General features: G+C 35.8%; 2 protein-coding genes across 2 annotated transcripts; both read left to right on the top strand.

The window, feature by feature from the left end:
• Positions 1-5,570: 5,570 nt before the first annotated feature.
• Positions 5,571-48,029, top strand: LOC131063001 (uncharacterized). Its single transcript, XM_057996750.2, has 8 exons — positions 5,571-6,193; positions 36,904-37,043; positions 37,292-37,391; positions 37,538-37,636; positions 39,088-39,435; positions 46,551-46,643; positions 46,732-46,938; positions 47,162-48,029. The coding sequence occupies exons 1-8, from the start codon at positions 5,870-5,872 to the stop codon at positions 47,435-47,437; spliced, it is 1,587 nt and encodes a 528-aa protein (XP_057852733.1). The 5' UTR covers positions 5,571-5,869; the 3' UTR covers positions 47,438-48,029.
• On the top strand, positions 10,897-12,099 carry LOC131063002 (uncharacterized). Its single transcript, XM_057996751.2, has 2 exons — positions 10,897-11,591; positions 11,683-12,099. The coding sequence occupies exons 1-2, from the start codon at positions 10,941-10,943 to the stop codon at positions 12,061-12,063; spliced, it is 1,032 nt and encodes a 343-aa protein (XP_057852734.2). The 5' UTR covers positions 10,897-10,940; the 3' UTR covers positions 12,064-12,099.
• Positions 48,030-72,089: the final 24,060 nt, after the last annotated feature.

Consider the following 72,089-nt stretch of genomic DNA (forward strand, 5'->3'; position numbering starts at 1 on the left):
CTAAATTTTTCTTCGAAGAACAATTCCACAACTTGTGCTTTCTATTATGAAGGCATAGTGAAAATGTGTGCATACTTGGTTAGCTGATCGACAACCACAAAGATGCAATCTTTACCATGGACCTTAGGGAGTGCAAGTCCATCAAGATGCCCTTCCAAGAGAACCTTTCTCTAACTAGCTTATAGGTTTTAAAGTATCCTCGATGTCTCGCCAATGGTGTCTCATGAACAAATCTCAAGATCTTTGCCTTTAATTTTGATTCAGACACTAAGTAGATTCTATCTTTGTAGTAAATGATGTCATCCACTACCTTGTATTGGTCATCTTGGATTTTTCTATCCATTAGTTCACATGCAAAGGTGTTCTTTGAATATTCTACTAGAAGGTACACCTTCTAATTGGTTGAAATTTTTGATAATGAGCACATCGTTGGTTTTCGGGATAGGGCATCGACAACCACATTCTTATTTCCTTTTACATATTCAATATAAAAATTGTATGCTTGGATCTTACTAACCCATTTTTGTTGTCATTCATTAAGATATTTTTTCTCCAAGAAATATTTCAAACTATTATGATTTGTCCTTATAACAAACTTCCCACCAGCTAAATATTATCAAAACTTGGTAATGCATGCATTATGGAAAGCATTTCTTTGTCGTATATAGAGTACAATATGTCATTGTCTTTCAATTTCCTTCTCTCATAAGCAATGGAGTGTCTATTTTGCATCAATACTACCCCAATTCCTTCCCCTAATGAATTACATTCTAGTACAAAGGGCTAATTGAAAGCTGGTAGCGCAAGCATTGGACAAGTGCTCATGATTTCCTTCAACTTATCAAACACCCGTTGTGCCTCATTCATCCATTTAAATGCTCCTTTTTTTATTAGAATTATTAGGGGAGCCCCAAGTTGGGAAAACCCTTTGACAAACCTTCGATAATAACTACACAACCCATGGAAACCACATAATTTTGTAAGTGTCTTTGGTAGGGGGAAATCTATAATTGTTTGAATCTTCTCTTAGTACACTTAAACCCCTTTTACAATAATGATGTGACCCAAGTATAGGATTTTGATCATTACCAAAATCAAATTTATATGCTTTTGCATATAAGGACCGTGCTTCCATGATACCCAACACTTCATCCAAGTGCTTTAAATGATCTCCCATGTCTCACTATATATACGAATATTGTCAAAGAATACAAGCAAGAATTTCCTTAGCTGCTTTATTAAATATGTGATTCATACAAGATTGAAATGTGGCTGGTACATTGGTCAAGTTGAAAGGCATAACCAAAAACTGATAATGGCCAAAATGACATCGGAAAGCAATCTTACAGATGTCTTGCTCCTAAACTCTTATTTGGTGGTAGCGCAACCTTAGATCTATCTTTGAGAAATAAACCATACCATGCAATTCATCCAACAATTCATCAATCCTAGGAATTCGACATTGATTTTTAATTGTCTTTAATCTCATTAGTCAATGCACATTCTAAGAATTCCATCCTTTTTCTTTACCAACACCATGGAAGATGCAAATGGACTCAAGCTAGGCCTTATATGTCCCATTTCTAGTAAATCCTTAATAGATTTCTCAATTTCATCCTTAAAATTCTTGGGGTGCTTGTATGGTGTTGTAATATCAAGTTTTGTACCCTCTTCTAACTCGATGGTGTGTTCAAATCTTCTATTTGGTGACCTCCTTGGTGGTATGTCCCCAAAAACTAAGCTACGCTTATCCAAGATTGGTTGTAAGCCATCATGATAATACTTAGTTTTGTTGCTTGAAGATTGGGAGAAAATAAGACATTGTGCAACCTAAAGATCATCTTGATGCCTAAACATGCTCTCCATTCTCTTGGCTTATACAACTCAAGGAGGTCCATCAGATAGTCTCCTAAATACCACTTGCTTGCCATCTACCTTGAGTTTAAATTCTATTGTTTGAAAAAATTGTGAGTACTTACCAATGAATATTATCGTTGGATACCCAGTATAACATCTGTATCACCCAACTCCACAACATAAAAATCATTGATGATTGTATAGTCACCAATTGTAATGTTCAATTTTGGTACCTTTGTTGAGCAAGACATTTGGTAATTGTCTGCCACCATCACACTAAATCCTTCATGCTCTACTATTTGAAGTGTTTTTTTGGCGACCAAGGCTGAATCAATAAAGGTATGAGTAGCTCTGCTATCAATTAACATTGCTATCTTTTGTCCTTTCAATACACCACCAACCTTAAAAGGAGTTAAATCTTGGAGTTCTATTCATAGGGGCAATTACACCATCCTTATTTTCTTTAGGTGGAGGCTCCTTTACCTTTAAAGGTTCTTCGTCTATTTCATCTTATTCACTACTTTGATCAGAGTTGTCTTCCTCATCACTATCGGGCACAACCTCGATATAACGAATCTTCCCCTTGCCGAGACATCTATTTATTGGTTCCCAGGGTTCTTTACAAGTAAAAAAAAGTTTCTTCCTCCTTAGCTCTTGTCTAGTTTCTTCATCCATTTTGTTCCTCTTTGGCCATTCCTTTTGGAAAGGTTGTTTTACTTTGTCCTTTTGAAATGATGACCCTTTTGATGGAATTTTGTTCTTTGTTGTAGTTGACTCCATATCCCTAGACTTCTTAATTAATTCTTGAAGTGTACTAGGATTGAGAGCTTTGACCTAAACCCTTAAAGGGTCCATTAGGCCATCCATAAATAGAACAACCAACCTCCTTTTAGAAATGCATATGAAAAGTCTTTGGAAGTTCATGATATATTCATCAATGGTTTCCCATTGCTTTAATTGTGCCAATACATTAAAGTGGAGATTGGGGTCCTTGTTGTCAAACCTTCTTATTAGCTTCTCTATGAACTCTGCATATGAGGCAATTTGTTCATGGCCCATGGTGATCATGCCATGGTGTCACCATTCATGAGCCACCTCATCAAGATGTAGGGCAACACATTTGATTGCTTCATCCTTTGACATTACATTAAGTTGGAAGTATGTGTCAATTTTTTGAACACAAGCATGTGTTGTGGTCTTTCCTGAACCACCAAAGTATGGCAAATTAAGCTTACCAATTTTCCTCCTTAGATCATAGTGATGGTCTCTATTACCCCTATTGGGAAAGTGCCCCATTCTTAGGTCCATGTAGTCTTTAAGGGGCATATCTATTTTCAACCCTCCATCTATCCAATCCTAGCAGAACTAATCTTATAAGTCTACCAATGTAAGTTTATTGCCTTGTTGATGTTCCACTCTACATGGAAAAGTAGGTATCATGGTCTAGAACTGGTTGTAGGAACACGTTGATTTGAGGTTCTATTACTGATTGAATTGTCTTCATTTCCATCGTTGCCTCCATTATTGTCACCTTGGTCATTATTATTATTGCGATTGTTATTAGTATTTATCATGGTTTGAGTCAACATGTCCAATGATTGTGCCATTCGCTGTTGAGTGGTTCATTGTTCTACAATGAATTGATCCATACAATTTGTAATATCTCCTCTATCCCCCTTGTTTATACCTCTTTGTTCACTACTCAAAGATTCAAGATTGTTAGGGTTGTTATTCAATGATGATCCTTGGTGGATACCCAAGATATTGAAGATTATCTAGCCTTTCGGGGCTTGGGTAGGCTTCCATTGTCTTCTTATCTCCCTATTATACCATCTTCTCTCCCTCTCACTCATAAACTTTCATAGGCTGACAAGTTCACCAGATCTGATATTAATATCATAGCCCTTGTGGATCTCTTAGAATTTTTACAATTATTGTGCCAATTATGTTTTTTTTAAGCTCTTACTTGGAATTGGATAGTCGAGGTATTGATGTGTAAGACTTCTACAATTCTTAGATACTTCAAGAACAACTTCAATTATGATTTCTTGTTTCTTGTGCTCTCATTCATCCTAATGATGGATCACAAAGTGCGATCCAAAACGTTGATAAAAAAACTCGCACACAATCACTTCCAGAAGCTTGATACATATAATCTATGGATTGTGGAAATCTCATTTCGTCAACTTTAATTAGATTAAAACAATACTTAATTAGTGAATCTTAGATGAATATGAAGAGTATCATCAAATCGGTAGACATCAATATAACTTTCCTTATGTAATGAAGTCTAATATAAATTCTAATACTCTATCCCAAGAGAGGTCTGATTTGATCTTTGATATAGATTCTAAGTGCTAGTCAAGTAGAGGGTCAATTAAGACTCCTCACAGATAAACAAGACGTTTGCCTAAGGGTGAGTATTATGATGGGCTGGGTTTATGAATTGTATGAGAAAGAATGAAATTTCTGGTCCTTATATAGATTTGATCGTTGTTCTTGAATGATGTCTTATAACCACGTATTTTGAGAAGTTATGATATAATTATACAACAAAATAGTAGATATATTTGAATCACTCTTCCTAAATTATTTCTTTGAAGTCATGCAATCTCCTTGACACTATCTCTAATCATTATACTCTTTGTTCATGCATCCTTAGCCTATTTTACGACTCTCTTGAGTACTCCAAATTTGAAGGGAATATGGTGAGTCCACGATCCTCCCCTTATATACATCAAATGGGCATGAGTGAGAAGTTGTATCTCTCACAACCACGTCCCTTGCAAACAATTTGAATTGTTCATGTCCCTTCACCTAATTGGGTCTCCTCCTTGTTAACTAACAATGTCATTAATTAATTTTGATAGAACTATCTTAGGGCAACGATACTCTTATTCTTGATTGTTTAATATTATAACACGGGTCGATTAGTTTGTTGATTGAATGGAGTTATTTCAATGATGCAACCCACATCAAGATACATTGATCCTTCGTCATTACATCCATTTCAAAAGATTCACGTATATGTTTGACTAACTACATATTTCACTAGCCATTGACCTTTTGTGCCACCTTGAGGCAGGGTGAGATCACCCTCAAGATTAAAAGTCGATATATAAACATCCTTTAAAATCATTAGAAGTCATCAAAGAAAGTAGAAGATAGTTTGGGATGACAATGTATTGTAATATCTTTTGAATTTTATTACGTGTTCATTTGTAATCACATTGTTGAGCCCTAACATGTTGGAAGCCCATCGTGACAAATTGTAGTCTTGTTATGACTATGAATAGATGAATATCATATTGTTATTTTGCTGTTCCATTGACTTTGTTGCGTGTTTGTGCAATTGATTGGATCACCTTTGTTGAACCCTCTAGCCATGACTACTTAATTTCAAGTGTTCTATTGTACAAATTGACAAATAATAATAATAAAAATTTAGAAGATTAAATATTAAACATGAAAATGTGAGATTTAAAAAAAAGAAGACGAAAATGTCACACAACTTGAAACACTCAATCACGTGTGATTTAATTGAAAAATGATAGTTTAATAAAAAAAATTGAATTATTTTTATCATGATAAAAATCATATTAAATGACATGTACACAATTGAAACAAATTCATACAACAAAACCAACTAAAACTAGAGTGTACATATAACTTACCCAAATCAGGCATACAAATTAATAAGCCTAATGCTTTTGTCCGTTTAGGACTGAAAAGTTTTTCTTCCTTGCAATGAAGGGAATCTTCAAGGATTGTGGCTTAAGTTTTCTTCCTTGCAAAGGAAACATTCATGGACTCAAATTCTGTTGGTCGTTTTGGCATGCGATTGATTAAGTAAACGGAGATACCGTTGCTAAAATTAACAAAATCAATTTTGTCCTTTCCCATTACTTTACGGTTTGAGGTTTTTTGCTTACACAGCAGTGCATTGAAACTGCAGCACCTGCGTCTGAATTCTGATTCCTGTCATGAGGTTTCTTCCCCTTATCATTTAACAATGACGCTTCCCTCTGAAGTATTAGGTGCCCAATTGAATTCGGCAGAGAATGAAAAAGAGGCGGCAGTGAGGCGGTTGAGGGAGGCGGAGGCGAGCTTAAGAGAGGCGATACAGGAGCTGCAGAAGCAGCAGGGTCAGGGGCAGGGGGAAGGGCAGGGTCAAGATCCTCTCTGTGCGCATGCCGACTCTTGCGTGGCCAATGCAATCGGGAATTTGTGCCAGAGCTTTCTCTTGGCGTATGGCGTCAGGGTGGGGATCGGGATTCTTCTCAGGGCCTTTAAGCTGGCCAAGAGGCAGTCATACCGATCAATTCTTGACTTGAAGGTCAGCTCCTATTTCTGTTACTCATCAAACTTGTCATATTTAGGATTTATATAATTCTCTTCGGATTACTATACATATGCTTTTAAGGAAAAAGGGTTTATTCCGAGAAGAAAAGGGTAAATTCTGAGATTTGTAATAGCTTCACTCTTTTTTAGTTCTTGATTTATATAATTGTAAATTTCCTTTGTTAGAAAAACTTCTAGAGATATCCATTCTGTAAAAGTCACCTATTTGCAACTGCCCCCATCCTGCAGTTGGGTCATTCCATGGACTTGCACCTAGCCTTTTTTGTTGGGGTATGCTGAGTGGACGCTATATTGTACCCAATTTCAAAGCACAGTCTTATTACCTGAGATTTGAACCTTGCGTTCCGCCTTAAAAAACCTGGTGATTTACCACTTCAGCATATCCTGTTCAAGCTTGTGGTGACTGCATTGATTGCATGAACTTGATTGAAAAAGATTTTTTTCTCCTAAATTGGCATGAAAATAGCCGTGGCATATTTTATCTGGGCGTTGCACAATGGATTTAAATTCTTATTTTGAATAATTTGGCATTTTTTAATAGATTGGGTGCTTATTTTTTTTAGTTACCAAAAACATGGGATCCCTTTTCTTTTGGACAGTATATTGGTGCTTTCTCCATCTGCCGAGTTCAAGTGCTCTAACAACTGTGGACTTTAGTTCTTAACATGTCCAATTTTTTTCAAAACTCTCCTTTACATAAAGCAAAATATTCTAGCTCTTGGCAATTCCCCTATAAGCTATCTGCAGATATGATTCTAGAAAGAGTCCTAGCGCTCATTTGCAACTATTGGAATTGCAGACAGCCTTTACTAAATAATTCAAATAACCACATACATTTTACCGTGCACATGATCTGTTTCCTTGAAGCTCATTTGCAATTAATATCTATTCTGATAACTTTTCATTTATCAGTTGACATATGAATATGTGAACTGAAATCAACGATGTTGTCTTGTCTGGAGACAAAAATAATGAATATTGGGATTGCCCTTACTTAACCATTTTCAAACATTAACGTTCAAGACTGTATATATGTTTAACTCCATACCTCAACAATTTTGTAAAATGAGAGTGCTTGCACTGAAATATACCAGCGTAGGAAATAGTGCAGAAGCTCACAATAGCTAATATGGCAATCTCTAATCTAACTTCCAGATTAAAATATCAATTCAGATAAACTAGAAATTCAGAATATTTGACCACAGACAAACAATCGGTCCTTCATTCATGAATTCATTTTGTTACAGTCTTGCAAGTGAAAATATTTGATTGTATTACCTGTAGTCCCAGACTCAGAAATTCATATATAAGAGGGGTAACATAGATTCATACTGTTTATTCTCCCTATGCTATTCACTGCTGGTTACTGGGTTGATTGTAGATTGCAAGCTTGCATTGTAAGGCGCAAGGACTGTGGACTTGGTTCGCTATGATCCTGGGAGAGTCATTGTGAGCTCGGCCCGATCCACGTTCCATGCCCAGACAGAAGCTGTGTGAGTTATCTCTGCACTTCTGCCTTTATTGGTGCTTCCTTGTGATGCTACACTCGAGAAACAAGTGCCTCCTTGTATAGACTTCGATGAAGTTGAGGTCGCACTGTTAGAAGCCTGCATGTACCTGAGTGAGATTTGATGCTTATAGACTTGCTGCCGTCAGGGGCACGCAGCAAGGATATGCCTGTCCGCCCCTTCTACAGGTGTTGCCTCAATATGCAACTGCTTCGGTGATTAATATTGCATGATGAGAACGGATTAAATCGACAAAGATTAGTCAAGCACGGTTTTGTGTCCTACCTGACCAGAACTCTTGCGTTGGCGTCCAAAAGCTTTATGCATTCATTTAATGCAAACTGAGATGAATTCTTCGATGCCTTTTCCCACCATCAGCACACAAATAAATACTAATTCCAACTAAGTCGGCCACAAAAGAGATAACCGCCATAAGCAACAGGTCGGCCTCAAGAGCCGATTTTATTAAAATTATTAATAATTATCATTTATTTATAATTTCAATTTATTATTTATTTAATTAAAATTCTTAGCAAATTAACTGGGTGTTATCTAACACCACCGGTGTGTTATGAAGGCCGACCAACCACTAAATCAGGTCATCATAGTCCTCCCATTCTAAAATTGCTTGCCCTCAAGCAATTTCAGGCTGGGATGCTCAAAAATCTCAACCCCCTCCTACGTTGTATCTTCAAGGGGAAGACCTTTCCATTTCACCAAATACTCAGGAATCACTTTATTTCTCAATCTCTTTTCCCTCACATCCAACACTGTTTCAGGTTCTAGGATCAGTTTGTCAGATCTAAGTTACTGGTACGTCACCTTTTTCCCCCAAATCCTGGTACGGTACGTATCCGATTCAGATTCGACTTGGAATCCCTGTGGATTCGGACAGGGTTCTGTTTTTTCCCTCCTGAAATGAATCTGCTTTTTGAGTCACGAATCCCGACGCATCCGCTGTCGACGTGGCGATTCCATTGGGTTTTTTACACGAATCCGCGTCGTGCACGAATTTCAAGGGGTTTTTACTGCCTTTTCACGAGATGTAATCGCGTCGAATAAGTTTTAAAATTTAAACCCTAAATGCAGTGAAAACGGCAAGCGTGAGGGTACGAAGAAGGTGCAGTGAAAACCGAAAGGTGAAAACGCGAGGGCATAGAGAAGGCACGCAACGTCGACATAGAGAAGGTCCGAAGGCGTGACGGGAGAAGGTTAGAAGGCGTTATGAGAGGCACGACGGGAGGCAATACGGGAGATGCAACGACCAGCACGACGGGAGGCGCGGCGGGAAGCTATACTACCAGCACGACGGGAGGCGTGGCGGGAGGCAATACGACCAGCACAACCAGTGACGACACAGGGGCTAAGGAGGTAAGAAATAAAATAATTTAACTCTTTTCTATAGTTTGTTAATTGTTTTCAAATGTTTGTTTATTTTAATTTGTTTGTTAAAAACTTAAATGTTAAAATCATATTTGTCTATTTTAATTTTTAATTTGTATGTTTTTATTTAAAAATTTAAAATCATATTATAAAATTAGTAGTCTATTTTCATATTTAAATATATATAAATAATAAAATTATTTTGGCATTTTGCTAGTTAAAATATGAATATTCATATTTAAAATTAAAATAATAGTAAATAGTAAATAGTAAAATACAAATCAAAATTAAATATAATTTTTTGTATTATTATTTAATTTATTTTAAATAGGTATATTTTAATTAGTTGTGTAATTTAGTCTTTAGAAGTTTGTACTTTGTAAATATTTAAATGTTGTAAAAGGTTACTTTCATAATTATAATAATTTCACTTTCATTTTAAATTAAATTTAAATATTTAACATTTATAATCTATTGTTTAATATTAAATTTTAATAATTATTTTTCAATTTGTTGTAGAAATCATAATGACAACGATTGCTAGCTCTATTCCGCAATGAACTTTCAAAATCGACCCAAATTCACCTTTATGGAAATATGTCAAAATAACAGGCCAAGTAAAAGGTGGTGGAACATTTAATTGGATATGCAACTTCTGCAATGTGAAAAAAACTAGCTCCTACAGTCCTGTCAAAGCCCATTTTTGTGCCATTCCCCAACAAGGAATCAAAGCATGTCTAGGAAAGGATGGAAATGGAATGTCACCTCAAGAAATAGCAGGATATATTAGAGAGCAAGAGGAAGCAAATGCAAGAGTTGGTCGTGCCTCAAACCATCCTTTGTTGACAGGAAGAAGTAGATCAAAGAGGCCCCCTACTTGTCCATCTTATAGTAATTTTCCCGATATTGTGGTAGAGAGCCACCCATTCTTGGACCCAATTAGTGAAGAACCTGTTATTGTGAAGAGAAGCATGGGACCATTAGAGAGAGCATTTCAGAATGATGCTAGAGAGATTGCAGATCAATCCGTTGGAAGATGTCTATATGCAAACGATTTGTCATTTAATGTGGTACGATCACCATATTGGCAGGATATGTTGAGAAAGGTAAATGAGGCTCCACAAGGGTACACAGGGCCTGGTTATGAGAAGGTGCGTAGCACCTTATTGGCAAAGGAGGTAAAAAACATAGACAATGCATTGGCTCCCATTAGAAATTCATGGAAACAAACAGGTGTGTCCATCATTTCAGATGGATGGAAGGATACCAAAAATCGGCCATTAATTAATGTAATTGCAATGTGCCCTAAAGGGGCAATGTTTATGAAAGCTGTGGATTGTGAGGGACAGGTGAAGGATGCACAATTTATTGCTAACATCCTTATACAATGCATTCAGGATGTGGGACCTCAAAATGTTGTCCAAGTAATAACTGACAATGCAAAGAATTGTAGAGTTGCAGGTATGTTGATTGAGACACGGTTTGAACACATATTTTGGACACCTTGTGCTGTCCACTCTGTCAACCTCATGCTACAAAAGATGGGCAGGAAAATACATTGGATCAAACAAATTTATGCTGAGGCTAAAGAGATCCAAATGTTCATCACAAACCATAACATGTCACATGCCATTTTCAGATCATTTTCATAGTTGGAGTTGCTAAAGGTAATTGAAACACTTCAATTTTTAAAATCTACATTTCACTTTGTTAATCATTATTTTTATTTTTTTTAATCATGTCTTCTTTGTATTCTAAATTTTATTTTTAATTTTTGAATAGGTTGCTGAGACTCGATTTGCATCCAACACAATCGTCTTGAGGCGACTTATGAAGGTGCGGGAGCCACTTGCTAGCATGGTAATTAGTCAAAGTTGGTCCCTATGGAGGCAATCCAATACTGAAAGGGCAACAAATGTAAAGCACATGATCCTAGATGACACTTGGTGGGATCGAGTGGAATATCTTTTGAGTTTCACTGAGCCCATCATGAGTATGATCCGTTATATTGACATCGATCACCCATGTTTGGGAGAGGTATATGATGGCATTGACTTGATGATTGAGAAAATGAAAGCCATCATCAATGCAAAAGAGCAAGATCCCGAAGAAACTTTCTTCAAAGAGGTTCAGACAATTTGTGTTGAGTGGTGGAACAAAATGACCACACCACTACATCTTCTTGCATTTGCATTGACTCCCAAATTTTATAGTGATGAAATGCTTGCTAAGCCATCAAGGGCACCACCATATAGAGATTCAGAAGTCAGTGAAGGGTGTAGGACAGCACTTACTAAACTCTTCCCCGATTCTGAAATGGAGGATTTAATGACAAGTGAGTTTGCTGATTTTGTAGCCTCCAATGGTCAAAGTGTTTCTGCTCTCCGTGACAAGTATAAAAAGGATTCTCATGCTTGGTGGTACCTCAATGGCCATACATCACCAAACCTTCAAACTCTTGCAATCAAAGTTTTATTGCAAGTAAGTTTCTTAATTTTTATTGGTCTCTAAATTTATATTTTTTACTATTTTATAATTGTCGCCCTCTCACTTTGTGTCAATTATTCAATAGGTTGCTAGTCCCTCTTCATCTGAGCGAAATTGGAGCACATACTCCTTTATCCACTCAGTGAAACGCAACCGACTGGCAGCAAGTAAGGCGGAAGAGCTCGTTTATGTGCATTCAAACTTGCGCCTTCTTACTCATAAACAAAATGAGTACAAGGATGGGAGCACAAAGTTTTGGGATGTAGATCCAGAGCAAACTGATTTGGATTTTTCAGCTGCCACACAATCTTTACTTTCTGGGGAGTCTGATAGCCAATTTGCTGCTAGTGCAAGTGGCAGTGAGGCTGCATGTGGTTCCTGTACTCTACCTACATCATCTAATGTCAATGATGATGTTGATGTTGATCTTCCTAGTGACCCATATGATGCTATTGCTGATTATTAGTTGTGTTATTTTATTGTTGAACCAATGAACAATGAATTCGATATCTATCATAACATTCAAAGTTTGACAAATGGATATTTCATATTTCATATTAGATTAGACTTATAGTAAATTTGTAATTTTGTTATAGTTATATGAATCATATATGATAGTTCCAAGTTTTGTTTAGCATATGGATGATATGTGGGATTCTAAATTTAATTTTTGTTTCTACTTATTTATTAGATTGCATATATGTATATATTTATGATTTTTACATTTTTTTTGTACGGACGTACCCATACGTACCCAACCTCCCCCCAAAATTTGCCGTACCAGCGTACCGTACCCACGTACCCGTACCCGTACCGGCAACTTTCATTTTGTCTTCATCATCAAGTGGTGGTAACTCTTGGGAAGGAGTAATCTGCTGTCCAAGGATCTTTTTGAAATGTGAAACGTGGAATATATTATGAATTCTGCTGTTAGCTGGAAGTTCTAGCTCATAGGCTACCTCACCAATCTTCCTCAATACCGTGTAGGGTCCATAAAAATGTGGCTTCAGCTTCTTAGCTCCACTCCTTTGATGGACGATTGCGTATAAGGCTGCAACCTCAAAAACACCATCTCACCACCATTAAAATCCCTCTTAGTTCTGTGTCTATCCGCATACATCTTTTGCTGATTTTGGGCCTGCTGCAAGTTTTAATGGAGAGATTTTAAGATATCAATAGTTTTGCTGTACCACATCTTTTTCTCTTTTTACTTTACTATCCATAAGGATTAAATCCACAAATGAAGTAGCATCATAATCATAAAGTGCCTTAAAGGGAACCATACCAATTGACATGTGATGAGTTGTGTTGTCGCAATGTTCCCCTAAATGCAACTGTCTAATCGAAGCTGTTTGCTGTCCTCTAACATAGTTCCTTGAGTAGCCATCGATTCATTTGTACACAATCTCCGTTTGCCTATCAATTTGTGGATGATATCTAGTGCTTGGTGCCAATTTGCTACCCGCCAATCGAAAGGGTTCTTGCCAAAACAAACTGAGAAATCTGCTGTCCCTGTCACTTATAACGTTCTTTGGCAAACCATGAACAACCAAATAGATGCAATCTTTACTTTGTACCTTAGGCAACCCGATGATGAAATCCATGATATGCTCTTCATTTCTAATTAGGAATAGGTAGGGGCTGCAATAGGGCAGCTGGAAAAACATGCTTCGTTTTGTTTTGTTGACATTCCATACATTCTCTAACATGCCACTACACATCGTCCTTAAGCCTTTTCCATGAAAAATGTTCTCTCACTTGCTTGTATGTCTTGTAGAAGCCTGAATGACCAGCAAGTGGTGTGTCATACATCCTTTCAAAATCCTCTCCATCTTAGATTCAGATATGAGATACACTCGATCTTTTTAAAGAATGAGCTCATCTACTATCTTAAACTTATTATCTTGCAATTTCCCTTCCAAATATCATTAGCAAATGAATTCTTAACATACTCAACTATTATTAAAGCCTTCCAATCAACAGATATATCAGTTATAGAATAAAGATAAGGCTTCCTACAGAGGCATCAACCGCCATATTATTAATGGTTTCCAGTACAAGATGGTTTCCAACCATTACATTTTTGGTTATGACGAAAAGAATGCAATGTTACAGCCAAGGTATGGAAAATATCTCTTGGTTTAATATTGTGTGTAAGAGGTATCACATGTGGAGATCACTAAGTGCAAACATTCCAGCATATTTAGTGTGGTTGGGGGAAAGATTTGGGGCAATGTATAATTGCCACAGCCACCTTCTAGACTACATCTAATTTGATCCAAATCATCTTGCAAGTCATAAAGCCTAGGACATCATGGTAAGAATCTTTGGATTCCAAGGTAAACATTATAACATCAATCTAGAAGAGGTAAGAATAATTGTTGGCATGCATGGGTTACATTTCTTTGATAGGTACATTATAGAGATGAAGTTTAATGAGATGGAAAGTAAGCACAATGATTCTAAAGGTTCGTTGAATGATTTAATGGTTGGATTTTTTTTTGTGATCTTGAAACACAATTAAAAGAAACAAAGAAAGCAAAAAGAACATTTAGAACTAGAACCCCAACAAATTATCAAAAGGGTTGTAAAACTAAAGCAATTAGTGCCTTGGACCCAATTTCATTCTAAGGAATCTCCTCCTAATCAACAGAAGAAGATTTTTCCTATTGCAAGAAAGACTAATGATAGTTGAGACTTGAAACAAACTTAGAAGAGAAAATCTTTGCTTCCTATGCAAGGAATCTTGGGATCCAAGCCGCAAGTGTCGGAGCAAAGGAGCAATGACATTAGAAAAGAAGCTGTGAAAATCTGATGTATAATCAGAAAATAAGGTGAAATATGAGGAAGTAAACACATAAAGGCCAGAAGTTGAAGTAAAGGTTTCAACAATTACTACTGATGGTAAGCAAGTTAGAAAAATTGACATTGACAAGGAATTCAAAATGATGAATGTAGAAGATGAAAGATGATTGTTCATCATTAGGCTGATATGTATGGGTTGAATAGAAAATTGATTTCCCATCTAATTATAAGAATAATTTTCAAAATTTCCACTAGGTTGTAGATAACTCACTGTTTGAAATGGATGCACAAAGCTTTGTCCTCTGGGATAACAAACAGAACAGCATATTTTCAAGAACACTGTCTGATTTGTTCTATAATCAGTTAAAGGAAAACAATGCAGCTCAACAAAGAATACATTACTCAATCTCAGAATAGAGGATTCGATCTCAACATCAACTATCAACATAACCACAATGATAAACACATCCGTCTGATTCATGGCTGGGATGGAGTTTGCAGAGTTCCCTCCAACCATACTATGACTTAGTATGCTGAAGGAAGTCTGCAACTGATCCTCCTTTCAATGGTTATACAATTCATGTTCACAACAAAATGCTGATTTGCAGAATAATCATCAACTATGCGTATCCAAGCATGTATCTTTCAGAATTTAGCAACATCAAATGATAAAGGCATGTTACAGAACGACATTTTAAACAGAGCAGAGTAACATCTCTTGCTTGGAAAATGACAAAAGAGAAATACGCCTCAAGACTCCCACGGCTTGAGACAACTGGCTCAGCTTCTGTCCCAAACAACAACTACCCACGCAGAATTAAATCCACAACACACCAAGACCCACCCCAACACAATGATAACTGAACAGCTTCGAAAACTAGTGCTTCACAATGCAGAGATTTACAGTATCACCAATAGCAATACGACCACAACAAATGTTTCCTGAAAGAGCAGTATCACCAAGCTGAAAGCTCAAAGTTTACACAGAATAACATTACAATACTCCCAGATTAGAACATCAACCCCCACAGCATCATCGAATGCCATATAAATAACAATGAACTTGCTATCAAGCGCTTGCCAAGCACCGGCATCTTTAACCAAAATGTTCAACAGTTACAAGAATGCTTGGTCACCACCACGTCCACCATCGGTGGTCTTTAACATGAAGCACAATACATTATGCAACGCTATATATATATGTATGTATGTATATGTGTGTATGAAATATATATGCATACACGTATATATATATATATGTCCTCAATAAGCCATAATCAAAAGAGAGAGAGACATTAATAAAATAAAATATCCATCACAACAAAAGAATAGACTCAGACTTGGGATAACCAACTACTTGACGGAACAAGGGTGACAAACTGACTCAGGGTTGACATCAATAGGGTGATATGAACCTTACTCTACCAAGGCCGAGATGCTCAAGATGTACGTCCGATTAACTGGACCCAAGACTTATTGGCAATGCTCATTTCTAATATCTGCAACCCTCTCTTTGATGATACACTCCCTCCCTTTCGAGGGTAGTACACATCCTGCATCCACTTGTTTGCATGAAAAGAAATTGGTTAGTCAGATCTTAACCAATAATAACTTTAAAAAAATGAAACCTCAATTAACAAAATTATTTCTTCAATCATTTCCTACTCATTAAGAGTTTTTCATCCCTATGAGACAATAAATACTATCCTATTTATCCAATCATAATGACATAATAGCAATCATAATTCCAAAGTTAGGAAAGAGGGATGTAACAAATGTATAATTGCTACAGCCACCTTCTAGACCACATACAATTTGATCCAAATCATCTTGCAAGTCATAAAGCCTAGGACATCATGGTAAGAATCTTTGGATTCCAAGGTAAACATTGTAACATCAATCTAGAAGAGGTAAGAATAATTGTTGGCATGCATGGGTTACATTTCTTTGATAGGTACACTATAGAGATGAAGTTCAATGAGATGGAAAGTAAGCACAATGGTTCTAAAGGTTCATTGAATGATTTAATGGGTGGAATTTTTTTATGTGATCTTGAAACACAAGGAAAAGAAACAAAGAAAGGAAAAAGAACATTTAGAACTAGAACCCCAACAAATTATCAAAAGGGTTGTAAAACTAAAGCAGTTAGTGCCTTGGACCCAATTTCATTCTAAGGAATCTCCTCCTAATCAACAGAAGAAGATTTCTCCTATTGCAAGAAAGACTAATGATAGTCGAGACTCGAAACAAACTTAGAAGATAAAATCTTTGCTTCCTATAAAAGGAATCTTGGGATCCAAGCCGCAAGTGTTGGAGCAAAGGAGCAATGACATTAGAAAAGAAGTTGGGAAAATCTGATGTATAATCAGAAATTAAGGTGAAATATGAGGAAGTAAACACATCAAGGCCACAAGTTGAAGTAAAGGTTTCAACAGTTACTACTGATGGTAAGCAAGTTAGAAAAATTGTCATTGACAAGGAATTCAAAATGATTAATGTAGAAGATGAAAGATGATTGTTCAGCATTAGGCCAATATGGATGGGTTGAATAGAAAATTGATTTCCCATCTAATTATAAGAATAATTTTCAAAATTTCCACTAGGTTGTAGATAAGTCACTGTTTGAAATGGATGCAAAAAGCTTTGTCCACTGGGATAAAACACTTTTTTTGAATTAAAGGCAAAAACATATCCTAGTTCAAGTTCGGTAACTTGTGATACTATTAGTATAGTGCAGTGGAAGTTGAATTGTGAAACGGTTCTTTGTAAAGAACAACCCTTAGGAACGTTAGAAGTTGCAAGGAGAGAACAATTAGTAGAGCTGGATATGACTCGGGGAGTTTTGCAAGGCAATATGATAGTCAAACAAGGTTGTTTGAGGACAAGAAAGACATAGTTGTTAAGGAACCACATCAACTAGAATTAGCAACTGATAGACAGTTAGCGAAATACACTACATCATTCGAAACATTCATAGTACTTCCAAGATTGATTTGGGATTCTAGTAACTCCAAAAAGATTCAGTCAAGTGGAGAAGAAATTCTTTAGCAATCTAGTTGTGATTGCTTAAGGACAAGCAATCTTGGGAAGGGTGGATTGTAATGCCCCTTCCTTTCTCATGCGATTCCCTTAAGCAAGGACAACAAAATGGAGAATAATTAGTATTATTAAAAAATTGAGATTTAATGAAGTTTAGTTTTAATGAAAGTCAAAAGGCATGCAGATGAAGAGTTATGTCCATTCAAGAAAAAGGGTATATAAAGAAGATCAGTCAATGAGAAGGGGACATCAATTTGTGAAGACATATTATGTAATGTCCCCATTTGAGAATTTCCTTAATTTAATCCTGGGATAACAATTTTGCCTTAGAATGAGAGTTATTATATATTAATAAATATAATTTTATGAAAACTGAATATCTTTTATTATAATATTTAACTTAAAGATTTAATAATGATTCCAAAGATTGAACTTATCTTGATTCATTGTCTGGTCTTTTCTAAACAACTTCAATCGTTTCTGATGAAGTCAATCCTACTATCATAGGATATGGACCCGCCCAGTATTGCAGTTCATATCCTCTTCATTAAATACTATAAACTGGATGGTCATCATTGACGTGTTGTAGCTAACTTTCTTTACACGACATGCTTAATATTATTGTTGCCTTGGAATAACCTTTGTCTTCTTGTTTCTGTAATTCATAATCGTTTCTGTGCATATCCAATTATATTTACTGACCCTTGTTCGTGAATGCTTCTGCTGCTCACGAAAATGATTGATGGTCGCTGCTCTTACCCACCGTTGTTATAGCGGTAACTAAAAATATCAATCCGGATGTTGTGCCCTTTTCAGGCAATCGTAATTATGAATGATTATGATCAATGCTTATCCCAATTTATATACTTCAGAGTAGTTCTTCTATAACATAAACTTCTGCTCTACCAAAAGAGATCCAAATCTGAAAATAAGAAATTAAAGTCTTCAAGTGTCCTTCTCCTATTTCTGGAAAGATTTCTTTTATACCTTAATTATTATCTCTATAGGATTATATGATACGATGCTACTTTAAATGATTTCCTTATTAGTTAATTTGGGAGTATTATCATTGTCTAATGCTGGGGGACAATCTCTGATGCAGGCAGTCTTTCTGACACCAGTAGTCTGTGTTTATTATGTTGATATGCTTGTGCAATTTAGAATGCTGCTGCTATGTCTGATGTAGTTGATTAACTCTTGCAACAAGGTGTTGTTTCTGATCTTCCTTTGTAGATATGTGACCAATAATACCCAATATGGCAAGTGCTCATATGGTAGATCCAAATATGGATAAAGGAGATACAGGCTTCCTCTGATTACAACTGATATATTCATAACTTAGAGGGTTGCCTCCAAATTGGAAATTGATAAGATCGTGCACACGATGTTGTGCCAATGTCAATGACATTGCTCACTAGGGGCACTAATCTGATTGCTAGCTCTGACTTTTAAATAAAATATGGATAAAAGAAGAGATAAGTTTTCAGTTCATAATCCCCTGAATGGATGTGTTATTCACTATATATATATATATATAAATATCTTTGAAGGGCGATGTTTCTTGGGGTCACGTTCCTTCACAATCAATCATTCCTTCTCTTAATTGATAGTCATTTATTATCTCCTGATTATTCTCTGTTCTAAATCACTTTCATATTATCTCTCCTATTGCTGGCATGGTAATTATTAATGTGTACTCCGTCATACTTCTTGGGACTTAATCAATATAATGTAATCCTTGCTATTCCCTATCATACCTATTCCTTCCCTTTAACCGCCTCTTGTCATAAATACCGATTAATGCTTCTAAATCGCACCTTTCCATCATTATCGGTTAAGTGTTCTAATTGCTGTTATTGTTTGTAATTGCTTCCTTAATTGTTTCACTCCAAGAATCATACAAATGAGTCTGTTATGCAAATTGCACTACTTCACACATATAATCGTAGCCTTCTCATAATCACTTCTTTCCACTTATCATTATCGTTGCCTTATGAATAATGATTGCTTCATCTTCTAATTTCTCTAATCGCATCACTTTGATATTAATCGCTGATTTGTTATTTTCTTATAAACATCGCTATCCTGGATTATTGTTTATTGTGATGATCGCTGGCTCTTATATTATCGTGGATCATGGAATGTCGTCTAACAAGGAATTACTGTACAGAATAATGAGAGACCTATACAGTTCCGTTTGTCCATAGAATTATCGGCGATGAGTAAATGTTGTTGATTCTTTGCTCATTGATATATTATTATTATTGTTACATTGTCGCGTCTTTTATTTGTTTGATTGCTGCTTCTTCTAATACCCGCCTAGTATTGACGTCTCCTCTGTCTGATGATATGTCTTTATCACTGCTTTTGATCGCTTATACATTGACCAGTATACTAATAACTCCGCTGCTGTATAATCTTCATCGCGGTTTGATATAGAGCTTGTCGGCTTCCCAGTAGATCACTATGTTGCTTGTAGCCATTATTCCATATGGATGATCCTTGGTTGCTTGTGAGTCTTAATTCCAATGGATGAACTCATCCGTCTTCTAATATTAAAATGTTTTTGCTCTTTTACTTCACCGATACGATTGAATATGGTATTAGTTGATGATTTCTCTCGCTATGATGTATATTAGTTTTGGTTTATCAATATGAGTCTGTTTCCACTCCATCGACGGCTTGGGAAAGATTCACGGCTTAGGACAAGCTGAGATCAAAATCACCCATCACTATCACATGTTTCCGTAACATTTCATATATGATACAAATCTTTCATCAGCTTTGCTGATATGATCAACAAGGGTATATAATACCTTATAATTGATTATCATTTCTGCAATTTTGTCTCTTTTATAGACTTAACAAAATTGAGGAATACTAGCGATGTAATGTCCGATTTCAGGAACATTACATATTATATATATTTTTCCTTTTGAATTATTTTGGCAATCCAAGGATGAAACCCCTCAAACCCAAGGATGAAACCCCTCAAAAATCAGAATTTTAAGGATGAAAACCCTTAATTTCTCTTGTCAATTTAGTGGATGAAAATCCCTAATTTAGACAGAAATTTAGAAAAATTTCAAGACATTTATACAAGTGAGGAAGCTGTGAATTGGAAGAAAGATTACGGCAGAATATAAGTATAATAATTTCAAATTTGAATTAAAGCTTTAAATCCGAATTTTATAATTATCAAAATTACAAGTTAAATTAATATTTATAATTGATTATGCAAGTACTATTGTGGGTGTGGAATATTTTTTTAAGACAAAAGAAGGAATTTTAAAAAAAGGGACATTACATATCATGACCCTTATTAGGTTTAATATTACCTAATCCTTAATTTATATACCAGTAATCTGTTTAATTTGTTTAATTTATAGTCTTTAGTCTATTTTAATCTTAATATATATAATCTAGGTACACTAAATCTTTGTACATGGTTAAAATATGTATATATTTATGATTTTTTATATGCTTTTTGTATGGATGAACCCAAAATGAACCCAACCCCAAGATTTTTTGCTAGTCCATATTAGAATACTTGAAAGTTGAACCCAAACTCGAATCCAGATCGATAACATGGCTTTTGTGGTTTTGAGCATTCTTTTTTTGTGTCCTTGGTGTTTCAGGTATTGAAGAATCTTATGCCTTTGCCTAGCATATTGGTGGAATCAAAGAGAATAATAAAATCTCCTTTTCCTTGTTTGTGGAGCCATTTGGTACCATTAACTAGGTGGTCTAATTGTGACAAGAGCATGATTGCCGCAGAAGCAATCTTCTTTTTTTTAGCTTTCTTTTGGATTTTGGAAGTTTAGATTGGGGTTTCCCCACAATCATCTCCTTTCATGACATCCTTACCACAACACATGGGTGATTGCTCAAAATCAATTTTGCATGGAAACAAATATGGTATCGAATATGGATATGATATTTTCAAGATCCCTTGATATAAGTACAACTAGATATGACAATTATATAAATATACACATCTTCAACTATTTACATATTAACTTTAAAAATATTAATATATGTAGTTTACATTTTACAATATTTGTTTTGTTATATATTTCATATTTGCTTCTTTGGTGAGATATATGCACACATACATATACAAATATGTGTGCGTATAATTTTTTTTAATAGTTATTTTGCAAAATTTGAATGTTTTTTGTAATCCCTTAATTGCATATGGTACCAGGCACTGTGTTTCCATGTCCAGATGTATCGGATATGGCATTAGATGGTGTGGTTCCCTATATTCAAATGTATTGGTTAAAATACGAGATTGTGTGGCTCCATATCCAAATATATACAATGTGGCCCAAGTATAGCCTTGTTTATGGATATGTCTAGATATGGTATTCATGTTGTATCTAGGAGTATTGTATCCATGTATATGTTATCTAGATAGGGGAGAACTCTCTCTCTCTCTCTCCCCCCACACACACACGCATGCGTGCGCACACACACACACGCATGTATACATACATAAATATTTAATATGCATACTATACATACATATAATTTTTTGCAAATTTTGGTTGTTTTTCTTAAACCCTATACTAGATACAATACTAGATGGTGTGGTCTTGTTCGCAAATGCATTGGATAGGGCCCAAATATAGGCGTTTTTATGGATATGTTTAGATATGGTGTTTTTATGGATACATCTATATATGGTGTTTTTATGGGTACATTTAGATGTTGTATAGATATTATATCCATGTACTTCAGAGTATCATATCTGTATTGAGTATCCATACACGAATATGCGCATCTAGATAGGGCAGGATAAATATCAGATAACTCTACTCAAAATTGCTTATGGTTGAGTGTTGAGCAGTCCTGGTATTATCTAGTCCACACTCATTGATTGGGGTGCAAGAACGTTGAAGTGATTCCCAAGCTTTTTGAGGTACAAATATGGCATGTTTAGTATGTTCTAGTTTGCTTGTGAACTATAGTCATTGATCTAGGGGGATCAGGTCTCTTCCAATTTTACTAAGCTGATTTTATATTTGATCAAATTTCTATCTTTCGGGTTGGTCTTGTATGGTATAGTTTATTTTGCCTCAGGTTGTAGAGCACTCAGTCGGAAGGGCATGTACAACAAATGACTCGTGCAAGTGATACTTTTTAAGGGCCGGTCTCTTCCTGCACTTGAAACACATGAGAAAAAGAGAGAACCATGGATGATTAACACATGATGTAATTGTACTTAATTAGCTAGGGTATAGGATGACTATGTGCGACATTGGTATTTGATCAAACCTGCACCTTAGGGAGATTGTTACAGCTGTCAGAAACCTCCACTATGAAACTACCTTTCTATGGCCAGATCCATAAACGGTCATAAATACTGCATTTAACTGGTGTTAGGTAGTTCATTAGTTCATACTCTACATCTTAATGATAATGTTGCCTCTCATTGTGCCTATGAAGATAGGTTGTTAATTTTTCCCGGTGAATTGAATACAATGTAAGTGATACTTACCCTACAAACAAGATTCCTTGTGTAATGTCCCTTTTATTTTTTTCCTTATTTATCCCGAGTATAATGAGATTTAACTCATAATAAAACTTGCAGAGTCAAATATCAATAATAATTTTTTGATTTTATTACTAACTTAATGGTTGCTGTAAAATTAAATTTTTATTGTTTTGGACACTTAGAAATCAGCTTAGATTTAGGTCCAATATTTGTTCTTATAGAATTATTGAATTACTTGAAGTCTACAGCAGTTTAACTCAATGGAACCCTTTTAGAAAATAACTTGAAATCCACTTGAGTCAGCATTTTCCATCTACTAACTTTGCAAGGAAAAGAAAAGGGCTTTTATCCTTTAATTGTCAAGCCTAGAGGGGTTTAATCCTCAGGCTGTTAGAACACGATTTTTGCTCCACAGGAGATAGAATCAAATATTTAAAAATGTCTTCATTGGTCCTCTCCATCTTCTTTGCTTGGCTTCTTTTATACCCCGTTCTTCCAGAAGACACTACCCTTCCTTTGTCTTTTAGCAACAATTAATTGTAATTAACCTTTTGTCTTTTCTCCTTAAAACAGGAGTTGCTTTTTAGACCCATGATTTTGTTTAAACTGTGTTTTCTTTTATAAAACATCTTAATGAATGGTAAGATGGAGCCTTTGGATAGTGATCAGTAGGAAATAGAAACCCAGCATTCTATAGAAAAAAGCCATCCTTAATAAAATTAAAGAAGGGATATTATGGTTCGCCCTTCCCAAAGTGGCTTGTCCTCAAGCAATTGTGAATTAGCATTTTGAAGAACTTCCTCACTTTCCCATGTAGCATCTTCTTTAGGAAGATTTTTCCATTGAACTAGATATTCCATTATTTTATTTCTTAGTTTGCTTTCTTTTAAATTTGTAATGGCCTTGGAAATGAAGATTAACTTCCTTCATCATCCGATGGGGGTATCTCTAATGAAGGAATGATTTGACTTCCTAAAGATTTTTTTTAAACAAGAGACATAAAATACATAATGAATCTTACTATTTCTGGCAATTCTAATTCATACCCTAACTCATTGTTTGATTCTATAAGAGCCGTAGAACCTTTGTTTCAATTCCTTTGCTTTTAGGGAGGATTGCCTAGAAGGTTGTAGCCTCAAGAAAACCATATCCCCTACTTTGAATGTTCTCTCAGTTCAATGCTAATCTGCACATATTTTTTGCTGATTTTGTACTCTTTGTAGGTTCTCTTTGAGTGATCCTAGAATTTCTTGGCTTTGCTTAACTAGATCTTTTGCCCTTGGTACTCTACTTTGTGATAACCAAATCCACAAATCATATCTCAAAATTGCTTATGGTTGGGTGTTGAGCACTCCTAGTATTATCTAGTCCACACTCATTGATTAGGGATGCAAGAACGTTGTTAAAGTGATTCCCAAGATTCTTGAGGTACAAATGTGGCATGTTTAGTATGTTCTAGTTTGTTTGTAATTATAGCCATTTATCTAGGGGCATCAGGTCTCTTCCAATTTTACTAAGCTGATTTTATATTTGATCAAATTTTACTATCTCATATCTTTCATCATGGATTTTCCCTTCCAAATTGCCCATGGCAAATGTGTCTTTCCCACATTCTATTATTATGTTAGATTTCCAATCAAGATATGTTTGTGATAATGAACATAAGTAGGGCCATCTTGATGGAGCATGAGCTACCACATTATTGTTACCTTTGACATAGGCGTGAAGCTCGCTTACTTTTTTTTGTTGCATGTTGTTAAGATCTCTTTGGTTAAGAAAAAAATTTGAACTATTGTGGTCTATTTTGACCACAAACCTTCCACAAACTAGATATTGTCTAAATTTGTCTAGGGCATGTGTAATGCCCCGCCAGAAACCCTAAAGGAATAACATCACAATCTATGCTACTAAGGGTGAAATAATTTTTTTTAAAAAAGAACAAGTGCTTGAATTAAACCATAGCACATCTAATAACACAGCGGAAGTCTAACTCTTGAATTTCCTAAGGGTCACCAACTATTATTACTTCGTAAATTATATTAACACCACGGAAAAACCTACTGTTCAGCTTTATAGGAAAATTAAACGTTTAAGATAAAGTTTCCACAATGAAAGAATTTCAAAGTACTCCCAAACAATCATTTAATATATACAAAAGAATTAAGTAACTGAAATAGCATACATTACAATGTTTCTTTGCTTACAATATTCGAAAATACATGTTTTCAAAAAAATTACATCATGAGTTAAAATGTTACAAAATGAAAGTTACATAAAGTTTCGATTCAAGACCTCAAGTTTTCAACTGAACAATGGTTACGAACAAGAGCTGGTACATGAACCACGAACCAAGAACCTCAGCGAAGTCCTTCATCGCCTGAAGATACATTCCAGTACATCCGATGGGAAGTGACACTACCACCCGACCATGTGATTCCGAAAAGGAACCACCCCACCGTGCTGGAGATAGTAGATAACCCTCAAGCAAGCAAAATAAGACAAGAACGAAAGGACTACAAGACTCCACACACAACCATGTGACTCAACTCACAAAACACTAGTGACTCTAAGGAGAAAGTGTCATCGCATGTCTTACGGTGGATACCATGGTACAACCTCCATAGGTCTTGACCCCCATCCTGGGTTATCCTGGTAACCTCTCCCGAACCTCCGATTCCAACTAAGTCTCATGCGGACCCTACCAATCCTTTCATGAAGACAAGGTGGTAAGTTTGCCATTCCAGGCCTTCTCGCTACATTATGAGCCTTGTACTAGCACTCACCTATGTGCAAGGCACATTATTTTATTTAACATTTATTCTATCCTCCCCTAATCATTTATTAGGTTATCACTTTCTTAACCAACTTCCGACAGGTTATCCTGTCACCACTTCGGGCATGGCCCCCGCTCGAAAGCCACTCTCTCTCTTAGGACACTACAGGATAGTTCTCTCTACGGAACTCTATGGCAACACAGACAACCATACCTAATCCTGACATACCACAGGTGAAAGATACATAATTACTAACCTAAGATTGACCATTTGGACCAACTCACAATGGCTCAATTCCTTAAGGTTATACATCTATATATCTGGCCAAAACATAGTAACACAGGGCATAATGACCACATACTCAATGTACGATAAAATTTGGACTTGACTGCAACACCCATTTAAACAAGGCAATCTTCCTTAATAACATCAAAACACATAAATAACTTGCAAAAGCATAAACTTTGCCATTTGGTTGAGAAAAGAGATAATTTAACCTGAGACACTAAGGATAGTTTAGACGGCATAAACTCAGAATTTAATACCTTACAAAATGATTAAGAAATCAATTACTCTTTGTTAACTATTATAGGGAAGCAACATTATATTATGGCAACCTTGATAATTTCCTAATTCCACTTGAACCATAATTTAGGACAAAAGTAGATATATTTATTTCTTCATTAAAGTCTTATAAGAAGACATAGTACATTTCTCAACTTATAATAGATAGAAAGATGTCTTTATTTCTTGACACTAGAAGGGATACGACCCGTTACATCACTCTTCCGGAGAAGACGGAGAAGTGCACTCATCAGACTCTATAGGATCTAAAGGAGTATAACCTTCAGATTCGCTTTCACTCAGGGGAAAATACCCCACAGATTCATTATCGCTTAAGGGGGTATACCCCTCCGACGAGTCAAAACTTATAACTATCGGCCTTACTGGCGAGCATTCTAGCTCAAGCTCTTTTCCTTTTTCAACAGTAATTTCTTTTATTGGACATTGAATAGGATCTTCTCCTATCTCTTTGCTCTCTTCAGGAGCTGGGTTCACCTCAGTAGGGATGTCAACCAAGACAGGCTTGACAGGTGTCAGAGAATCTTTCTTGACTTTCAGACTATGGGCATATCTAGCTACGGATTTCTGAGCTGTCTGTTTGACACGCACCATTTCTGTAACGTTTCAAACAATAAGCCATTACATCCCAGACTCTCCTAGAGCAACGTCTAATAAATCTTAATAACTAGGTTTTGAACGAAAACATAAAATTTCTTTTATATAATAACTAGTGTGCAATATGTTCTAAAACAAGATTCCAGTACTATAGCTACAATGTAATTACTCTTAATATCCTAACTCAAACAATAAAAGATACTTCACCGTAACTATAACATAAGCAAGATCTTAATCATTACTTATAACTAAGACTTTGTAAATAATAATGAACCCAAACCCAAAGAAATTCCTGACCTTTTGCAAAGTTAACACGAATGCAAGACCTCAACGCCCTTCTGCCAAATGATAGCGCGCCTTGCGTACGAACCTTATCTTCAATCTGCTTTCAAAACTCTATCACCAAAACCAACTCTCTTTGATTCTTCCTAAAATATTCTCTTTATCTCTCTATTTTACTCTATCTTTCTCCTCTATTCTAATTCTTTCCTCTCGAGTACACCGTCCTTCCTTCGATGCAAAAATGAATTCCCTTCCCACTTCCTTACTCCCCACCTCTATTTATACTAGAATTACCCATGACTTCACCTACGTCTAAGGCTCGGTTATGGAGTTTGATGAGGAGTCTTTTAATGGATTACTTTCAGTTTCATCTTCACTTAATCTCCACTCTTCAGTTATACGCCAAAAATCGTGGTAGACTGATACAAAGGATGGAAGGATCGACAAGTTACAAGCAACTGTCAAACACGTAAGTGTTTGTCATGGGCGAGATAATAGTCCTCGCTGCCAAGTCGCCTTACTCTTATGTCACGTATGCCTCGCATTAAACTTACCACTCGGTGTCCCTTCCTACATAGTCGCTATTATCGCCATGAGGAGTTGGTTCAATACAAACTGTCTTTACTATGCCTCCACCGCATTCACCAACGTGGAGTTTGGTTCCATCGCGAAGGAGGAGTGGCGGTTTAGTGTGTTGAACAACGAGAGGGGTGGGGGGTGTCATTGTTTGCTGCGTTGGCGTGACCAAAGGAAGAGAGGAAGCGTGCGAGCTATGAGGGAGGAGGGTGGTTGGTGGTAATACCGACCCCTCCCTTTATTGAGGGGGGTGGTCGATATTACTATCGACCACCCTATATATTATATATTAGTTTACACTATAACCCCTGCCACCACCTTTTAAATAAAATTTGTTTTATTTGTTTAATTATAATTTCTTTATTATATTTTAATAATTAATTAATGACCTCTATTTAAACATTCAACCCTTAATCCCTCCTTAGCAAATTTAAATATATATTTTGATTTTCCAATATTTATAATTAACGGCTTTTCATATGTATATTCAAACAATTGATTTAGATATATATATTACATGTTCGAAAAGTATATTATATGTGACATTTGAATAATTCTAATTTTATATACATGTATGTTCTCAACATAATAGTTCGAATTGGCGATATTATCTAATGATAGTTCAATCACTTAATCTTTATTCAAATAACTACCTATAATTGACAATCGCCCCCCGTGTATATAATGTCTATACATATTTTCAAACGATCGAGTCGCAATTATTGAACTAACATGCTGATGAGATTCATATCTACTTATACCAAGATATTAACTCATCCTTTGTAAACAACATTAAGTCGCTAGATCACTTAACTCTTTTTTTTTTAAATATCAAACTACTTATCACTCATATAGACGAAATAAACGTAACAATTATAAATAACATGCAATAATTAAAATCACTTAAACACGCAAACTGAGCAAACATCAAGCGACTTCTCATAAATGTCAACCAACCAAATATGAAGACTGAACAATCGACAAAACGACTAACTGACGACACTCACCCGAGTGTAACTGAATGAGAATAGGGTCAACTACTATCTCCTTTACTTCCATCGGAAAATATAAGGCACGCTCAGACCTGTGTAGCCAGGTGGAGATGTTACCCCGTACCTACCCGGTACTTGTACCTGCAATATCCTGCATCACCGAACCACACATGCATATATACCATATATAAAACACGACATACACACCGATGAAGGAGAATCGCGACGTTCCCTGACTCACCGAAATGAGTGAAGGAAAATCGTCCCCTTGCATCCAATACACTTGTAGATACACAACATACATTGCATAAATAAAGTAAAGTGTCAGTACATAGCAATGAACCATACAATGCCATAAATCACAAGTACAGAAATACTGCAAATAAATCATGCATCTCATATTCAAATTAAGCATGGAATAATGTCATATAAATCTGAATAATAATTCACGGTAATGTATCCATTGAAAATAACAAGAACAAAATATGAGTCCAAACGAGTAGGGGTACTACAACATGCATTATAGCTAAAATTTCCTTAATCATAAATTGAATAATTTTTTTCATTGTGATTTAACTTTTGGTTTTCAAACGCTATTGGATGTCCCCTTTGCATTAACATTTCTCCAACTCCTTCACTTGATGCATCAGATTCTAGGACAAATGGAAGTGATAAATCCAAAATGGAAAGCATAGGACATGAGCTTACTACTTCTTGAGTTTATTAAAGGTTTGTTTAGTCACTTTGTCCATGCAAATGCTCCCTTCTTGGTTAAATCTGTCAATGAAGCAGCTAATTTGAGAGAATCCTTTGATAAATCTTCTATAACAGCTACAAAGCCCAAAGAATCCTCTTAGTTGAGTTAAATTGATTGGTGTGGGCCATTCTAAAATGGCTTGTACCTTTTGTTGATAGACATTCTAAATTGAGAATCTTCGTTAACCCAAACTCACGTTTGGATTCCTTAGCATAAAAGGACTATTGCTATAATATTCCCAAAACTAAATATTCCCTAAACTTCATGCATATGTTGTAGATATTCCTTCCATGATTTGTTATAGATCAAGATATCATCAAAGAATACTAAATCTTTCTCAATTGATTTTTGAATACATGTTTCAAACGTGATTGGAAAGTGGCAGGAGTGTTAGTTAAGTCAAAGGGCATAACTAAAAATTCAAAATGCCCAAAATGACATCTGAAATCAGTCTTATGCACATCTTCTTTTTGCACTTGTATTTGATGATACCCTGATCTCAAATCATTTTTGGAGAAGTACACAGTGCTCCATATAAGTCGTCAATTCTAGGGATTGGATATCTGTTTTTAATAGCTTTTTTGTTTAAAGCCATGAAATCTATGCGCATTTGCATAGTTCTGTCTTTCTTTTTAACTAGGACAAGTGAAGAAATGAAAGGGCTAGAACTTGGCCTAAAAACATCCATTTCAAGAAGCTCTTTAATCAGTTTTTCAATTCTTCCTTAAATAACAACTACAAAAGAGATGAAGAAATGACTCTCCCACCTTCTCCTAGATAGCTACTTGGCTTGCTTTGCAGCTAAGTTGCTGTTGAGTCTGCCAATGATTGTTCTCTCCCCTTTTTGGTTCTTCTCGATTTCTATTGCAGCACTGAGTCCTCCTTCAAGTGAAGGTAACATTTAAACAACATCTTTGTCGTTTAGCATAGAATGCTCAAAGAGATGTAAGTTATCTAATTAACAACATAATCCATTTTTATTAAGGAGAGAAATTCATTTTGAATGCATTATTAGTATTACGCTCATGCTCATTTATCTTGGAAAGTCTATTACTTAAAGGCTTAACATTTTCTTTTTCTTTTTTTGTAGAGTTTATCCTTGCTCTAAAACAACCATAGCGTTATTAAACTATTTAGTATTATTGCATTTAATGTTCATTTAGTTTAGTTGTTTAGGTAATTTCCTTTTCGTAGTTAGTTTCTTTTTAGAATGTTTCTTTCGTGTTTCTATTCTCATTCATCTTGTATTCTCTATTTAAGGAGCCTTCGTCTCCTTTGTAAATCATCGAATATTAGTCTATTATTATTTCATGGTATCAGAGTGGGTTAACTTTGTTTGACAAATTTTTTTTAATTGTGGCTACATTACCTAGAAATTTCTTCAAAATTTTTTGGATTTTTTTTGGATCGATTTTTTCATGGGATTTGCTATGCAAGTTCGAAAGTTTTTTTTTTTGAATGGTTTGCATAGAAGAAATTTGTGGTTCTTTTTGGAGGAATTGTAGGAAAGATTCTTTTGCAGGAAAATCATGGGTTGTGGTGTTATTTATGCTAAAAATCGTGGGTTTTTTTTTTGTGAAAATTGCATGCCTGTTCTTGAAGAATCATGTTTTCCGTGTAGATTTTGTCACTTAAAATCATGGGTTTTTGAAACAAAATCATAGAATTGAGGGTTGTGTTTTCTGCACGATTTTTGAGGGTTTCTGAATGTTTTAGGCAGCATCATTGGCTGGTTTCTTGTCTCTGCATTCTGGTGGCAGCATTTTTAAAAATCGTGACCTAATCTGCATGTGACAGTCGTTGGTATTTTTTTAAGGGTTCTTCTCTGCGCGTTTTTTAGTGTTTTTTTTGCATGTTTGTGGTTGATCGTGGGTGATTTCTGTGTTTTCCTGCGATGTGGGTAGATTTTTTGTGTTTTCGAAGGTTTGTTTCTGCTCTATAGACTTTTCTTAGTTGTGTGTGAAGATATGTTCTACGACTGGTTGAGATTTTAGATGGATTTCAAAGTTGTTTGCTGCAGCTAGGGTGTCAAAGTATGCAGATTCTTGTTTTGCACATTTTTTTTTTAAAATCGTGATTATGATCTTTGTGTGAGTTTTCTACCCGACCTAGAATTTTCTGGTTTCTCAATTTGTGCCATGTGCTGTTTGGGCGACTAGGAGTTGGAATTTTCTGATCTCGTTATTCCATGCGAAGTCTGCATTATTCTTCTGTTGCGTGAAGGGTTTGTTCAACTGTTTGGCCATGTTTTTTCAACAATTCGTGAGCTCTCTAGAAGGGTTTTGTTTTTGATTGATTTTTGCAATAAAATCAGGGGTTTTAATTTCTAGGCTGCTTGCCTCGAATTTTGTGCCAGTTGTTCGCTGAAGGTTTTTGTCTAGTTTTGGATAGAAAAATCAGACCTATAAGTTTTATGAGAAGTTGACCTCGTTGGAAAGCGGGAGGGATGGTGTTGTTGATTAACATCATGTCGGAAGGCAATCAATGCTACAATGGCAAGAACTACAATACTTGGAAGTAGAGGATGTGCTCGATTTTCAAGTATTGGTGCTTGGACCAGATTGTTTTGGGTAAGACTGCTTGTCCCACTGCGATGGGCAAAGACCAGGACAAGTTTGATGAGTGTAACCGAGAAGCGGTTATGTTGTTGAAGTTATCGGTCATCGATGAGATCTTTTTGGAAGTACCATTAGGCTTGACTGCTAAAGGGATTTGGAGTCACCTAAGGGATCTGCACAAGACGTTAGATAAAGGCAGAGCTTTCTTAAGAAAATGTTGTTCTCAATCATGATAAATGACAAGATGTCCTTGCAGGAGCATCTTATGAAGATCAAGGACATTCGTGATCAATTGGAGGCCATTGGTTGCAAGATGGAAGAAGAGGATATGGTGGTCATTATGCTGAAAAGCTTACTATGATCCTTTGAGTACTTCATCGAAACTCTCAATATTACATCCACTAATGTTGACTTGAAGTTTGATGAGCTGTGCAATAAGCTCTTCAAGCAAACTAGGTGGAGACAACTGTTTGGTAGCAACAGTGACATGACCAGTGTGGAACATGCGTTTACTACTGAGGACACAGGCAAAGGTGAGTCCACTTAGCAAAAAGGATAAAGCAACTCTGAGGAGGGTTTCAAGAAGAATATCACATGTCACTATTGTGGTAAGCTTGGTCATATCCAAAGGTTCTGCTCAAAGCGGTTGGCTGATCCAAGTCCAACGAGGGAGGGTCTTAGCAACAAGCTCATGTCACAGAGCATTCTAATGAGGAGTTAGCCTTCTATGCCTTCATGGCCAAATGACCTGCAGATTTTGTCTAGTCTTCTATAGGGTAGTTAGTATAGTGACCATTAAGGGAGGGTATCAAAGTATTTATTATTATTGTATTTACTGGTCATTTAGTTTAGTCGTTTAGGTAATTTCCTTTTCATAGTTAGTTTCTTTTTAAAATGTTTCTTTCGTGTTTCTATTCTCATTTGTCTTGTATTCTCTATTTAAGGAGGCTTTGTCTCCTTTGTAAATCATCAAATATCAATCTATTATTATTTCAAGCTTCTCATGAACACAAACCTTGTGCTGATGATGAATGTCATGAATTGCCTTATATTTTTCTTGACATCCATTGAGTTATTTATATACTAGGAAGTGGATTTGTCTCACCTTCTCAATGTACCTTTTAGGTGTCTATGTAAAACAAAAATCTACTTGAATTCACCTTTTCCTCTTTCCCTCTTGGCTGCCCCATCACAACATTAAAAGGATTAGGTTGCAAATTCTGAAAACATGTTTCAAAAGTAGAGTGATTTGTGGATTGTCAACAACTCTGTGATGGGAATGTTGAATGCTCGTGAAATTCACATTGTTTTGCAGGAATCTGCATTTGAGTTTTCACAACTAACTTGCACACTACAGAGCTCTCAAACATATTGTGATCAGGTGCAGCAACAGATTGATGGTCTTGGACTATTTCCTAGGATATGTGGCATCATTGTACAAGCATTCACAAAAATTCAGGCCAACTTAGATGATGAGAGGGCACAACCAATGGTTATGACCTTTCATTCTATAATATATTATTTTCCATGACGTTTCCAGGATGAGGATGGTAATTAAAGAAATAGGGAAACTTTAAAAAATATATAAAATTTCAATTATTGATATGTAAGGCATTCATCATATACATTATAGAACCATATTACAAATTAGAGCTGAATTGAGATTTGTCAAGGTCCTTGAAGCATTAAATTTATCAGTTCCTTTTTACAATGTTACAATGGTACTGGAATACCTCAGACAGGATGAATGAATCGTCATACCTCTAAAATTCATATATAATTTTGGGCAATACCCATCGAAGTTGTCTTACCTGTCTCTCCTTGAGTATACAAGAATCAATAAAGTACAAAATGGCTAGTGCACTAGGTATTACAAGCATGAGTACTAAATTAAAAACTGACAAAACCGGAGTACACTGGATTGTGGGTGTTCACTGTTTACCTGATTTGTGCACAACAGGTTTTATGATAGATGATAAATACTGGTAATGTCTCAATAATGCTAAAGAAACTGAGCTTACATCTGCCCGATTGGGTCTGGCAAGTTTGCTCACCAAACTCGGCTGAGCCCGAGTCCGAGTTCTAGAGACTCGGCGAGCATGTCTCGGACTCGGACTCGCTGAGTTTGGCGATTTTGATGATGTTATTGTGTCTTTGTGTATGTAATCAAATGAGCCGAGTTTGATGATGTTATTGTGTCTTTAAGGTGTATTCAATAAAGGGTGCCTGAAACAAGTTTTAAATCATTAAAAATCTCTAAATTTCTCGAGTTCCAGCCGAGTCTGAAGCCGAGTCTGACTCCGAGTCTCGAGTCTGAGTCCGATTCAGCCTTACCGAATCCGAGCCGAGTCCGAGTCCCGTTTCTTTGCTGCCAGCACATACAATGTTTTAGGATCCTTCCTATTGTACCCCTTCAACAAATACATTAATCCTCTATTTACACCTTTGGTATAGCGATTGATTTTTGGATGAAATGTTAAACATTCGCATCAATTTGGTGTTCATATTCTCTTACAGTACAATGTGTCCAAATCTGCCCCAAAACATTGGATCTCTACATAAAACAATGCAGTTAGGAAAAATAGATTGTATCCAAACATCATTGTAAAAAATTCAGCTGCTTCATGGCCTTTGTTGGTATTTCTACATGAAATAGAACAAACATTTTGCAACACCAGTTAACTAGAAAATACTCTACAAAACCATTAGAGCTGCTCTCCTATGGCCTTGCATGAACTGCTAATGGCATATGTAATCCCAACTTCCCATTACCTGGCATAATGGTGCTCATAGTTACCAGAGTTGGACTTGACACAAACTTGGCAAGGTGATTTTGGAGTCAGAGTTGGACTTGACACAAACTCAGATATTTAAAAAAATTACCAGAGTTGGACTTGACACAAACTTGGCAAGGTGATTTTGGAGTCAGAGTTGGACTTGACACAAACTCAGATATTTAAAAAAAATGATATTCAGAGATTTTTTAAAAGAGCTTCATATTTTTCTCTGCTGCTTTTCTAATTCAATATTAAAATCATATATAACTAAATAAGTAATCAATTAAAGGCAAGTGTCATTATTGAGAATAAATTAGCAAACCAAAAGATAAATATTTAAAAAAAAAGTGATTTAAATGGAAAAGATTGGGTTAGGGTTAGGGTTTCTGAAAAAATCATGCAGCCAGCAAAAATATGAAAAAATAGGGGTTACAGTTTTTGGAAAAATGAAAAACATCAGCTGACCTTGAAACAATCACAATTATAGCAATTTAACTTTTAAAAAAGGATTTTTTTGTCAATTTAATCAATCACAATCATGATTTTTTTGAAGTTTAAATTGGCAAGTGCAGTTTTATTTTATTATCTTGTGAAAATTGTAGCTTGTTTGGGGCAAAAAATTGCACCTGAGCCTGATACTTGTTTCTTCATGATTTATCACTATTTTTTTATGACTTTTGCTTCTTTGCATTGAACAAATGACTACAAAAGTGAAATTTAGCTGAAGTAAACAAGGTTTTTCAAATATATAAATATTCTCAAATGTTTTTGGTGTACAAAAACTCATGGGTATCATCACAACATGGAGTCATGAACTATGGTAGAGAGGACCCTGTATCATTCTTAGCTTTATGAGGGGTCTTGCGCTCATGTCTTAACTAGGTCCCTGATGTTTCTGCAGCCACAGTAGCATTACTTGGGATCAGGATTGACTTGGCAAACCAAAAGTACAATTATAATTCAGTTACTTGGGGAAAAATAATTTCTTTTTGGGAAAATACTGAAACATTCACAAATTGAGAAAAAACATTGTTTTTGTTACTTAAAGCCAAATAAAGTTAAAAAACAGTGTTTTCCATCTGGCATGGACAAAAGCAATTTTTATTTTTTTATTTTTAAAATTATAGTTGTAGGGTCTGGGGCAGCCTGTAGATGCCCATTGTAGTTTAAAAATGCAAAAAATAAAGCTTTTGAGGCCATAGAATCCATAGCATATATCATTTTATTATTTTAACAATTTAATCCCTTCTAACTAAGCTCCAAATCCTTCAAAAAATGTAGGTGCCGAGGCCATAGAGAGCAGTAATTAGGCCCTACCTAAATGAGAATGAAATGAATATTTGCTAAAGGATGAGTCCCCTCAAGTGCGCCATGATCAATCTAATGTTTGGTTACTTTGGCAAATCTAAATCTTTTCTAGTAAAACCCAAATCTGGTATTGTTTTTTGGCTTTTTATGGGTCTATTGTCTTGCCAGGTTTGGCTGGTGGGACTCACATGTCTGGTAGGCCTGTCAGAAACATGCTGGAACTTGTGGATGACTCTGCAGGCCTTATTTGGCCTGCCTTGTCTCGGGACTTGGGAAGCTTGTCAGTTACACAAGCAGTCCTGTAACTATGCTAGTGCTACGCCAAACGCAACCCCTCATGAGCCTAGAAATATCTCCTTGCATCTTAGGCTAGTTTACATATCTCGGGAAATTTTTGGATGTCTTGACCACTCTTAAGGTGCCCTGCTACTTTGGAGGTGTGAGCAGGTTTTTTCTTCCTTTTAACACTAAGTTTTGACTTTTTTGGTAAACTGGTGGGCTTCTTTCCTATTATTGTATCTTGTGTCCGCATTTTATTCCAGACTGATGAAGTAGGCTTTGTAATGCACTTGCAATTTCTAGGCATTGCCTTGTTAGCTGGGAACCTTGTAATTAATATCTTTATAGCAAAACCGAAATTTGATTACTATTGCAATTTTTTGTTTGAAGTTTTTAAGAAACACTTATTGGTGTTGGTAATGTTTACAACTTTGTAAATACAGTTTCTTACAAAAGCTAAAATTTTGATGACTGTTGCAGTTGCTTGTGTCTGAGAAAGATTTGATTGTAAGAGAAGAGGCATGTCGAATTGGTTTGTTATTTGGTGGATTTACTGGATCTTTCCATGGTCTTCGTTGCTTGTTGAGAAAAGTAAGGGGAAAAGAGACTCCATTGAATGGGTAAGTTCTTATATTACTCACTATTGTGGTACATATATTGAAGAAATATGAGATCTCCAGGTCACAGTTTTATAGGTCACTGTTATAGAGGATGTTGTGTTTGGCATTATGCCCTTGTTTTGCCTTTGTGTCATTTAAATTTTAAAGGCTAGACTTCCACTTTGGGAACTAAAATGCAAATTTTGATGTCATTTATACAGTTTATTATTGCTTTTGTATCATCACTAATGAAGCATAATGTGGAATAGATTTCTGGCAGGATCTGTGGCAGGATTGTCAGTGTTAGCTTTAGATGATCCTAGCAGGAGGCGTACCTTGGCTTTGTATCTTTTCGCTAGACTTGCACAGGTAGTCAAATATCTTTTAAGTGCTACATACTGATTTTATACACTTAATGATTTCTACTGTTGCCCAGGTTTCTCATCTCAAATTCTGTTGAACTTGTTTTACTATTTTTTTTGTTAAAGAGTTTTTGTTCTGAATATGTTGTATAGTGTGCTTACAACTCTGCCAAGTCCAAAAATAGATTTCATTTTTGGGGAAGCCACTGGAGACATGGAGATTCCTTATTGTTTGCCATATCATCTGCTCAGGTGAGGGAATTTCAGGAGTTTGATTGATTATTATTTATTATCTTTCTTTTAAAAATATAAAATTAAATATCAAACTTGATATATCTTCAGATGAGCACTACCTTGTTTTATACATTTCCATTTAGCATGGTAATTTCTTTGTTAAATAGTGAGGTCCATTCTGAATAAAATGAGGCATGGATCAATTTGAAAATGAGTAAAAAGATTCTTTTTTTGAAATAAATGGAAATGAATCAGCTCATACACATTCTAGTTTTTGGAAAGTTCCTAAACAATAGAGAATCTTCATTCGCGTAGAGTTCTACTTCAACCCCTTAAGATAGTTTTCTTGTAATGTTTTTTTTAAAACTTTATTATTGTTTTCTCAATTTATTTATTCTATGTTCCCCATGGACACATACCTTGGGTTTTTCCAGGTGTACCTGTCTTGAGGATGGCTTGGGGATGCCCCCATAATTTTTGATTTTTAACAACTCTACTAAAATGTCTTCAACACAAACATATGTGAAAAGATTAAATACTTTTTTTTTGTAAATTTTTAATTCATTCAATTACTGCCGGTGGAATTTTTCGAGCTGCCATTGTTAATGAGTTAGATGTTTGGGAAGAGTACATTACTTATTTCTCTACTAGTTTGCTGCCTTGAAGCCTGTGTACCTTTATTTAGATTGGTTGTCTATGGTAAAAGAGTTGATAGAAATAGAATGAGAAAGTCTCAAAGCAACTTGCCGTTGGTGATTTGATTTTTGGAATTAACTCCAATAATTTGAGACATAACTGAAAGACTTGAATTTGCTACTGATAATACAAAGTTGGAAACAACGTTTGCTGTACTTATCTTCATATGTACTATCATCCTTGAGGGATTCTCTCCACTTCCTATCTCCGAGAACCCATGACTTTTATTAGTATGTTTTGTTCTTCAATACAGCAATGCAGCTAGAGCTACAAAAGCTATCTTAGATAATCCAGTGGTAATCCCAATTTAGCAATAACCATTAGCAGCCCAAGCATAGGAGTTGCAGTGGTGAACTGCTGAAGGCATGGAACAGTCTTTAATGAACAGAATGTGCTATCCATGTTAATATCATAATCTACTCACGGTATGCAATGTTCAGAAGTTAGAACAACAGTCACATATAAGGGCCCATTGGCCAATTTCATGAACTTATATTTTCTTCCTATACAAGGAAAAGTTTTTTTCTTGCAAAGAACTGGTGTAGTCTTTTAATATATCTACTTAACAAAAAATATGCACCAAATGATTTGTAGGTTTATTATAGTAAACTTAAAGTTAAATGTGTTGTGCATTTCTTTGTACATGTAGGATTGAATATAGAGAAGTGTTGCAAGTTCATCTTAGATAGCCTTGAGTATCAGATTTTGTGTCAATAATGAACTTGCAATTTTCTGTTGCTGCCCCATTGAATGAAGTATTATTTTCATTGCAGGTTATGTATTCCTTTATTATGCGACCAGAAACACTACCTAAATCATATCGAGACTTCATTGCAAAAACTGGTCCAATTGATTTGCCAGTATACAAAGCTGTCCGAGAGAGTTGCAGAGGTGGTCCTATCGATTTGGTTGCTCTATCTGCTTACTTATCGAGTAGGATGGGTTTCCAGTCTCATAAATTGGATCCACATGCGTCAGTTATTCCATGTTCTATGTTACATCCAGATACAGCTTCGTGTTTAGCGCATGATGCGAATGCAACATATTCAACATTCAGAAAAACATTTCCACTATATTTCTCTTTGACATTTGTACCATTTGTTATTCTTCATCTTCAAAAGGTAATTTCTTGTCTTTATAAAAATATGCAAAGTTTGTTTCTGTTGGATTGAAGAAATAGTCTTAAATTCTGATCTCCTTACACATTGATGATAATGCCCCCTTTCCTTTTATACAATAGACAAGAAAAAGTGAAAAATAAGTAAATGAAACTGTGCAGAGTAAAAATAATGGTTATACAACTTACTAGTAAATTGAATATTAACAGACATTAAGTTTCCACAATCCATTAGATCTAATTCAGCTGTTTCCGGATTCAATTGTGTATAAATTTTTTGCATCAATGTTTCGGATCACACTCCGTGATCCATCATCTTACATCTCTGCATGCTCTCTAACTTTTCTCATCCTGATGATGGATCACGGAGTGTGATCCGAAATGTTGATGCAAAAAATTTATACACAATCGAATCCGGAAACAGCTGAATTAAATTGAATATTATTTTTCAAGATGTTTACATGAGCAGCCAGACGTGATTTATTTTTGCTGCTGCTTTTTTTTAAAGTTTGCATAAATGGACATTCCTAAGTTCAACAATTTTGCAGTTTGTAGTAATAAGAAGGTTTTATGATCTGCTTTTGATTTATGATTTAGTTTGGAATATTAGATATTGATATTACATTGGTTAGATATTGTGAGTTATGTGTAAAGGGAAATGGATCTATTGAACATTAGAAGCTAAGATTGCGAATTTAAAAATTGTATGCATCGAGTTTCAGTTTACAAATAACATGATGCAAAAATAACTCTTCTATAGAGACATTGGCAAGCTATGCAACTGTAGCCTCTAAATCAGCATAGTTAGGACTTAGATCCCAATTGTTGCACCCTCATTGTATTAAGGTATCTTGTGTGACGAGAGGAATGTTAGAGTGTAAATAGACCAAATCCTCAATATTTATTGCACTTAAAAAGTTGTGCTTAACCAAGTGGATGGAGCATGTACTCCAATTTCACTCAAATGAAGAACTCACAACCTGTTGAATTTACATCCAATATATAGTATTTAATTTTATATATTCTAAACATAAATTATAAAATATAATATATTGCATAATAATAGCGAGTGAAAAATAAGAAAAATAAAAAATAAAAAAGGTACATACTTGAGAGAGAGATTTAACTGGAAGAGGCTACAAGTAAATAGAGCCTTGATCATGTATTCACCATCATTCATGAGCATCTTTTCAATATTTGTCTCAAAGAGCAGAAGCATTATGCTTCTTGAAGATATGAAGTGACCAAACTCACTCAATATATCAATTTGGAAATATCCTTTCAAATGCAGTCTTGTAGCCAATAGCAACCTCTTCATCCCTATATGGTGGCGCCCTCCTCGGCAAGGAAAGTATCTCTTTGCTATAATACTTTGGCAAGAAAGAAAATGTTAAGAGATGTAAGGGTGTGGTCATCTTGTTTAAATGGTCAATGAGGATATTTTGCACACTTTTGAATAATGTTTCCATTGGGTCATGTTCCTTGACTTCTATTATATTTCTTATTTTCTCAATCATGGAGTCCATGCCATCATAAATTTCACCCAATCATGGGCAATTTATATCAATACACCTAATCATGTTGATGATGGGCTTAGTGAAACTCAAAAAATATTCCACACGAGCCCACCACTCATCATCGTGTTAACGCTTTTACCTTTTGGGCTCTTCTATGCTTGAATTCCTCCATACACTCCAAAGGTCTCGCACCTTCATAAGTTGTCTTAAGAGGATTGTGTGAGATGCAAATCAAGTTTCAGCAACGTGACATGGTGTAAAAAAATACACGTAACATATCAACTATTAAATTTTTTTTACCTTCAACAACTCCAACTTGTAGAAGGCCTTGAAAATGCCTTGTGACATATGATGATTATTTACAAACATTTGGATTTCCTCAGCATGCATGTAGATTTGTTTGACCCACTCAACTTGTGTGCCAATCTCTTGCAATATCAAATTGAGTTGAGTAGATCATACATGGAGTCCAAAAAATGTGACTATATGTACCCTTCAAGTCTACATATTCAAGGCCCACTATATCAATGGATTCTATGATGATATAGGCAATGAAAGTTCCATCTTTCACTACCCCCCACAATTCATTGCCTTCAAACTCACTCCTTTAGGGGCACTGCTATATTATTGATCAATGGTCTATTTTTGCAATCTTTTCATCAAACCCCGTCTAGCCATCCACATAAAAAAGTAACGTTTTCAAAAAAATAGGAAGTCCTAAAAAAAGCTGTTTAATCAATGCTGGATAAAGAAAACTGACTAAACATGCCAACGACCCCACACCCCAGCTCGCCCTGAATGAGGAGAAAATAAAGTGAAACTCTTGTTGTTTTTGCATTTTTCAAGGTCACCAGGAGACTTTGGAGACTGTTACTGGTACCGGTGTAGCTAATTTTCAAAAATAGAAGACGGGTACTTGGAGACACCAATTTTATTAATATAATTTAATAATTTCCAAAAAATATCATGACATAGAACTTTGACATGACATGTATGCAAAATGTGCAAGCATTAACAATGCATGTGAACTGGTCTCATTGAATGCTATGATTGTAGGGTTTAAAATTTTGAAAACAGATGTAAACAAATGATTGCCATGATTTGCTAACTTGGTGTTGGGCAACTTTTGTAGTCTTCTGGGAGCGTTTCAGTTTCACTCTTCTAGATGGAAAACAATGTTTTTGTTATGTTTTTAGCCCTTTAATTGCATTTTCGTACACATAGGGGACAGCTAGAAACCTGGTGGGAGACGTGGAAGTGAGGTGTTTGGCCCAAAACAAAGTCTTCAGGTGTCCGAAAAGAATACGAGACGTGTCTCCGTCTCTGAGACATGTCTCAGGGGGGTGGAGACGTGTCTCCTGGTTACAGAGGTATTTTTATAATGTTGTTGAAAGCGAAAATTGCAGCTTTTGAACATTTTGTTGTAACTTGTATACTATTTTTTAAAATCACATGCATATTGATAATGGATAATGAAAGCAATTAAGTTTTAACATTTGCTAATCTGTTCGACTCATGTGAAATCCCAATTCAACACAAATGTCATGTGTTAAGGATCTATAATGTATTTGATGAATGTTTTATCAATGTCATCGTACAAATATTTAATACTTTGTTATATATTATAATATTTTCCTTTTTTATATAGCCGTACCCTTTGCCATCCCTTCATGTCCCCAAAAATGGTTGGAAAAAAGGCTGTTCCCAAAACTCATTCCCCCGCCCCAGAAACTTGGGGTAACATAGATTTTCTCTCCTGATAAAATAAAGATAATAGTGCTGATTACAGATTAATGTATGGAGTTATAAACATATCCAGCCATACTGTTTGATACACAATCATATTTGTAAGTCATCAACAAAATAAATGTGAAGGAGCAAAATATTTGTACTGGTTCCATTATGAACTAGATGATACAATAAGGAGTGCAAATCTATGATGCAAACCTATCCAAATCAGGAAAAATTCTGTTGCAGAAGCCAATCAGCTCTCTTTAGAACTCAGGCAAGCTGAATTCTGAAAATTGAGGCAGGCTGGTCACTAATTCAGCATAGAATCAGGAAACACAAATATAGTGAGGCCTCTACAGCAGCTGCTGCTCTCATTGATGTGATCAAACATGTCATTGACTTTCTGTAACAGATTGGCCTTTTCCAAAATTCCAAAATTCAGTCCTTAAAAAAATCAGCTGCCAGTTCCTTAATAAGAAGGGGAGACTCGATGGTTTCAGTTTGGTTAATGGGTCAAATATAATACTATATTGATTTTATTTTTTATTTTTCAGACTTGGACTAGCCTTTGTAAAATAAAAAAGAAAATCTATTCATTGCAAAGATTTGCTGAGTCCCAACACACTGATTGATACCAATATTAGAATTCCATCTTACATGGTGTGGAAAAAAGTGAAAATGGAATTCAATTACCTGGGTTTAAAATGGGAAAAGCCCAGCAGCCTAGGAAGCTAAAAAATGATATAATATTTGTAAAAATAGAGAGAAAACTGATTGGGTTATTTCATGTCAAATATACTGCTTATAGAGATAAAAATAATCATAATGCAACAAAAAATGTCAGTCATAGTAAAAGAAGGTTCTAAGAACTTTTTTATTTTTCAAAGGGTTATCAATATGAAAAAAATTGTGTCACATGGGGACATGTCTCTTAGCTGTTTTGGAGATGGTGGGACAGTCGGGGACATCCCCTAGCTGCCCTCTTCCACCCCCCCGCCCAAGCAGATTCTGCAAACGTCTTGGACATTTAGGGGATGCTTGGCTGTCCCTGAGGTGGCCATGGACATCCCTGAACTGTCCTGGGAATGGCCAGGTGTCCCCTGCAGAAAAGCAATTTTTGGTAATGTTCTAAAAAAATCATATTCATAACATAAAAAAAGACTGCTAAATATATCATGATAGTGTTATAATATGACATCATTATGACTCTGGCAATAAATATATCCCGACAGCAGTATAACAGTAATTAAAATTATCATGACAGCAGTGACAGCAACAACTTTAGTATAACCGCAGTAAATATATCATGATTCAGATTCATAGTTAACGCTGTAAGCCATATAACAATTACACTAATAGAAATATTGGCGTGGATGGCCAGGTGTCCCCTGCAGCGAAGCAAATTTTGATAATGTTCTAAAAAATCACTCATAACATTAATAGAACTGTTAAAACAACATTATAACAGCAGTATAACATGACATCACTAGAACAGTGGCAATAAATATATCATGACAGCAGTATAACAGCAATTAAATCAATCATGACAGCAGTGACAGCAACAACTGTAATATGATATAACTGGAAGAAATATATCATGATTCAAATTCATAGTTAATGATATAAGCTATATAACAGTTAACACTAACAGCAATAATTTGGACTTCTGATTATGTTCAAAAAAATCTCAAACTTCAAAATTCTTGGTATGGTATCAGAATCAGTTATTATTATCAGTTTCAAAAAAGATTAAAGGTGCATTGTCCATGGTCTCGTACAGTGTGGTATTATGTGAGAAGTAGAAACAAACAATTTCTTTTTGGAATGTGATTGGCACGCAGGCTTCTGCAGACATCATCCAACATCAGTTTAACAGTGATATGTTATATTGCTCCTGTTATACTGCTGTTCATTAACTTATAGAAATTTGACTCTCTCTCTCTCTCTCTCTATGTATATATATATATATATATATATAGCCATTCCCCTGCTGTCCCACTGTCCCCGTCCAGGAAACACTCTGGAACATAGGAAAAAACAAAGGGCTGGTCCTAAAATACTAAATTTGTCATCATGGAGCATGGCCTACAACTTCAGGTGTAGCTGTATGTTTTCAAGATAACTCTCCCAAGGATGTAAATTCAAAGAAAGCCTCATTAGGGTCTAAATTAAAAGAAAGCCTCATTTGGGTCTAAATTAAAAGAAAAAGCCTCATTAGTGTTTAAATTTTTAATTCTAAAGTAACTCTTTTCAAGTAAAACTTTAAAAGAGAATTTAAAATGCCTCATTTGGGTCTAAATTAAAAGAAAAAGCCTCATTTGGGTCTAAATTAAAAGAAAAAGCCTCATTAGTGTTTAAATTTTAATTCTAAAGTAACTCTTTTCAAGTAAAACTTTAAAAGAGAATTTAAAATCCTTAACTTTTATAGTAAACTAAAAAACTTCAGTCATCTTGTGCTATGTATTTTTATGCCTCTAAACCACTTTTGAAAAACTTTGGGAATGTCTTTGAAAACATCACAACAAATGTGGCAAAGTCGTGATTGCTTGGGATTAATTCCAAATTTTTAAGTAAAATGCTGCTCTGATTGATACATTCAATTTTCATGAGGGGTTTTAACTTTTAATAATGCAGCTGAGTTGGTGTTAAAACTTGAAGCAATTCTGTTGACTGCTAACAAACAAACGCTTGCTTAATAATACCATCATTATTGGTGCTTGAGGTGGCTTCTTGGTGAGTGAAATAACTAACGATGAAGCTGTTGAATTTGTAATCAGCAGCACTTTCCTTAACATTATTTATTTCATCTTCCGAGATTGAGCTTTCAATGATGAGTTTGAACAGTTTTGTACTGTTTAGCATTGACTGAGGGCATTTCCTTAACACTATTTATTTCATCTTCTGAGATACAAAGAATTCAGTATTGTGCTGTAAGTTCAGGTGTGTACATGATATACAGATGCTAAATTCCATTTGTAAAACATTCAATAAGCTTGTGATATTGAACTTAACCTACTCTGATGAATTCTAAAATTAGAAAAGAGTAATAAATAGCTCTGTCAACGACAAATTTACTTATTTTGGATTATAAATATTGAGCATAAGCATTCTTGCATCAGATATTACTAAAAACATACGAACGTGCTGGTGGTGCTGGAAATAAGCCACACTCGGACCGATGATGGACTGGTCCAAGAGGGGCCAGTAGCTCAGTGGTAGAGCACTCCAGTAGCGTATGGAAGGTCCTAGGTTCGAGTCCTAGCTGGTCCATGTCTCAACATGGTATCAGAGCTGGGTCCAGGCTAGGAGCCCCAAGCACACGAGAGGTGTGGCTTAAGGGGGGGTGTTGGTGTTGGAAATAAGCCACACCCGGACTGACAATGGACTGGTCCAAGAGGGGCCAATGGCTCAGTGGTAGAGCACTCCAACAGCGTATGGAAGGTCCTAGGTTCGAGTCCTAGCTGGTCCATGTCTCAACACATGCATGCATTTCTTATTGATACTCTAATGCTTCGTGACCCTTAACAAATTGTTTTTGTAAAGGAAATGTGCTTTTAACAGGGAATTACCCTTATCTCTTTGGAGACTGGAATTTTGGATAGGTGGACCCTCTTCAAAAGTATACTTGTCACTGATTTTTATGTGGGAAAGTGTGTTGGCTATCCTCTTTTGAGTCAATTTGTCTTTGTTTAAACTTGTTTTCATAATTCTTAACATGCCTTTCATAGGAATCCTTATTCTTCATACCTAATAAGTAATAAACAATCAGATCTCTGATTGGTTTGTTCCATCGGAATTTCATTTTATTTTTGAGGAAAATAATTTGAGATGGTTTTGGTTGCTGACATGTTGAGGTTTTTCTGTGTACAAGTTTATGGAGTCTCCCATGAAAACATGCTGGAATGCTACCAAGGGGGCAGTGCGATCTACATCATTTCTATCAGCATTTGTAGGACTATTCCAGGTATCCCAGGCTTGCATTGTTTTGAATATTTCCTTTTGTTTTTTTGTACTCTAACTAATACTCTTTTGTTTCTTCTCTCAAATACCAGGCAGTTATTTGCTTGCAACGAAAGGTTGTAACAAGAGACCACAAGCTTATTTATTGGTTTGCTGGAGGCATTGCTGCTTTGTCTGTTCTTATAGAGAAGAAGAGCAGACGAAGTGAGCTCGCTCTTTATGTCCTTCCTCGAGCTGCAGATTCATTTTGGTATATTTTAGTGAATCGGCATCTGCTTCCTGATGTCAGGAATGCTGAAGTATGATCTTGCATCTTTGTTAAATTTTGTTTGGTTCATGTTAAGCCATCCTGTCTTTGTCATATATATTTTATATTATAGCAAATCCATCTTCAAATTGGCAATACCTACTCTGATTTTCATGTTGTATGATAATTATTCTTCATGAATTGAATGCAAAAAAGGTAAAGTTAGAACTGAAACACTCAAAAGATACTGATGATTAGTCTTTCTTCTATTTCAGGTAGTGCTTTTTTGTCTATGCATGGGAGGAATAATGTATTATCTGGAATATGAACCGGATACAATGGCTCCCTTTCTCAGGGGTCTTATTAAGCGGTTTCTTGCTAGCAGGATAAGTACTGCTGACCTACCTCCAAAACTTGGAGCACCATATCCCCATGTTGACACCTTAAATTCCAGACATGCTCCGAATTCACAAGAAGAGAATTCTCAAAGCTCAGCCACTTCTCTCAAGAGAGGAGAGCATTTGAATCTGGAAGCCTTTTCAGGACTTTGACTGACATGCATATCATACTTGCATTATTTAATATTTTGAGGGCAGTGCAGAAAAGATTTTTCTAACTTTTCCCTTGTCATCCTCAATTTTTTTTTACCAAAATTCATGCTCAATGTTTGAGCAACTTTTTTGTTTGTTTTGTTAGTCATTCTTAGTGGAATATTTTTCAAAGACGTGGGATTTGTAAATTTTGTAAAAGCCAAGTTCACTTAAATTCATTAGATATGTTGATTGATAACATTTGTTGAGGATTTGAAGTTGGAAGAGTTCGGAATATTTAAGGTTCTAAATAAGTGCTTTAGGCAATGATGCCAATCCAAGCTTGGAGATCATATATGTGTTACTGGTGAAAATAATGAGGTTTTGTTTCCTCCCAGTTGTTCAGCATCTGCAAATTTATGGCATATCCTATTCAGACATTCTGAAGAGAATTTATGATTCTATGGAATGTAAAAACAAGATAGTTGAGTAACTTGGCCAAATTTTTGTGCCAACTCCTGGTTTTTTATAGGTGAAAACGTGGATATTTGAACAATTTGGTGGACAGTATTTTGTATTGAGAAATAGCAACTATTTGAATGGGCTTGTTGTATCATGTTATCTTTAGAGTTTGATCTGCATAGATAAGGTACACACACCTGTTTAGATTATTGGCACACAATTAATAGACTAGCAATAGCCTTTTGAGGGTGCAATAAATAATCTCTAGATTCAGATAAATTCTGTGTCAAAGAAAGAGGGTGCAATAAATAATATTCTCATGAGTTTTGACATAAGAAACAAAACATTGACAAATTTCTTTTAACTTCACAAGGGATCTGATTGATAGTCTCCACTAGAGTACACGCAACAAAGAATTTGTAGAGTATGTAATTCCAACAAAATTAATTTCTCAAACTATGCTCATGACATCTATAATTGTTTCTCTTGATGTAAGAAAGAAGGATGTTGCTACCCTCAAGAACGCCAAATTTATACATGCCACTCTAAAATGTTGTATAGCATAGAAATTTCTAATTTATTCCCTTATTAAATGATGCGAGGATAGACATTCTGAAACTATTTAGCAACCTGTTAGTATCAGGAGCATAATTGACTCGGGCATGAATAATTGACCCATGCAGGGCCATGCAGGGTTTTCATTCATAGTCTGAATCATATTCCTTTGGTATCAGTGAGTGTTAAGGGCTATAATGTCATGTCTAGATCACTTCGAGCACATGCCATTTCAATAAGCAATGTGATAACTTAATGGTAACTTGTCATATTTTTACCACCGGATGTGACCGGATGGATTGCCAAATGTATTGCTTTTGGGCAACGAGGATGATAAACAGCTTAGTTTGAGATAACCAAACATTATGAAAATGATTGTTTGATATATAAACTGTGGTAGTAACCCTAGCCTGTTGTTGGTAGGTGATTAGAGACAATGGTGCTTGGTTCTTTTATCCTCCATGTTGTGAATGAGCTCTGGTGGGATGACGCTTATGTGATTGGTACTTTATGCTGGATCTGGCCTGAATCTCCCATCCACCATAAATCTGGTTCATGACGGTCGTTGCAGGTATTCAAGATGCTCAGAAGTTTGTTGTAGGTTGATGATGGCTGCTATCTTCCTTTCAAGTTTTCAACCCTGCAGATCAGACTCTAGAGTGTATGATTGTTCCTTTATGACTGCTATAGATGCCTAGGTTTAATGGATGGTGATTTTCTATTCTCTAGCACACTAGTGGTCTAAATAATATGATGCCCTAGGAAGGTTTGAGTTACTATCAACACAACTCTTAACAAGATAAAATTTGCTCACAAATACTCTAGTCCTACACAGGTTAGAATGAATGGATTAGGAAAGTTGAAGGGTGGATAGATGATACTTGAAAAATAGGCTAGGGTTTTTGTCCCAACCTCTATACACCGCCGGAGGTTTCATCTTAAGGGATTTAGTTTGTAATCAAGCTGTAATTCACCCTAAAAATAATTGCATACCTCCAATAGGCACTTTGAATATGCATTTTTACTGGGAGGAATAGGTCACAAGGCCCCAATTTAGATGTTAAAACTTGAAATTTAGTTTCTTTTATTTATTTTTCTATTTATTATTATCATTTTAAAATATTTATTAATATAATATTATATTTATCGTGGTGTTTAAAAACACCTTTTTATTAAATTGGGCATTGGAGGCCAACCTAGCTAGGAAGGGACATGATAGTACCCCCTTTACCAAATTGCTTGCCCTCAAGCAATTTCATATAAGTGTTAAAAAATCTCCATTAATCTCCATGTAGCATCATCAAGTGAACGATACTTTCATTTCATTGAACATTTTGGAATAATCTTGTTTCTTAGCTTCTTCTCTTATGGCTTTGGACTCCATAATCAATCTTCCTTCATTGTCAAGTGGTGGCAACTCTAGGGCCTTCATCAAACAAGACATGAAAAACATTATGAATCATATTGTTTTAAAAAAGTTCTAGCTCATTGTGTAGGGGAAAAAGCCAGACTAAGTATGGAAGCCTTAATCCCACTCTCATACACACTCACGGAATAGGAAAGAGCCTAGGGAGGTGACACACTTCAGGCTACTTCTTGTGTGGAAGAGAGAGCCGAGGATCACCTCTTAGGTTTTTTATTCCCTTGCTGTAAATGATAGAAATGAATGATTAAAAAATGCAACCTAACCTAGGATGCAAGTAAGCAAGCAAACCCTAATCTGGAAATGCAGATCAAAGGACAACTGATATAGTGCTGAAAAGTACAGATTAGGAGGCAAAATCAGAGGTGCACCTATGTCTGAAATTTGAGCAGAAATGTCCGGGACCTGGGTGCCACGCCACTGTCTTGATTCTGCAAGTCTGGAGTTGCAACTAACAAAATAGGTTTTGTAGCCTGCAAGACATTGTTCTGCCAAATCTTGCTGATAGAGGGCAGGACCAGGGTGCTACGCCCCTGTCCTTAGGGTTTCTGATGAGATCTGCACCCAAAAACTATCTCTGTGTGCTCTTCCAGTCCTGAAACTTCCAGCGATGCTCGGATCCGAACCTGTACCTGAAGCTGCAAAATAGGGTTTTGGGTGGCTATACAAGGTTTTGCCTTAGTCAAACCTATGTGTTGGTGATTTCCACCTCCACAAATAGCCGATAATGTACTGAAAATGTGTGTGCAAGAACCTTGTGTGTGTGCAAGATCCTAAAATGAAAGCAAATAAACTAGAGCAACCCTAAAGAGTAAACCCTAATTGCTTATAATTGACAAAGTAAATGCTCTAAATCCATTATGCAAAGTGATCTAAAGCATGAATATGAATTAAAATGAAGCTTATGCAAAGACATGAAAACAACATGAAACCATACCCAACCCCAAGGGAGAGATACAAGCCAATCATCAGTCGGTGATCTCCTATTGTTCTTCTATGTCTCCAAAAGCTCCTAATTGATGAAATGATGATTGATGAATGTTTGATGGATGAATGTTGAATGTTGTTGAAGACTTCAAAGATCTACTCTTTCATTGCAAAGAAGGCTCTTTATGTTCCAAAAACCTGCTCTTAGATTCTTAGAAGAAGACCCCTTTAAATGAAGAAAGAGAGCTCTTAAGTATGAAACCCTAGATCTTAATTTCATGTTTAGGCCAACCTAGGATTTGAATTTCCCACCAATATTTTGGGGTTAAGTATTATTATATCATAGGATTATGCTCCCGAAATTTTGGGAAAAAAGTCGAGGACCATGTGCATTCCCACCACGGTCCGACCAAATTTTCACAAAATTTTCGGGGCCGTTAGATATGATGATATTAGAGCGCATCCCAAAGTTATAGCTAGTTTTGAGATGTTTTGATATGCGAAATCGGGCCTAAAAGGTCGAAATAAGACATAATTAGGGTTTATGATTAAATGATTTATTGAAGGAATAAAATGGAAAGGGGCACGCTTAGGGTAAAGGGCCCAACTTTATAACATGTAAAGTGATAAAACATGACTTTAGATTTAATTAAATTAATTAATTAAATGCTTAAAGGGAAATTAGAAATACAAGATGCAAGACACACTAAGGCAGGTGCTAACCTAAGTGTGAGATTGTACCACCCTAGCAAGGGTGTACAATTTACGACACTACACTCATATGCAACTTCACCTATTCTCCTTGTGATCTTATAAGGTCCATAAAATTGTGACTTAAGCTTCTCTGCACCACTTCCCTTGAGGAAAGATTGTTTATATCATTAACATAAATGAAATCAAAACTTCTCACTTGATCCAAAATTAATTGGAAAGTCAAACAATGAGGGAGGAAATTGTACTTCATGTGCTCCTTGAAAACAAATATCCGAGAGTAGCTTGATGCCAAATCAATTATTAGACAAGCTTAGTGTATTCACGACAAATTGCATGCTGAAATCTCGTCTCTAATGATATTGGGAGCACTTTTTCGAACACCCTCCTTTGTTGATTTCGAAGTAGTGGAATAATAGAATAAGGTCTATAATGCTCACTAGAGGATAACTTAGCTTGCATACTCTTCACCACCAAACAACTTGCTGCCCAATTAGCTTCTCCTAAAACACTATTCTCTTCAACAAATAGATGTGAAAATTTAGAAATGTAAAGTGCAAAACATGAGTTGATTGCCTCCATAGGCTTTTCAAATGCCTCGAGTGTTGCATTCTCTTGCATGTCAAGAGTATTGATGATATGACAAGTATGGAAAGATTTGTCACCTTAGAGTCATAAATATATTCCTTTGTAGTTAGAGCTTTCTTTTTTCTCAATACACTTGCTCATCTTCCTTAGATTTTTGAATTTGCAATAACTCATCAATGGAGTGCAACCATCCTAGCACCTTGAGATGTATGAAGATTTTAACATTTTCAATTACCAAACTTATTGCTATCCAACTAAATACTCTAGAGAGGATCTTGCATCAATCTTTCCCTCATTGCTTTATCTTCAATAATGAAATGCTTCTCCATAAAATGTAGACACTGAGCTTCAATATCCTTGTTAGTTCTCATAATGTAGAACTCAAGACATAACTTATTCTTCCTCAAGGTTATATTCAACTTTCTATTTATCTAGGTGCATGAGATGGATAGTCTATCTACAACGATATTATTAAACCTTCATATGTAAGGAAATGAGATCCTAGGCCTATCAATGCAACTAAGATCTCAAATTACCCTTGCATGACATTGGAACATGAATTGGTTTACCTACAGTCCTAATAGGAGTGCTGAACACTGTGATTCTATTCCTTTGTTGCAAAATAATTGAGATTGTGAAGTGTGTATGAGATATGGGGTTAATGGTAGCAAAATTGTTAATTTCAACAATAAATAACACATATAAAAGGAATAACAAACACAATAAGCTAGATCTAGAAAAAAGATACAGAGAGGAACCTGGATCTAAAATCTAGAGCAGAAAGTGTTAATGGGTGTTGGGAACCCTAGTTTGAAGATGTTTGAAACCAAAGAAGGTGAATGGGAATGTAGTCAGAGGCAGTAAAATACCATCTTCTAGAAATTTAACCTAAAACAATAGGACATGAGCACCCAGTCAATTAGTCCAAACTTTTTCGCTTGTTCCGAATATGTTGCAACCTGTAATTGTCTGCCCTGTGCTTCTATAGCACTTTCGTTGTTGGATATGAACCCTCACACAAAAAAAAGCAAGGAAAAAGGTTGTGCTATATAAGGGTTTGCTTAAGTCAAACTTTGTGTTGGTGTTCTCACCTCCACAACAACTATGATGATGAAAATAGTTCATGTCCTTACAAAGACAAAGGCTAAATAAGTGATGGAATGCTGAAATGAAATAATATTACCTGAAGTATGAAACCCTTGGCATTGAATTTCACACAAGGTTTGATATGATGGAGTGAAGTCTTGTAATATTTTAGTACATTCTTTCGTCATGGAGGAACATAATGTAGTCAATCATGATTTCTATAACATACTTATATGCTTGAATTGCTTATTATGATGATATAATTCTCACTTGAACTTGCTAGACTTTCAAATGGGAAAGGGAGTTGTATTTATATGCAGCTTACACCTTTTTGGAATTAAATTTTTGGTGAAGGTTGATAGAGCAAGGCACATTCCTATTATTTGCAAAGCTGAGTTTCATTCTTCAAAAGTTGAGCTCAAATTGCTTGGACATGACGTCTAGTGCCTAGTCTTGGAAAAATGAGCCATGAAAAAGGTTGCGAATAGGAGAATGAACCAAGTTTATGGAAACGGTCCCAAAATTGAGCACAATCAGGCATAAATTAGGCACATCTGCCAAAGTAGGTATGAACCTTGTGTGAAATTGTTAAGGTATACAATTTAGGACACTATATTTAGCCTCCACTTTAGTGGGAGTATAGAATTATGCTCATACTCCTAGTAGATTATGGAGAAGCCAAAGATTCTTTCATCAACACATTCAAGAGACAAGATGATTCTAAGCTTAAGAAAGCAATAACCCCAAAGTATTAGGATCTTATCAATCTAGAATATCAAGATAAAAGGCAAGAATTAAGTGAGCAATATGATTAACATTGGAAACATACATGGAGCATACATAACATAAAGTATGACATAGACAGAACTAGAAAGATCCATAGATTCTAACTAGGAGCCATATACACAAAGACAAACCATGACCTCTAGGACTAGTAAGTTCCTTAGATTTACTAGGAGTCATATAGAAACACATAAAGCATGGCCTACAGGACTAACAAGATCTTTGGATACTTACTAGGAGCCATGCCACAAGGTTGGCAAGTTGTGTTATGTTAGGTGTCTCATGAACAAGTGAAGGCCTCATGAGCTAGTAAAAATCCTTAGATATAATAGGTGAGATTGATGCCAACAGTACCAAAGATTATTGGCCAAGAAAAAACTCTTTGTTTGCTAGGTAATATTGATAGAATGATGCAAAAGGGTGTTGTGATAACACAAACAAGTTCACAGTGTATGGTAAAAGTGAACATCCAATCTCGTGGTGTGTGCACAAAATGAAATACATAGAGGAATGTATGCCCCTAATTTAAAGTAATTATTTAAGTGAACCGAGAGCAATTGCCTTTAAGGTAGTATACATTCAAAGACATACATGTTACAACAACAAAATGCTACAAACATAGAAAAATTGAGGCGATATCACATATAAACAAGAGTACATAAGGGATCTAAATATCTGGGGTCAATATGCGTATAAGATAAAGAACGTATATCAATATGATTGTTTTGGATTGGCTTCATCCCTCAAATGTAGAGGAACTGTGAGTACAAAGGATGAAGAGCACATAAGAAGGAACAAAGGACTTTTGGGTCAACATAGATATGTTTTGATATGCAATGAAAAAAGAAGGATAACAAATTTCAACATATGAGGAGACAGGTTATCTTATCACATTCAAACCAAGATGCCAGGGTATGATTGTGTTTCATCATTTACATATATCATTGAATTGAAAATAAATGGATTACACAACTACACACGATAAATTGATAGCAATAATATGAATCAAATATGAATAAAAAATATACAAGTTCGAAGTCCTTAGGTACAACTTGCGTGAACATAAAAGTTCTCAAAACATTTCTCTCAAGATTTCTCCAGAGTTTTCCCTCTATAAGAGTGCCCCCCTTTTACAATAGAAATAGCTTTGTATTTATAGGCTTCTTTGATAACTACCTTGTAACCACTTTGTGTAACAACTTAGGATAACCACCTAGTATAATCACTTAGGGTAACTACTTAAGTTATTACTTCTAATAACTACCTTTTAGGAGACAAGTTAGGATTTACCTAATTTTTACAGAAATAAAGCCCATAATCTAACTTTTTGGTTACAATAAGTGACATAAGTCACTTTTACAAAAGGGATAATTTGAAGCACATAACGTCATAAAGAAAATAAGACATTGGATTTGTCAAAGTAGCAAAGTATCTTCCTGCATTCATGAACAATTTGGTCTTTAAGGGACTCTATGTGAGCCACATCTTTCTTGAAATTTTGTACGAGTATTCCAAATGACACCAATATTTCTCCATGTTGTCATGATCGTCAGGGCTCCATGGCATTCTAAAAAATGGTGCATTGAGGCCTCTTCTCAATGATGCAATTGATTGTGTCCATGCATTTATATAACTAGACATCTTCCCATTACAATCAGTAGATAACAATAAAATATTTATGATGAAAGCTCCATTTGAAGTCTCTTTAATACATTATAAAGATGAACAAGTGCATGAACCTCCAAAATATTGGCCCAATGCTCATGGGCAGCATCACAAGTTGCAAATATAGACTCCTTACTATTGTTCTGCTCATATTCATATTGTTCAATTCCATGCATAATGCAACATTACCACCTACAAACCACGATCACAGCATTCTTTATGGCATTTAGTAAAACATTACATTGTGCAAGGTTTGACTTTTGTAATTTGAATGCAAATTCTTCTAGCATTGTATTCATGGACTGTTTAAATCATAGACATTAAGCTTTGATTTCTAGACTTAAAAGTATTAAACACTTACTTTGTGCTTATCTTACAACCATTTCATGAAATCTCTTTGAAGCGAACTGTCAAACAATTCAATTGATTCGATGAAAACCATATTTTGCTCCAATATCCTAGACTTTGGGGGAGACCTGGAGAATGGTGGCACAGATTTGAGGAGTCGGGCTCTGCTCTTCCAGTTTCATTTGCTAAAAGGGTTTCTAAAGTATTTTCAATACGTCCATTCTATCTGCACGCTCCCTTTGTTGTCAAATGCACTTGCATGAAAGTTTCTAAATTCTTCTGCAGATTTCTTTGCTCTTTTCTAGTAATAATTGTGTTCTACACAAAGACATCCTTCAGAGTAATTCTGTCAAATGGTTCATAGCTCTGTCTATGTTTCCAGATTTTGCATGTAAGTCAATGAAATCATTTTGGAATTCTTTTTCAACAGAACCGTTTTGCGAATATCCTACAATCACATTTCCATGAGCTGCAACATTAAAACCTTTCATCTCCTTCAAAGCTCAAATTTTAGTACAGGCAGAAGTAATTCGGTGAAGGCTGTAAAATTTGCCTACACAAAATCCGTTTTGTGCACATTGTGCAATCATTAAATTTAATTCCTTGAGATGATATCTCTTTAGAGCAACCTGTCTTGATGAAGGAAGATAGTATGCAAGCAGAGGTTGGAGAAATGGAACTTCGGAATAACAAATATTTTTCAGAGAATTCTTCTTTTGAAGTAGTTAATATAATTACTTTTAGTTGTGTTTTCAAAATGCATGGAGTTTTTATTATCCATAACTTTTTGCATTCACTTTTCAAAATTTCACAATTAGTTATGAGTTGTGGATTTTGATTTCCCAACACATAACCACTTCCATATTCATAATTTGCAATTCATAACCTCTTGGGTTCAAACTTTGCAATTCATATCCTCTTAGCATTTGACTTTTCAAAAGCACAACTAGTTGCTAGGTGTGATTTTGGATTTCACAACCCACAACCACTTTTACATTCAACTTTCACAACTCATAACTCATAACCTCTTTGTCATGAATTGTGAAATTGATTTTAAGAAAATGAACTTATTTAATTTTATTTAAATTTATTCACTTCTTCTTGCCCTCTTCTAGAGATTTCATTGTAACTTTTTACTGAAGAGGAGTTTGGGCTTGAAATTTTCACCAAGTATCAAAGGGGGTGAGATGATCATAAGCTGAGAGAAATTGTTCATGATAAGACATTAAATAATGAGATTTGATATTTTCAAATATTAGGTTTATAAAAATGTAAATATTAAAATCTCATGAATGGTGAGGCGGGTAGTTGTGACAATTGGTCTCGTAAATCAAAATGATAAGCCAAACACTAGATTCAATACAAAAGCTCAAAATTTGAGTGTTTAAAATTTGGAGCAATAGATTGTAAAGGTGGAACCACATCACACACACTAGACACTCTAGGAAGGGGAAGGATTCCTGGTCTAAGACGTTGTTCATTCGCTTCGTGTGGGGTAGGAAGAGTTTTTTCATATCCATAGATGTTGTAAGAACCTTAGGGGTAGTAGTTGGAGTGGGATTTGAGTAACTACCTAAGGATAACTTAATTGTTCTCTTGGCCTCAAAATTTTGGTAGGAAAGGAACAAGGAATCTTTATGAGGTTGAATGGACTGAGGTGGTTGCAGTCAAAAGTAGTCAAATGTAAAGTTTCCACGTTTGGACAAGGGCTGGAGAATACTATGAAATATAGTATCCACTTGTCCTTCAATTGAAAATTTTAAACTCTTATGGAGTACAAAAGGGATTGCTTTCATGGAGGTGAGCCAAGGGTGACCTAACTTCACATGAAATTGGTTTGAAGTAGGGATTATGGTAAATAGCTCATCTAAGATTTTAAGTCCAACTTGAACACAAAGGATTATAGAACCAATAGTGGGACAAGTGAAACCACCATGTACCTTAATCAAGACTTTCGATTTATCATAAGTGTCATGTAAAATAACTCTTTTGTGACCACATTTACCACGCATACCAAATCAATGAGCACCCCCCATGTGGGTTTTCCTTTAATTCTAGTGGTGATCTATTATGGTCCAGTGGGTGTGTACATTGAGTTATCAGTTTGAGTGAAACTGATACTAGGCTCAAACATACATTTCTCTTGTTTAGGCTAAGGTTCTATCACATTCACTAAATGTTCTACTTGATTAGTTGCGAAACCCATGTCTCTGTAATCAATATTTGGCTCAACAACATTTGTGGAATGAGAAGGCAAAGGATTAGTGAAAATTTGCAAGTTTTGATTAGGAGGTGTTATAAATTTATTCCCTTTCTCATTTACATCAACCACCTATAAGATATTATAGTCAATAAGGTCTTCGAGTTTACTTCTTAGACACATACATAATTCAATATCATGTCTAGGAGTACAATGATATTGACAAAAGGCCTCTAGGTTGATGAAGGAGGTAAAGGTTTGGAATTGTCTATGAGATGGATGGAAGGAAGTCTAATTAAATTAATTTTAGCAATTGAAGCATAATGGAATGTAAGGACTCAGAATGTTTGGAAAATTGTTGATTCTCTAATCTAGAGAAATAGTGGGTTGCAATAGGTGTTGCAGCTACAAATTGTGTTTGAATGTTATTAGAAGAATGAGCATTCATCTTAATAAAGTTATTATTTTATTTCTTTAATACTTGGTGGGTTGAATGAGCCAAGTTATAATATTTGTCAATTGAACTCATCGAGGAAGAACCCTCATATTGACTAACTAAAAGTTGATAATCACGAAGGGTTGTGCACAAGTATTTAAATGAAGGAAATTTCATAAACACTATTTTATCTCTAATTTGCAGTTGTAAATTTTCAATAAAAAACTCTTTGAACATCACTAGAAGAGAATAAGAAATTTGAGAATACAGAGTTTGATATCTACGTATAAAAACAATCACTTTTTCTTTCACACCTTGTTTACAATGCACCAAATCAGTTAATGTTACTTAAGGTCCATATTTATTTTGAAAATGTTGTAAGAATAGATTAGCAAGTGTTTAGAAAGAGTGAATAAAGTTGCCAGGAAAGAACAAAATAATTTCTTTCAATGTCCTAGAAAATATTTTTACAAGAAGAGCATCCTCAAGATTGAATTCACTATTTACAATGCACCAAATCAGTTAATGTTAGTTAAGGTCCATATTTATTTTGAAAATGTTGTAAGGATAGATTAGCAAATGTTTAGAAAGAGTGAATAAAATTGCTAGGTAAAGAACAAAATAATTTCTTTTAATGTCCTAGAAAATATTTTTACAAGACGAGCATCCTCAAGATTGAATTCACTACATAAAGTAGTGAAAGCAACTACATGAGTGCTAGGCGAAGAGGGAAAAATGGAATAAAAGGTTAAATGATAAAAACCACAATGAAATAAGCAAGATAACACTAAAACATCAAAATATCATTTATACCTTGCTATTTTACCTCTCCCTCTGATTGAGCCTTCGGTGAAGTTGAATAGCGCCTCTCTTCAACTTGATTGGATGGGCTCCTTCTTGATGGATGTGGAATGCTCTCCAAATGCTCAACAAGGTAAGTGTATTAGGATATGATTTGATTTGGATTAAATGGAAATGGATACATGGATTTGATAATGTAGGATTATGAGGACATGATAGAGGGATGATTAGAAGAGGATGAGAGGGGAAAAGAGCAGCATAAGAATGCCATAGAAGATGCTGATTATTTGTGAGGAGAAGAGGCTCCAATTTATAGATTGGAGGAGTCTAATGGAGGGCCAAGATTGTTTTGATTACGAAGTGTTGAGATTGATTTGAGATAGAAGGCATGGATCAAGGATGCCTTGGGAAAATAAACAGGAATATAAAATTCCTTGAGAAAAGGGGGGAAAAAAAATTTGAATTCAAAATGAGGAATTAAAAATTCCAAAATAAGGATGCATTGAGGGATTCAAAGAAATTTGAATTTCTTTGAGAGACTCAATGTTGATGTGACATGAGTGGGAATTAAAAATTGAGGGATAATGATAAGCATGATTATGAGAGATTCTAGAAGGATTAATTAGGTTGAGTGGGATTAGGAAAAGTGATTTGTAGGAATTACATGACTAGGTTAATTAATTAGAATTAATTAATTGAGTGGGTTTAGAGGAAATAATTATTGGAGGGGACTTTATAAGAATAGGGGAATAATTAATTTATTTGATAAATTAATTATTGGACAATAGCAATAGAAGTAATTAAATTAGATTTAATTGACACCGAGAAGAATAAGGACAAAACAAATAAGTCAATTAATTATGTTGACGAGCTTAAATGAATTAAATATTAATTTTAGGTGTCTACATTTTGCCCCTCTTTGATATAGGGTCGTGAAGTGATGTTATATCAAAGAAGAATAAAACATAGTGGAAGAAAAGGATAAGGACTAGTAGCGTGATGCCCAATCATGAGATGAAGAAAATGATAAGGACTAGTAGCATGATGCCCCAATCATGAGATGAGGAAGCAGTGGAATGATGAGGAGGAAGGATGACGAGGAAGCAATGGTATGCCCCCTCGAGTGGACATGCGAGTTTGAAGAACATGGGTGTGCTCTCGAAATGGATTAGAAGACTAGGTTAAGAGAGGAGGAGGATGAAGATGGATGGATAAATTGGAGTCTCTGAATGTAATGAGATGGATGAATGAAATGAAATGAGTGGATAGGATTTCTTGTTGAGAAGATAATGGAGATAAAACCTAGATTTGATATTGCCATGGATAGTCAACACCACTGATTATAAGAACTAGGATGATATGAAGATCTGAGGCGTGGACTGACGCTTTGTCAAACAGGAATGCCTTGCACACAATCATGCAAGTGTTGATAAACACTAATGTAGGGTTGTCGGTTCGTACAAGGAAGACCTTCAAACACACCATGCCATGAAAACTATACCCCATTATACACTAGCCAGACATACCAAGATATAGGATGATCAAGGCAGTCCTGAACAAGTATAGTCCTGGGACACAAGATGAAAACAAAGCGAAAAGCTCAAGCATGCGAACAACATGCGCATGATCAACTGACATCTCTTGCCAAGAGTAGGACATGGATTTGGATAAACTTCCGAACTAGGGAAGGAGACATCCCAATGGGTAGGTGATGGATTTGGATGAACTACCAGACATGGGAAGGATTCATCCCGATGGGCAAAGCGATGGATTGATTGATAGATGATGAAATAGACGTTGGATGTGCAAGGTCTGCAGATGAGAGGATTGTTGCTTGGTTTTGATTAGCAAAGTATGGATGAGTGCTTGGATTAAGCAAAAGTCAACGTAAGCTCAGGTAGATGATAGGAGCTCAGTTTGATGGATTGGATAGGATGGAAGAGAGATAAATGATTAGATAGGATGAGATGGAAGAGGGATAAATGACTAGATTGAATGAAAAGGGGAATGGATGATTGAATAGGATTGGATTGGGGATGAGATTATTGATAAAATTGGAAGAGATGGAGAATATGATTGGATAAGATATGATTGGATTCGAAATTGGATTGGATGGGGTGGATTGGTGGATATAATTTGATTGACTAGAACCAATGACAAGGGAGAACCAAGGATTAGTAAGAGGATGGATGGATGAATGGACAAAGATATTGTTTGGTCAGATGGATCAAGTGGATGGATATGTATAGGATATGGAGGACTGGAGGGTAGGGTGATGGAGACCCAAGGACTATGCTGCAAAGGAGTGCAATGACCCATTGTAGAGGTAGTGGAATTAAGGATGTAAGGATGGTGGATAAAGATGTATGAGTTTGAAGGGGAATGTGTAATGGATATGGATGGTAGAGGATTTAAGGCTTGTGTTTTCCAAAGCATGCATGCATATACATTATTTTGCCTCTATATGATCAAGACCAAAGATAAGAATGGAGGATTCATTTTGATAGGATGAGGGATATGAGATGGAGGATATGGATAGGATAGTCAAGATCAAAGATAGGAAAGGAGAATGGACTTAGATATGATGCAGATGGATGGGAGGATTGCATGGATGAATCTTGCCCCCAAGTGTAGAGTGCAAGAGGACAAAATTACACATGATGCTTGTTTGCCAAGTTTTCATCATGGTACTTACCCAAGGCGCCACAAGAAGTGGTTTTCACCATTGGATGAAATGATTTTTCTTTACTTTTTTCTGTTTTTTTTTGTATTTTTCTTGATTTTTTGATTTTTTTGATTTTGAATTTTTGGAATAGTTTGGATGGATAAGGATGAGGATGAGTAGATGTGGAAGATAGTGAATGCGTGAAGGAGGAAGGGAGGACTCAAGCATCTAGTTCCATAGATGATATCGCTTAGTATTTCTTTGAACTGGAGGTACGCTCATAGATGTTGGTAATAATAATTGGGGAGATGAAATGGATAGGGAATGGAAGATAAGGATTTTGAAAGGATTGGACTAAGGGAATGGGATTGTGAAAAATGGATAGTGGATAATGGATGGGGTTTTAAAAAATTTGTGGAAGATCAACATTGGCACACACCTTGAAGGGTGGTGGAGTAGTGGAGGAGAGTGTTTTGAATTAGATGGGGGATTAAGTGTGGATTTTGGGAAATGTGGACCTGAAATAGAGGAGGGGGATAATGGAGTTGGGATGGTGGATTTTGGGACATAAGGACCCAAAATGGATTTTGAAGATGGAGGAGTGTTTGATTTATGACTGGATGGAGCTTTTGGATTAGCAAGTTTGGATGCCAATTTTTATTTTGCTTTGGGATGCATTGTCTCTTTGGGAATCCACATATTTTTTGATTTTTCTTTTGGGGCCTTTGTGGCCTTATTGATTTTTCTTTCTTTCAGATCACATTTTTCTTTTGAGCATGTCGTTTTGAGGGGACATGTTGATCCTATGATTTTTGTGGATTTTGAGCTTTATGCTTTTTAGATTGGGCATCGAAATTGCTTCCAATAGCAATGGGATGGGTGCATGAGGATGAATGACTTAAGGATTTTATGGATGGTGGGATGATGGAAGGAGGGTGCTTGGAGGCATTCAATGATGTGTGCCTTTATTGACATTTCTTAGGGACAATGGACGAAGGGATGTAAGGACCCAAAATGGATGGAAGGAATTGAGGATTTAGTTTTGGAATATAAGGTCCCAAAATGGATGTGGATGATGGGGGATGACGAGATTTTGATTTGCATGAAGGACGTTTGGATTTAGGAGGAATATAGGATGGACCAACATCTTGAGCATTAGCTTGAGGACCCTTATTATTTCAGAAACAAGATGCGAGTCCATTTTGAGGGGGATGAGATGTGGAAGGAAGATTAGGATCTTTAGATGGATTGGGATCATGACATGGAGATGAAGGGATACTTTGGTCTTGACTAGGGAGGGTATCATGAGATGGAGTGGGAGGGGTGATTGGATCATGAGATGGAAGAGGATCATGTGATGATGAGAGAGGATTGGATGTAGGGATCATGTGATCATGAGATGAAGTGGAGGGAATGAGATCATTAGATGGAGTGAAGGGAGATGCATAATGAGATGGAGAGGATTCTATGCTAGCATGCTTTGGAACAAGCTTTTGGCATGTTTGAAGTTGTGGGGATTGTGTGATGGAGGAGGATATGGGAACTTCAACTTGAGTGGATGGAGGAATGATGGTATCATGAAGTGTGGGGGATTGGGATTTGTTTTGAGGTGGAGGTGATTGGGGTGGATGGAGGACTTGGGGAAACTTGGCCACTTTTCTTCGAGGTCCGGATTTTGTCTCCTTTGCTAGCATGTCTTGGATAAGATTATGGATGACGGACTTGGATGATGTGGATAATATAGATTTTGGAGGATTAGGATTAAATGGAGGATTGGGATTGGATGGAGGATTAGGATAATGGATTGCGGAACTAGGATTAATTCTTGGAGGAATATGGAGTAAAGGATTTGGATGGGGAGTAGAGGTAATGAATGCATTGTAGAAGGATGGGGATTGGGATGTAGATGGGGGGGGGGAGATGAAGGTATACATATTGGATTAGAGGAGTATGTGGGTGAGGGATAATATGGAGATATGGATGGAGAATAAGATGGATTTCCCTTGTCGAAGGTAGAGGAAGGATAAGAGATATGGTATAGATTGGGATTGGGTGTAATGTGTTGAGATGGGATGGATGAAGGTATGATAGGCAGGTGGGAGATTATGGGATTGACTTGGTAGGTAGGTTCTTGAACTTCCATGAGCATCTTCTCATACCAAGCTTTGAAATTCTGGGTAGTCATGTTGAGAGTGAAGGATTAGATTGGAATTGGATGAATATGTTTTGGAGGAGAAAGATTATGAAGATGATGTTAAATGAAGATGAGGACTAGGAATTGTCTTGGAATGATGATGGATTAGATTTAGATTGGACTTGATTTGATTGGATTGGTCCTTGGATTAGGACTTGATTTGATTGTATTAGTCCTTTGATTAGGACTTGATTGGATTGGATTGGATTGGATTGAATTTGAATTAGATTGGATTAGATTGGATTTGATTGGATGATTGATTGATGAGGGATTGGATAACCAGATTAGAAAGATGGATTGATTTGATTGACTGGAATCTTGGAGATTTGATTGGATTAGAGGGAGAATGATTATGAAAGAACGGATAGATAATAGGAAGAATAAAGGGGGAGGCTACCCAAAGTTAGATGAATGATTTGGAAGAAAATGTTGGTTGAGGGAGGATGATTGTTTGAATGGATGAAAGTGGATTGGGGATTGGAGGATTTCTTGGATAGATAGAAATGGATTAAAGATTTGATGATGACAAGATGGAATTTGGAAAGAGGGAGGATTGATTGGTTGCGGGAGGGATGGACTTGGCAAGAGATGTCAAGTAAAGAATACATAATGGTCAAAATAAGTTAGACTCAAAAGACACTCATGCTCCTTCACAACATATCCTATGGCGAGCAAGGACAATAGTCAATGGATTCCAATTGGTTTCCCTGCTATGCTTACCCAGAGCAGACACTTAAATGCTTGACCCCACTGGCTCCCCTCCACGACACTCACTTCTTCGGGGAAGCCAAGCATCAATTCCCATTAAAACTCCTCATGGAAAACTTTGTGTCTACTAAGGGCCGTAAAAATATGGGCGGCTTCAGAGGTCTGACCTCCTGCACCAATGACTAGAAGGTTTTTGGCCACTATGTACAAGGTGTTTAGTATGGCTTCTCGTTAGGAACTACCCTTCGTAGTTGCGCAAGCGCAATTGAGGCCTATAGTCCAACGAAGCACCAAGAACCTAGTAGTCATGCATGCGTGATTGAGATCTCTAGGATCCTACTAAGCACCCAATGTGAGAGTGAACTCTCATATAGCCCCAACAATTGAGACTTTCGTTCTCAATGGCCTATTTATTATAGTGAGTTGGGAACCCCAGATCCGGGTGTACTCACTTGGGTCATTCCCCTCTCACAGGCTCTAAGAGAAACTCGGGAGGGCAGGCCCGCTAAGGGTAACACAAGAAATATTCCTAGAAAAGACCAAAGGGGTCTAGATTTCTGATTGCCTAGATAGGCAAGAACATACTCTCCTACGCTTTGACTCTTCAAGACAAAGAAAACACAAGATTATTTTACCCCCTAATTAGATCTAGGTGCCTAATAAAAAAAACCACAATGTTTTCTTGAACCTCCTAGGCAACTTGCAAAACCACTTGATTAGTAGTTTGAAAATGAAGTCTTTGACAAGCGTCCTGCAAAAGACAAAAAAATGACAATAAATATATATATTTTAAATTTGGGAACGAGTAGAAAAACAAGAATAAAAACTTTTTTAGTAAAGAAAAATTTGGATTTGGAGGAAACTTTGATGGGTAATTGGGGTTTAACTAGGTTTTTGACACTTTCTAAGGGATAGTGAAGCATAAATTGGGGATTCTAGAAGCGAGGTGAAGGAATGGAAAAATTTGTCCAAGAGGGACAAAGGAGCAAAAATTGGAGATAAACAATATGACAAAATTTGGAGGTGATTGGGTAAAACTAGAAGAAGTTATGGCAAATCCTAAAAATAGAGAAATGTGGGATTTCGGGCTTCAATAAGTAGAATTTGGGATAAGGTCCTCAAGGAAGGAAATGTACAAAATGAAATTGCGGGGGATCTAGTGAATTTTGGAGGGAAACAGAGTGAAGACAAGGAAGATATGGCAAAAAAACATAATACATTTTAGGAAGCGTTAATGCCCGAGTGGTCGCACTAACAGATAGTATTAGCATAAAACAGATAGTAGAAAAAAATGTAGCCGCACTAATCTAAGCGGTCGCGCTATTGTGTGGGCGCTTGCGTCAAAACAACATGAGTTAGCGCTCGAAAGTTCAAATTCAAATTTTTAACAAAAAGCTCGCGCTGAAGCGACAATTGAAAACAAAAACACAACTAAACTAGTGTAAATTTTTGATTTTTTTGATTAGATTTTATAAAACAAAGATAGAAGTGAGAAGAATGGAACGAATGAAGAAGAGGAGATAGATGTATTTGCACGACAGTCACGTTGAAGCACAGTGAGGTGCCATAAAATTTTTCAAATTTGATACGGTCGCGTCGAAGCCGCGACGGTTGCGCTGATTAGTAGGCGGTCATGCCAATGCACATGCGGTTGCGCTAAAGCGTGAACCTGCGAGAAACCTTCACAAAAAAACTCAAATTTTTGTTAAATTCGGGACGTGGGTCCCACTGGGCGTGCTAGAATGAAGAGGGGGAAATGAAATAAAGGGTTAAATGATAAAAAACACAATGGAATAAGCAAGAAAACACTAAAACATCAAAATATCATTTATACCTTGCTATTTTACCTCTCCCTTGGATTGAGCCTTCGGTGAAGTTGAATAGCGACTCTCTTCAACTTGATTGGATGGGCTCCTTCTTGATGTATGTGGAATGCTCTCCAAATGCTCAACAAGGTAAGTGGATTAGGATAGGATTTGATTTGGATCAAATGAAAATGGATAGATGGATTTGATAATGGAGGATTATGGGGACATGATAGAGGGATGATTGGAAGAGGATGAGAGGAGAAAAGAGTAGCATAAGAATGCCATAGAAGATGCTACTTATTTGTGAGGAGAAGAGGCTCCAATTTATAGATTGGAGGAGGCCAATGGAGGGCCAAGATTGTTTTGATCATGAAGGGTTGAGATTGATTTGAGATAGAAGACATGGATCAAGGATGCCTTGGGAAAATAAATAGGAATATAAAATTCCTTAAGAAAAGGGGGGAAAAGAAATTTGAATTCAAAATGAGGAATTAAAAATTCCAAAATAAGGATGCATTGAGGGATTCAAAGAAATTTGAATTTCTTTGAGAGACTCAATGTTGATGTGACATGAGTGGGAATTAAAAATTGAGGGATAATGATAAGCATGATTATGAGAGATTCTAGAAGGATTAATTAGGTTGAGTGGGATTAGGAAAAGTGATTTGTAGGAATCACATGACTAGGTTAATTAATTAGAATTAATTAACTGAGTGGGTTTAGAGGAAATAATTATTGGAGGGGACTTTAGAAGAATAGGGGAATAATTAATTTATTTGATAAATTAATTATTGGACAATAGTGATAGAATTAATTAAATTAGATTTAATTAACACCGAGAAGAATAAGGACAACACAATTAAGTCAATTAATTATGTTGACAGGCTTAAATTAATTAAATATTAATATTAATTTTAGGTGTCTACACTAGGGTCTCCTTTCCCTTTATATTTCTCAAAACATAGTGTCTCAATATGTTGTGGGATGGGAGTTTTTAGAATGGTATATGAAAGTGGGCTACTTGTGTAATATGATGGAAGGGTTAGTTGAGATTGGGTTTGGCTTATGTTGGCTAACTATTGTTGTAATGATGACACATTTTAGAATAGTTGGTTAATGATGAGATTTATAGGTGAATTGGTTTGTGAAAAATTAAAATGTAAACGTGGATTCGAATCAAAGGTAGGTGGTGGGACATTATTATAGGTGATAGGTGGAGAGGATTGGTTAATGGTATCGTGCATAATTTGGGAAACAAAGGGGAGAGTGGATGATGGTGGAACACAAGCATATTGGTTAATAGGTTTAGGCCCAAGACTAAGATGAATGACATTACCATTTTGTGTAGTAGTTAACATGATGGAATAAGTGAATGTAGGAATTGAAGGTACCATCATGGGTATCAATAGTTGCATCTTCATTTGGTTTTGAGGAGCCGTATATCCAAGCACTTCTTTACAACTATTAGTGTAGGTTTTTATTTTTCCTTATGTTAGGGGGTATTTATTATTCTTACACATATTTTATTAAGATTTCTTAGGTTATTAGGAGTAGTTAATATGAGGACACATGGTGAAATACTTTAGCTACATGTGTAACTCTCCACCTCACATGGGTAGCTGAGTTACACACCCTCTTTTGGCTTGTTGTTTCACCTCTCATAACCACTATTTTATCATTTTCTAAGTGGGTTATGGGGTAGTTGGGTTTCTCACCTTCTTTCAACTTTACATGCCACCTCTTATAACTCCTTTTTTGTTTTCATGTAAGGAGGTTATGCCACATGTTTTGGCATTTACCAAGTAGGTAAAAAACTCCCACCTTTTATGGGTAGAAGGTAAAACCTCCCACTTTTTATGGGGAATAGGAGTAATGCACCCCTTGGATGTATATGCAATTATTTTTCTATATAATAAGCACTACATTCTCACCTTCACTAGTTCAGTGATAGCTTGGTGAGAGTCTTCTCCAAATTCTCTTATGTCTCTATTTTTTTTCTCTAATATTAGATTTATGTTCATTTAGCTATTTTGATCTTCGATCATCTGTTGCTTGGAGTTGCATGTGATCTACGACCAACATCATATCTTGGCTCGGTTCTAGCTTCTCACAGAATCTAACAACAACTAGGTACAATCATAGTTCATCTACTATGCAAGCTATGCTAGACAGAATATCCACACCATGCGAGCCACCTTGTATCAATCTCCTTAAATTATCAATAAGAGGGACGAACTCTCCAACCAAGTGTTCTATACTCACAAATTGTTGGAAGCCTTCCAATTCCTGTCTAGCTTCTTTATTTTTTCGTTACACTTGTGTTGCAAGGTCATCCTCATCATGAGGGGAATTTTTTTAAGGTATAATAGGCAAGATGTGTTTTGTATTAAGGGATAATTTATATTTTGAGTTTCTTGATGAGAACAAGTCAAATGCAACTTAGGCTCAACACCAACAGTAGTCAAAGCACGAGAAGCCATGAACTGATAGCTTCTTATAAGAATCTTAGATTCAAAACAAAAAGTTAAATGCAATTATATAAGAATTTTTTTTTAGAAATGATTGCAAATATGAACCAATAAAATGTATAAAAGTTAGATATATTATTTAAAATAAAGAGATATGAAAGTGCAAGACACGTTAGGTTCACCAAAATGATATGTAAGGAAAAGAGATCCTAGGTCTATCAATGCAAACTAAGATCTCAAATATTTCTTGCATAACATTGGAACACAAATAAGTTTAGCTACAATCTTGATAGGAGAGTCAAACACTAGGATTCTATTCCTTTGTTGCAAAAAAATTGAAATTGTGAAGTGTGTGTATGAGATCTAGGGTTAACGGTAGCAAAGTGATTGATTTAAGCAATAGACAAGAGATACATAAATAATATCAGACACATTAAGCTATATTTGGAACATAGATATAAAGAGGAACTTGAATTTAAATTTGGAGCAAAAATTGTTGGATATAGGTGTTGGGCGCCCTAGTCTGAATGTGTCTGAAACTAAAGAAGGCGATCAAGAATTTAGTCAGAGGGCTTTGAAATTCTATCTCCTAGAAATCCAACCCAAAATAACAAGATATGGGTGCCTAGTGAACTAGTTTGGGGTTTTTCACTTGTTTAAAATATTTTGCAATCTCTAACTATCTACCTTGCACTTCTATAACACTTGATGTTGAATCTAAACCCACACTTACAAAAAATGGGAAAAAAGGGTAGTGTTGTATAGGGGATTGTCTAATTCAAAACTCATGTTAGTGTTCCCACCTCCACAAAGGCTATGATGATGAAAAGAGTGCATGCCCTCATAGGGATGAAGACTAAATCAATAAGATAATGTTGAAATAAAATGATATTACATCAAGTATGAAACCCTTGACATGAAATATCACTCAAGGCTTGATATGATGGAGTGAAGTCTTGCAACATATTAGTCCATGCTTTCATCATGGAGGAACACAATGTTGTTAATGATGATTCTTGTAATACACTTGTATGCTTAATGATTTTCTCCTTGAATGCATATTTGTGCTTTAATTGCTTAGATGATATAATTATCACTTTAACTTGCTAGACTTTGAAATGGGAGAGGGAGTTGTATTATATGCAACTTGCACCTTTTCAATTTTTTTTTTTTGGGTAAGGTGGGCAAAGCACGAAAAATTCTGCTATTTGCAAATCCGACTTTCATTCTTCAATAGTTGAGCTCAAGTTGCTTGGACATGGGTGCTCAACACCCTTGTCCTAGCAAAATGAGCCATGCAAAATATCATAAATAGGATGAACCAATTTTATGAAAACGATCCCAAAATTGAACATAATTAGGAATAAATTAGGCACATTTGCCAAAGTAGGTCTAATGGTAATGTGAAATTGTTAAGGTATACAGTTTATAAGACTACAAACGCATTAAATATTTTAGCCTTCAAATGTCTTTGAATTATTTCCCTTTATGATTCATTAGAAATAAACTAGGATCCTATAACCCTAGGATAAGTTGGAACTATACTAAAATGATCTACTCTTTTCCCATTCCTCTTAAGTAGAATATCACTTGGATCATTCTACTTGGATCCCATATGCATATGCAATCTTCATTTTGAATGAACCTACATTCTCTATGCTGATTTTTTTAATCCTTGATTTTGAATGAATGAACCTACATTCTCTATGCTGAATTTTTTTTATCCTTATCCCTATTTCCCAGCTTAGGATACATGATGAGAAGAGTCTTGTAGAGACATAGTAGGAAACATTAAATGAAGTTAGCCTTGCAAACAAAACAGAGGACAAAAGACTTAACAGAGAACTGAGACAGAATGGAACGAAGAATGATTATAGAAAATTTAGAATTAATTCCAAAGTTGTCTTTATTAACTTCTCATAGCCTAGAGAGACCTGGACCAAATGAAAAAGACCCAAGATGAATACACAATAAACAATGTTCAAGATGGATTACTTCTTCAGAGAATAAAGATCTTAAAACAAAGACATAAAACCTTATTTCATTATATCAATTCTTGAACAGTTACAAAGATGTGCGATCCTTCAATGATTGGTCCAATCTTCCATTATAGTCTCAATCGGCCGTAGCTATTCGAAAGAGAGCGTTTTCTACCACCGTTCGATTGTAGCAAAAATAGCCTCCTGCTCATTCTATCCATCCCAACATAATCCCACCTCTTCCTTAGACATATAGGGAATAGGGCGAATAAGATTTATTGGCATTCAACTCATCAAGACGATCTCATATTCCCATAATTCAACCAATCTGATATCATACCGATTATGCACGTCTTCCCTTCCTTCAACAATGGTCGACTTACATCATCCAGCCAGCCCCTATGGAAACAGTGTTTGATCCTTATGAAGTGATTGGTATTTCCAACTACCAACCGAACAATTTGGTCGGTTTCTAAAACTATTTACAACTTATTCATAAATTTTCTTTCCACTAGTGATAAGAGGTTTGCTCTGTTGGTGAAAGGAAAAGGAAACTAACAAAACTTGACAAACTAAAAACAAACTCTGACCCCAAAACTTCAAGAAGACTAATGCTCCCGCATCAGACTCCCCAGGCACCAAAAAGATTCATGAGATCCTTCTCACAAGTACAGTCATCAAATGACCCAATTTGATAATCTCTGCTTTAGTAAGACAAGATGCATCCTCTAATGGGTGATTTAGCCACTTGACTAGATACTTGAAGTACTCTCGTCTCTAGGTCTTCTTCAACAACTGTCGATCTAGAACACATTCGATCTCAAATGGATTTGAAGTGGTTCCTTGCTGCTCTTTGTACAAAGGAA

Source organism: Cryptomeria japonica, chromosome 2 (genome assembly GCF_030272615.1).
Source record: "Cryptomeria japonica chromosome 2, Sugi_1.0, whole genome shotgun sequence".
NCBI classification, from domain to species: Eukaryota; Viridiplantae; Streptophyta; class Pinopsida; order Cupressales; family Cupressaceae; genus Cryptomeria; species Cryptomeria japonica.

Bases quoted from the DNA above. Each gene is read 5' to 3' on its own strand.
- LOC131063001 (XM_057996750.2), top strand. From the start codon at position 5,870: ATGACGCTTCCCTCTGAAGTATTAGGTGCCCAATTGAATTCGGCAGAG. The intron at 37,044-37,291 runs GTAAGTTCTTAT...AATGTGGAATAG, and splicing joins AAAGAGACTCCATTGAATGG to ATTTCTGGCAGGATCTGTGG. The intron at 46,644-46,731 runs GTATCCCAGGCT...CTCAAATACCAG, and splicing joins CATTTGTAGGACTATTCCAG to GCAGTTATTTGCTTGCAACG.
- LOC131063002 (XM_057996751.2), top strand. From the start codon at position 10,941: ATGAAGGTGCGGGAGCCACTTGCTAGCATGGTAATTAGTCAAAGTTGG. The intron at 11,592-11,682 runs GTAAGTTTCTTA...ATTATTCAATAG, and splicing joins CAATCAAAGTTTTATTGCAA to GTTGCTAGTCCCTCTTCATC.